The sequence below is a fragment of the Podarcis raffonei genome, chromosome 6 (genome assembly GCF_027172205.1).
Source record: "Podarcis raffonei isolate rPodRaf1 chromosome 6, rPodRaf1.pri, whole genome shotgun sequence".
Taxonomy (NCBI): Eukaryota; Metazoa; Chordata; class Lepidosauria; order Squamata; family Lacertidae; genus Podarcis; species Podarcis raffonei.
In genome coordinates, this window is record NC_070607.1 from 24,764,463 (window position 1) to 24,835,912 (window position 71,450).

Here is a 71,450-nt window from a genome sequence, read left to right on the forward strand (position 1 = left end):
AGTGTGGCACTCATCTTGCTTCCAGGCCGAGGGAGCCGGTGTTTGTCCACAGACAGCTTTCTGGGACATGTGGTTGGCATGACTAAACTGCTTCTGTTACAACAGGACACCGTGACGAGTGCCAGAGTGCACAGAAATGCCATTTAGCTTCCCGGGTCCTAGCCCCCAAAACAGGAGAAAACAAGCTTGATCCATCTTGCATGTGGCGGCCCTTTGAAGATGGCTGTCATAAAGAACAAAGAAATGGAGGAACAATTACTACAAAACTCCAACATGGGGGGGGGGAGGAAAACGTGTCAATTGCCAATCTAATCTGTATGTTTACGCCAACATTTTTTTTTAAAAACCCAACTTTTCATAACATACTTGTGAAAACAAAGTTAATGAATGAATCAATTTATTTCGGTCATTGACGAGAATGGAAAACAGTTAAAGAACTCACTCACCTGTTCCTAAACCAAAAAAGAAATTGCCCTCCGATATCAGGTCAATGCATGTCGTGGGTGGACCAAGCCTTATATCCAACTCCTGGTTCCAAAATCGGATTCACACTGTGTCCTTACAAAGAGAACATACTGTATTACATATTCAACTGATAAGAACAGATACTTTGATATTAGCCAGAAGGCTGAGAAGCAATTATAAATTGCTATTTGATGTGGCATTTTAATGTCTGTTTGTTTGCGGAGTTTTAAAAGTGGTATGGATTTCTTGCACCATGTCTGGGACGGTGAGAGTAAAGCACAGGATGTTATGATAGCCTGAAAGCAGGTTGGGTGTGGCAGTTGAACAAAATACAAACAAAACATGTAAGGGTTTGTTAAATCCTCAGATTATGGCTATGTGATTACATATTAGAGTGTGATGTAATTGCTAGGTTTCTGGGCCTGGCATGTTCTCTCTTGAGTAAAGCAACCTGACCTTATTTTTATTAGGAAGCAAGCAGAAGTGGCAGTGTTGCATTCTGAGAAGTACAGAATAACCACATTTTCACAGCAAGGCTTCTGGGAGATTTTGGATACTCTTCAGACTGGAAAATCAGCCCATTATTGAGGTGAGTAGTCAAAACTTGGGCTCTTGATGTTCAATTACATGGTTTTAAGCTGAAGTCTGCAAAAACCTGTGTATTTGGGGAGCACAATGTAAAGCTAGACCATAAAATGCTTGGGCAGAGATCGCTTTTGGTATCTACCATATCTGCAGGATTTTCTGACTTCTCTGAGCCTTTATGGAGAAACGTAATGCAAAAGAAAAGACAACGCAAATGTGTCATCAGTTACCTATCCCTGTTATTTGCAGACTGAAAACAACACAGTGAATACCAGTTGAATTCACTGGATTGATTTCCTTTCCAGACATGAGATGAGTATGTGGGCACTGGCAATTTCCACTGCCGTTTCTGCTGGAATTCTTTGACATCTCTTTATATCATTGGCTGCCTTGATATTTATCCACTTCACTATCTGCTGGGGTGTGTGTCTGAGCAACCGCCCATTATTGCATGCTCTTGTACAAAGCTGTTTATAAATGTATCGGTTGTGGAATTACCCAGGAGGGTGGGAATGAGGAAAAGGTTGAGATTTCTTTTCAGTTTAGTGCCTTATTGTGTCTCTTCCCTGCTTTTTTTGTTTGTTTGTTTTAAACCATTGCAAATATATCTCGATTTCCCTTTTAATCTAACCTATTTGTATGTGATGCCACTTGAATATGCATAGGGTGCTGAGGCTTATAAAAAATGCACAAAGGCTTCACTCATCAATCCCCTTCCTGACCATAGCCTTCAAGAATAATTTATTTATCTAGGCTAGTCTATACCAAAAATGGTCACAGCATGCTTTACAAAAGAGGAAGCAGCAAACTAGCCACCCTGCTTCCAGTAAAAATGCAAACAATTCTAGCATATTATCAGCATTAATATACATATAATACTATATGTGTATGATACACCCCGGGTTCCCCAAAGTAACCAGCAAACATAAAGATACAACAGTGCTTACAAATATACAAAAATACTTATTTATACTTTTGTATGTTTTAAGTTTTTAATTTTTCTTGACTTTATTGCTCCAACTTTTTGTAAACCGTGATGTACATCATGGTGTATAAATTTTATTTTATACACACACACACACAGTGGAATCTCGGTTTTCGAGCATCTCAGAAACTGAACAATTCGGAAGCCAAATGCTGAAAACCTGGAATTGCTTCTGTTTTCAAATGCGCCTCGGAAGTTGAGCGGCTTCCGAGGTGTGTTTCTCAATTTTCCCCATAGAACTTGCTGACAGCCCATTGCGCCTCGGTTGTCGGAAGTTAAACAGTCTTTCAGAATGGATTGCATTCGACAACCGAGGTTCCACTAAATATAATATATATGGGACGCGGGTGGCGCTGTGGGTAAAACCTCAGCTCCTAGGACTTGCCGATCGCATGGTCGGCGGTTCGAATCCCCGCGGCGGGGTGCGCTCCCGTTGCTCGGTCCCAGCGCCTGCCAACCTAGCAGTTCGAAAGCACCCCCGGGTGCAAGTAGATAAATAGGGACCGCTTACTAGTGGGAAGGTAAATGGCGTTCCGTGTGCGGCTCTGCCTCGCCAGGGTAGCTTCGTCACGCTGGCCACGTGACCCAGAAGTGTCTGCGGACAGCGCTGGCTCCCGGCCTATAGAGTGAGATGAGCGCACAACCCTAGAGTCTGTCAAGACTGGCCCGTACGGGCAGGGGTACCTTAACCTTTACCTTTACAGACCATGAGCTGTGTTATTGATAAGAATTATATGATGATGTAAGCAGGTTAATTTGATAAAATGTTTTCTTTATTGGTATGTTTGGTGTTTTCTGTGTTTACCAACACAAGTATTTTCTAATTGATGTAATTCCAAACTTCATGAATCTGTAGAGTGCCAGAATACAAATGGTTGGTATATTGAGTCCAGATCAATAAAACTTTGGTTTGCATTGTTTTCCTTCTACCATTTATTTATTTATTTATTTATTTATTCAGACAAACTCTTCAAGGTAGATGATAAGATATATTAAATATAAAATCATATAAAAGTTACATTAAAAAAAACCCAAAATACCTCTGAAGAACTAATCAGTAGAAACATTGCTACATTAATCAGAAACATAAAAATTAGATATTAAGGGCAACTCAAAAGCTCTCCAGAAGATGGCCATCTTAGCATGGTGTCCAGAAACCTGGGAGGGAGTTGAACTCTCCTTAAGGCTACGGGATGTAGGCTTGAATAAACATAGTTTCAGTGAAGTTTCGCCAAAGTTTCTTGTGCAAGGTTACCCTTTCCATTTAATAATTTTATACAGTTTTCATTACCGAGAAAGTAATGCTGTCAGTATAGGTTATCTGTTTTTTTAAAAAATTATTTGCTTTGTGATGTGTGTCTCTGTGTGTGCATGTACCTAGAAATAAATTAAAATTCATTCACTATAGTGACACATTTCGAGTCTGAGAATATTCAAGGCAGGCAGGTGCCCCTGTCTGAATCAAAAGGCTGCATTATTTCTAAAAGAGGATGGGGAGACAGCAGTTCTGCATGGAGCGAAAAGTCACTCCAGTTCAGCAAAGGTAACTCATAGTTAACAGTACAGTATTCAGCTATGATTGTGCAAAGTAGTGTATCTGCCGGGGGCAGGGCAGGGCTGGAAGCAGCAAATCTAGATCAGGCCATGTTTTCATTTGGAATTAAGTTATTTGAGTGTATAAACATTTAAAACTTGCCCTGCTAATTCCAACACAGTTCATTTTCCATATGTTACAGGAATGGACATACACCTATATATGTAGATAGATAGATAGGAATGGACATACACCTATATATGTAGACAGACAGACAGACAGACAGACATAGATGTATAAACAGGTATTATGCTCCATTTATTTTCATGCAGACATGTTGCATTTATTTTGAATTAAAATTACTTTTAAAAACCAAAAAAAGACCTAAACTGCAAGATCTCAGATCTTCGTTACTATTGTTTGTATTTGGGCAATAATATAGACAAATAAAAGGTAAAGGGATCCCTGACTGTTAGGTCCAGTCGCAGACGACTCTGGGGTTGCGGCGCTCATCTCGCTTTACTGGCCGAGGGAGCCAGCATACAGTTTCTGGGTCGTGGGTGGCCAGCATGAGTAAGCCGCTTCTGGCGAACCAGAGCAGCGCACGGAAATGCCGTTTACCTTCCCACCAGAGCGGTACCACCTATTTATCTACTTGCACTTTGACGTTGTCATAAGAGAATCAGGGTCAGAGAGGGGAATAAAGGAAAAATGATCCTAATGATATAATCCTACCCCAAAGTCCCACAACAATAATAAACTGTGCCTTAAAGAATGCATTGTTGGGAATATGCCACCTTACTGTGTCTTTTCACGTATCATTGAATGTAATATAATGTGTGCCTTTTAATTCATCATCTTAACGTAACGTGCCTGTTGCCATTCCTGTGTACCTCTTTCTCCATGAAGCTATCCTTTTAAAATGTATTCGTGGATGTATCTTTAATGAAATGCCGTACTATGCTGTACTTTTCTGAATGTATCCAAAATGTAGTTTTTAAAGAATGTAACAATCTAAATATTTCAAAATGTATATACTTGACTCAATATTGTATCCAAAAGGCTGCCAAAAATCTCTTTCTCTGAGCATCATCACTTTTCCTTTTGTTTTGTTGTCTTTTGCGTAGCAAATATGTGGCTTGGGATTGGGATTCAATTCATAATTTTGTCTTGCACGTAGTTTCTTGGGAAGTTATTTGTGACAAGGCAGGTCTCCTTGGCAGCCATTTTGTGACTAGGCAACCCCCCCCCCAACAGTCATTTATTGGTGGTGCCTATGACAGTTTCTCAGATTTCTAAATGTGCCCCTGATTCCGGAGCCAATTAATTTTGACCATATATTTGTATGAGATGTACTGCAGGTAAGACTTCCAACCTACCAGTTGGCAACCAGTTCTTTTGGCCAAATCCACACCATATATTAAAACCACTCTTATTCATGGCTCCCCTCCTCACTAAAGCATCCTGGGAAATGTAGCTTCAGGGTCTCCGAACAACTTAGTTCCCTTAACAATCTATAATTCCCAGGATTCTTGGTGATGGTAGGGAAGCCATGACTCTTAAAAATGGAATAAGTGTGCTTTAAATGTGTGGTGTGGAAGTGACTTTAGTTTAGGTATGGGAACTTGTGGCCTTCCAGATGTTGTTTGACTACAACTATCACCATCCCCATCCATTTTACCGAATGTATTGTTTCAGCAGCGATATCATAAAAGCCAATTTTTGTAAAGATGCGAATTTAAGCCACACTTTAACTTTTCACGGTCGGAATTTGGAAAAAAAGTGAGGCTTATATTCTGGCTAATAAGGTATATAACCTTTAGATGACATCTGAAGGCAGCTCTGTATGGGGAAGCCTTTTAATGTGTAATGTTTTATTATATGTTGGAAGCCGCCCAGAGTGGCTGAGTCAAACCAGTTAGATGGGCAGGGTACAAACATTAATTTTTAATTATTATTATTTATTATTTATTATTTATTATTTATTATTATTATTATTATTATTATTATTATTATTATTATTATTATTTCTATCAGACTAGGACTGGTGAGGCTGAGAGTTCTCAGCCTAAACTACCTCACCAGATTGTTGTGAAGATAAAATGGCAGGTGGTTGAAGGTAATACCATATACTTCAGGGGTGGGCGATGTGATGCCCTTCTGCCAGTGCTGGAATACAACTCCCATCAGCTCCAGATGGTCAGGATGATGGGAGTTGTAGTCCAGCAAAATCTGAAGGGTACCACATTAGCCACCCCTGATGCACACAGCCTTGTGGAGGAAATATGGGAATCTAAAATGTGGTGACAAATTGGCTTTGCCAAATGGGCATAAAACCCCGCCTATGAATCCCAGCTGAATCTCAAACAACAGGGGCGATAAGGTTTTTTGTAAGGGTGGGAAACAAGCAGTGAAATTTGGGGTTGGGGCACACGCATCCTCGACAGTATGGGGAGAGGGAAGCAAGTTTGTCACCTTCCTCATAATACCTGTGAGAAATCTCCAGGCCCTCCGGGTCAATCCATAAAATGAAATATTTGGGCGGCGGCGGGGTGTGTGTGTGGGTTTTTCTGAGTCCGTCTCCAGCTCCCGCCTCCTGCCCCGTCTCCAAAGGAGGGGCGCTTCCCGCATCAACAACCCTCAAGCAAGTGCCCTTCGGTGAAAGGCAGGTGGCCGCCTCTGCCGCCTGCGTGCTTGCCTTTTGGAGCCGGCCGGCCGGCGAGGCGGACTTGCTTCTTGCTTCTCGCCGCGGGCGCTCGGCGGGCGGCCAGGAGGCGGCGGTGAGAGCGGCTGGCTGGCTGGCTGGCCGGCTTCCCCCTTCCCGCCCTGCGGCAACTGGGAACGTCGAGGCGGCGGTTCGGCGGCCCCTTTAAGGCTGAGGCCGGCGTAACGCGATCCCGCAGTGGGCGCCTGTCGCGGCTGCCGCAGTAGCAGCAGCAGCAGCAGCGGAGGAGGAGGCCGTTTCCTCCGGAGAAGCCGCGCCGCGTGGGCGTGTGAGGGGCTTTTCCCCCGCCGCAGGGACCCGCCAGGAGGGATGGCAGGGCCGCCCGGCCGGCCGCGGTGAGACTTCAGGTGAGCAGCGGGGGAGGGGGAATGCTTCTCCCATCTACAAACGGGAGAAGACGTGTCTGGGCACCGGGTCGTGTGTCGGGCGCGTAGGCCCCTCGCGCGGCGTGTCCGGGGATGCCGCCTTTCTCTCGGCGCGGCTGCAGACACTGGTGCGCGGCGCGCGCTTCTGGGCGAGTGCTGTAGGGCTTGTTAAAGGCAGAGGGGAGCTTTCGGGGCGCAGGTGAGGATGCGCGCCAGTCGCGCAGCGCCGCCGGAGAGGGAGGTGAAATGCCGTAGCAACCTTTCCTTTCCGCGCACGACACACATACACACCGCCCCGCTCCCCAATGCGTTGCGTGGCTAAGGGAAGGAGGAGAACCTGCAATTGCTGGATCGGGGGCGCGCGGGTGAAAAGGTGAGGGAGTCTTGGGGTGGGTGGGGGAGCGGGGAGTCTGCAAGGAGATCCTCCTTCTTCAGGCCCCCCTTTTCCTATTCCCAGCACCATGCCTGACTTTGCCCCCCCCCTCTTCTGGGAACTGAAAATGGGGCGCTGCTGGAGAAGAAATGAGAAAAGGGCAGGACCAGGAATCTGGCTGAATTAATAAGCACAAAGATAACTGACGCATAGGAGCCAGCGCTTAGGGGACAAGGTCCCTTCTGCAGCCCCAATAAAATATTTGAGGGGGCTGCCCCCCTCAAAAAAGGTGATGGGCATTGCCATTCAAATGGTGTGTACGTGTGCCGTGTCATGCCATCAGTTGTGTGTGGTGGGGCCTACTTGCCACTCCCCCATATTTTATTAAAGTTGGCACCCCTGTAAACAAGGAGGGCCCAGGTACCAGCCACAAATTGAGTGTTAACTGTAGCTTAGGCTGTGCTGCTGTTTCCCTGCTGTGAAAGTAGCCTGTCCACTTTCAAACAATGCACCAAAGATTCGGCCCAGACTTCTTATACTTTTGGACTTCAATGCTTTTAAGTACCGCACAGATTTATTTACATCAGGGGGACACCGCTTCCTGGGCACTCCAAGTAGTAGCGGATAATGTTGATTACTTGGATCCATTCCAGACACATTTCTGACCTGATACGGGGACAGAAACAGCCTCGTCACACTGGTGGATGATGCTAGGAACGGACCAGGTTTTCGCGCAATGCTGTTAGTTCTCCTGGATCGCTCAATAGCCTTGGATTCCATTGACTATGGTTTCCTTCTGGAATTGGGAGCCATTTCTAGAAGGGGAAGCCCAGAAAGTAGGGCTGAGAGACACCTGCTCCACCCTGTGGCCTTTTGGCTGCTTCAGGATTCCATCTTATTTCCTGTGCTTTTCAGCGTCCAATAAAGCCATTGACAGAACTGATCCAGAGATTTGAACTTGTTTATATCATGCCTTTTCTCTGAAGAGCTCCTGGTTCTCATCACTCACATTTTGTACTTGCAGTGTAAAGTAGCTTAGGGTTGAGAGTTGATGGGTGGCCTGAGGTCATTCAGCCTGCTCCTCACTTAATGGGGATTTGAACCTCAGCCCTCACTACTCTTCATCCAGCACTAAGACTACTACACTACACGCTAAAAATGAGAGAAGGCACATTCTCCCACTTCCTGCTGGTGTTGCTCAAACTACTGTTTACTGCTTCCCAAGTTTGTGCCAAAGGCTGCTGTGTCATCACCTGCTTGTCCCAGAGAAGCTGCGGAAGTCTTGAACAGTGTCTGGAGGTAGCATGAGATGGCTGAGGGCAAACAAGCTGGCATTTAGATCAGATAAGACAGGTGTAATGTGGGTGGAGAAATGTGATCTGGGTGAAGGTGTGTGTCACTGGTGTTGTATTGGGTTGCACTTCTTTTGAAGGGCCAGGTGCATACCTTGAGAGTGTGACAAGAGGTGTGAAGGCCATGTGATAAGAGCCTGCAACACCAATCCTGCACCAGCTGCACTGGCTCCTAATGCACTTCCAAGCTCAATTTCAAATGCTAGATGTTACCTTTTTAAAAGCCTAAACAGCTTGGGGTCAGGTTATTTAAGGGACTATCTGCAGCAGCCTTTAAGATTGGCTGTGGAGGCCCTGCTCTTGGATTTACCCGTAAGATTTGTCAGGTTGTCAAGCCTTGTGGCTCCACAGGAACTGTTTCTGTTTCCCTCATTACCTGCTTTTAAGTACAGTGGTACCTCGGGTTACTGACGCTTCAGGTTACAGACTCAGCTAACCCAGAAATATTACCCCGGGTTAAGAACTTTCCTTCAGGATGAGAACAGAAATCACAAGGCAGCGGCAGCGGGAGGCCCCATTAGCTAAAGTGGTACCTCAGGTTAAGAACAGTTTCAGGTTAAGAACAGACCTCCAGAACGAATTAAGTTCTTAACCCGAGGTACCACTATACCCTTTAATAATATGGTTGTTTACACCAATTTTTTACTGATTCATAATGCCCTTGTAATTTTAATCTTTGCTGTCATTTTATTTCTGGTGTTTATGTGGTTATTACTATGCATTTTATTTTTGAATCTGTTTTAAGAGTGTTATTTCGAACTGCCTCGAGAGAATGCCATAGTTCTCAAAGGTAGTATTTAAATCCTTATCTATTATGTGGTATAATTTAGTGGAGCTGTAGAATACTTAGTGTCTGGTCAGTCAAGCCACACTAGTACCATTGTAGCCTATTTACTTTTCTGTGTCAAGCCTGTTACTGAAGTGCTGCCTTCAAGTTTCAGTTTTCCAAGTGAGAAAATTCTTTCTATCACTGCTGCCATAACTGAGTATTGCCTTGCTGCTTTCTATATACTAATTCCACATGGGTCTTTTGATGCTAATCTCTTACTAGTTTTGTATTTGTTTGAATCAATGCGCGTGGGGGGGGGGAAACCCTTCTATTTCTGTTTCTTTGTTAATATCGTTCTCCTTTGCTCTTCATATGTAAAAGTCCAGTACAGCTATCTATGTCTATATATGGTTACTTAGGAATAATTCCTACTGGGGCTTACTCTCAAGTAAGTGTGCGCATAGGCTGCTTTAAGGTTTAAAATATATGTGAATTTCTTCAGGAATTACCGTATATTACTTCTAATTCACAGTGTATATGGAGTTCCCCATAATTAAGGCATCTTTGGGAACTTGACATGCTGGCAATAAGCAGGTGCTAGGCAATAATGTAAACAAAATGAATGCAGTGATTATAAGGCAAAATGTCTTTTGAATATGGACAGTTTTGGATTGGAGCTGTTGGGATGAATGCCTTTATTTAATTCCTTTGCATGAGGCATAATTATGTTTGGAGAGGAGATGATGGTGCAAAGAAATGATATTTGGGTAGTTTCCTATTTTCTTTGAAACCTGTTTGGTAGGGTACTTCCATTTGACTGGGCAGCGTGTCATGTAATTTTTTCTTGTCCTTTGAACTTTTCGCTCTTGTAATTTTATCCACAGGATATTGCTTCTCTTGGTGCCATTATCAGTCTGTATTGATGTCTTTGGTTTGGTCATGGCTTATTTGATTGCCTTTTTCTTAAAAGCTGTGGTATCTTGGAGGGCCTTAGCAGTTTTGGACCAGCCAGTTGTGTTCTAAGGGAGATTTGGAATTCAAGTTCTAAGGTCCATGAGTAAGACTTGTTAATTTTGTTTTATTTCAACAAATTTCTATATTGCAGTAGCTAGGCAGTATTTCAGGGCGATTTACACAAAAAATAGTAGAAAGCAGCCCCCCCCTTATTAAAGGGCAACACTGATTGACTGCACCAGAAATTGAAGCTGTATCTCTTCTTGGTGAAGAGATACAGCTTCAATTGCCATTAAAAAGTGTATAGTAGCATTTTGAATGGGAGGGGAGTTCCATCACTGGGGTGCCACCACAGGGAAGGAGTCATGATATATCAACTATGATGGGCCCCCGGAAGTATCGTTCCTATAGATCTCTGGGCCCAGGCTGGTTGATGCTTGGAGAGGTGTTCCTTCAAGTATTTTGTTCAGGGTTTTGATATGTCAACAGCAACACCTTGAGTTGGGCATAGCAGCAGTAGCAACCAGTACTACTCTCATAAAACTACTGTTGTATGGTTACAATAAGCCACCCCACTTGGCTCTTGGGCTGCCACATTCTGTACTAGTTGTAGCTTCTGAACAGTCTTCAAGAGTAGCCCCATGTAGATCACAGGATAATAAACGAAACTGGAGATGATCAGAGAGTAGGTTACTTTGGTGAAGTTGTGTCAGTTGAGAAATGGCCACAGCTGGTGAACCAGGAGTAGCTGGGCAGGAAATAACTTAATGCCACTCATGCTTTCTCTGCATCAAGTGGCAATCCTGTTTCTAGGAGTATCCCCAGACTATGAACCTGCTCTTTCACAGGTAGTGCAGTCCTGTCTAAAACAGGTTGTTTACCACCTACTCATAGCATAGTTCTGCCTTACCAGGATTCATTCTCAGTTTATGTATACACTTAACAGTTTATGTATATATAATCTATGCAAGGACCTTGGGATGGAAACACCTGATTATTGATTATCATTGAATTAGGGTCGGTATAGAAGATGTGTGTATGAGAGATGTTGTATCTATTACTACGAAAAGCAGTGGCAAAACTTGAAACGGTATTTTGAAATGGCTGAGTTTGACAATTTCCTATTATCTTTGTGTTTTGTTGCCCCAGAGGAAGTGCATGTTGAGAGGTCCAGAAGTCATTTATAGGAGAATGGCCATGGACTATTTCAGTACATAAGTCAGGAGTGACAACCTTTACCCACCTAATACTGAATGACAATTATGACGCCTTGCCAGTTGGTGAAAATGTACTGTCCAGAATCAGATTTATATCTCTGTATTGAGCTGTTTCAGTCTTAGAAGATACGTGTTGTGGTTCCTTGTTGCCAAGACCCGTTTCTTGAGTTACATTATGGTGTTGAAATGCATGCGCACATGTTCAGCTAGATGGCTGTTTTGTAAAAACTTATTAGCAAGGCTTGGCCAATTGTTAGCTGTTCGGGTTGCATGAAAGTAGCTCAAAATAATTGTACGATGATATGGAGTTGGAATATTAGGTATAGGTTTAACATTGCCTTTGATTTTTGTGTAACTTTTACAGCCTAATCCTACTCATATTTATTTGGAAGTAAATTTGTCCACCGCTACTAGACTCTTTTTGAAACTTAAGTGCAATCCTATACATATCTACTCAGAAGTAAGCCTCAGTAAATTCAATAGGACATGCACTCAGGTAAGTATATATAGGACTGCATCCTAATTATGCATAGGGTTACAGTGTAACAGTTCATTCATAAGCACTCTGGAACAAAAATATGGCTGCTTTTGGTAGATACCGTATTTTTCGCCTCATAGGACGCACCACCCCATAGGACGCACCTAGTTTTTTGGGGGGAAATAAAGAAAAAAATTTTTATTTCCCCCCCCCAGGCATGGGGCTGGCGCGGGGGAAACCTGAGCTTCCCCTGACCCCAGCCCCCAGAACAGCCTGCTATCCGCAAGCCTAGGGAGCCACGCCGGTCTCCCCAGGCTTGCGGAGAGCTGCGCGAAGCCCAGGCGCGCTCTTCAGCGCGTCCCAGGCTTCGGAATGCAGGCAGCTCTGCGCAACCTTCGGGAGCCCAGCGAGGCTTCGCACCGGGCTCCGGAGGGTTGCGCGGAGCTGCGCCAAGCCCGGGAGTGCAGGCAGCCCTGCGCAACTTTTGGGAACCTGGCGCGGCTTTGTGCCGGGCTCCCTAGGGTTGCGCAGGCTTCAGTGAAAGCCTGTATTCGCCCCATAGGACACACACACATTTCCCCTTCATTTTTGGAGGGGAAAAAGTGCGTCCTATAGGGCGAAAAATACGGTACTTAAAAATCTGTGCTTACTAGAGGTTCTAAGTGTTAATAATATTTAAAGGTATTACTGTAGTCTATAGTTTAAAAATGGTACATGTCTAATATTATTGGTGTAGTGTTGCTCAATAGGATTGGAAATAAGCATTTGTTCAAAGAAACAGAACTGGTTCACAGTAAAGGTGCACAGGGCACTAACAAAATAAACTGCCTGTATAACATCATTTTGCATTTGGGAGAAACAATTCAGAAGTGAAAAAATGTACAGAAGGCTGCTTCTGTACATATATTTCAGCTTCTGGTTTTATGGATCAACAGGAAGCCATTAGCTTAGGGAGAATATTGGTGACATTAAGAATTTTGCTACTGATTATAGTTGGATAGACCATGACTTTATAATTACTAAATCAGCCCTTAGTTTAAAAAGCAGTCTGGATCCACTCAGTGACAATTCATGCTAGATCTATTAATTATTTTCAGTTCAGTCTTGTCATCAGGTTAGCATGGGGAATTGGCAAAATGGTAAAAACAGAGATAGCTAAAAAGTGGTGCTCTTAGCACAGAATTGATAAGCATACGTCCCATATAAGGATATGTGCTCCAAACTTTGTTTTATGGTTTTGAATCATATACTTTGAACACAAGCTAAACACAATCATGTGTGTTCCAGATTTTGTTTGCTTTGCCTAGCAGATTAAATCAGTGCACCTTGAAAAAACATTATCTCATTTGTCAACACTCTTTGGAAATTGTTTCTTAATAAGGTCTGTAAATTGCCTCCCAAAGAACCTCATTTGATTTCCTGCTGAAATTAGAAATTGTCTACAGGGTTGTGATCTAGTCTCTTGGGGTTATGGCTAATTAATACAACACTGTTTTGCTAGGCTGCACAAACCATGTCTGTTAAACATATTTAATGTAAAGCATAGATACTCTTCCAAGTTATAGACTCTGTTTTTTATAGGTCTAAGGCTGGTTCTTATGAAGTGCTTTTAATCTGCACCAGGGATTTTCAAAGTGTTATAGGGAACCTTGGGCTTTTCTGGAGGTTTATTAAGCTTCACCAATAAGATCAGTACTGGAGGTTTCTTCACATCACTATTGATCTTACCCTGTAATTTACAACCACTTGAGAGTTTTGGGTGTATCCTAGGATGCACTTTCGGTTCATGCAGGACAACATGTAGCTTTATGAAATGTAGTTAACACTCTGTACCTGTAGAACAAATAGGCTTAGAAACTCGGATACAGTATACAAGTTAGACACCAAATGGCACCTTAAACCTAGGTTACGGTCGCCACAACGGAATGTCTACTCACCAGGGAGTTGGACTCGCTGACCCTTGGGGTCCCTTCCAACACTACAGTTCTATGATCTCAACAACATCGCTTGCTCTTACAGCAGTTCACTTGTCCTAGCATGCAAGGAGGAGGAAAAACACACAGTGGAAATTGAAAATGGTATTAACAATGGACTAAGGCAGAGGTTTTTTAAACCATGGTCGCCAACCTGGTGTCCAGTAATCGCCACGTGGTCACAATTGGACCTGCGCCAGTAGTAAAACGTGCCTGGCACTTGGGGAATTTCGAACACTGAGTTGAACAATGTGTCTCACTTCTCTTTGTTTTACTCAGTGTGCCTTGTTTCATATTCTGCAAGGAAAAATGAGTTACTAGTGTGAGGCGGTCACCAACGGCATTTGGGGAACTCCAATTGTATTTTCCTTGTCAAAACTACATGGGGACAGAGTGATGTGGCTGTAGGCTGTAGGTCTTGGTTTGTGAGCTCTGCTTCTCTCCTAGTTTATGTTCCTGGGAAAGTCTTGTGATTGGCTACTTAGCTAGTATTTTGTCTTCTGTGGCTTTGGGGTTTGTTGGCTTGAATCATTGATGGCCAAACTTGGCCCTCCAGCTGTTTTGGGACTACAGTTCCCATCATCCCTAACCATTGGTCCTGTTAGCTAGGAATGATGGAAGTTGTAGTCCCCAAACAGCAAGTTTGGCCATCACTACCTTGAATTCTTCTTTTTGTGTGTGTATTTTGCTGCCGTTAATTCACATCAGTATTGTGGGGAGGCTGGACCTAGCCCTGGAGAAGGATAAGTTTCCAACTAGGGTTGCCATATTTTGAAAAGCAAAATGCAATTTGTCTCAAATTTTACCCCCGGAAAAGAAGGCGTGTTCTGGGAAAAAGAGGACACATGGCAACCCTAGTTCTTACTTACCTGGGCACTCCTCTTCAACTCCCTTCCTTTCCCTCCCTTATGCTGTCACAGTTACAACCGTGTAGCTGGCTGACTTGAAGTTATGATGGCACAATGATGACACTGCACTGTCATAACTATTACTTTTGAGTTATCCTGGTGTAGAGGATGTAGTGAAAATCATATCCCTTGCTCAGCTGGCATAACTTGAGAGGTCAGGGCCAATCTATTTAGTGTGTGTGTTGGTATTAGAAAGGTTTTAAAACTATAGTTGCAATTCAAGAAAGCTGGACTGTGAGCAGGGGACAAAGGTGTATGCAGCAAAAGGTGTTTTTCTTTAGGTAGAGCCCAATCACCCTGCTGGACACCTCCAGGTTTATGTATGCTTGCTTCTCTTCTACCCATGGCTGTTGAGAGTTGTAGCTTCTGTGTTTCATGTTGTTATTTAAATTGACATGATTGTTGCTTTGCTTATACTCCATTGACAATCCATGCCTGAATTAAGGAACTCTCCCCCCCCCCTTTCTTCTCCCTTAACAGGCTGAAGAATGATGTCTGCCTTCAGTAAACTCAATTTGGGTGTTGCTGTTAGCAGTTTTGCTATATCTCAACTTCTCTTCCATGTGCTAAGTTCTTGGATTTCTGCACGTGTAACTTCTGGTTTTAGCAGTCTTGACCAAAAGAAGAAGATCGAATGGAATTCAAGGTAAAGTTTATAAACAATGGGATACAACTATTAATAGATTTTCGAAAACTTGTAATAATTCAGTTGTGCTTCCTAGCACACTTGCCAAAAGAACATATCTCCAAAATTCGATTGATCTTAGTTCCATTTTTTGGTACCATAAAAAGACTTATTTTCTTTACACAAAAGCTGCTTTAGATGTTATATGTTGAAAAGTGAGATATAAATGAAAATAATAAATAAGTACCAATAAATAAATGTGAAATTAAAGTGACTTGAGTTAGAATTTAAAAATATTAATGAACCTTGGTTGCCATTTTGATGGTGTCTTTAACTTTGTTTACATAGTGTGCATATTACTGAGTTGTAGAAAAATATATGTGGTTACTTAGGGGTGCCATCTTATTTACTGGACCTGCTTCTGTGCTTTTAAGAGCAGTCAGGTTGCATATAAACTAATGTAAGCTTTCTCTGTTACTTCAGCTCTGTACTAGAAAACATAATCTGCTGAGTTTTTACTGTTAAATGCACAAAAATGGGCAAACCGGAAGCAGTGTTGTCTTGTCCTAAATAAACTGATAAGAGCACAAGAAGTACTTTTTATGGAATTTAGTAGGAGACTTATAAGAAAATATTGGATGGCATCCTGTTTGCTGATTGCTTGCCTTCCATGAATTGACCACTGAGATGCAGTATACTTTTGTTCTTAATTATGAAAATATACACACCAACTGATTTGTGATAGGCACATCTTGTCTGTGATCCTCCTGCCCCCCTGCAGATATCCTTTGCATTTTGTTGCCTAAGTGATATTTTGCAGTACTCTTGTGGGAGAGACCATTAATCTCATACAAAAATATAACTTTATCAGTTCGCACGGCATTTTACAGAGTTCAAGAGGACAGGTCCCTGCTCCGAGGAATTTCCGTTTCAAAATTTGGCACGTGGAAAACGAACTACTTTGGAATTTATAAAATAGTTAGTGCTCTAAATGCATCTTTCACATTGAAAGTATTGCAGTTGAATGTGAGATCTACTTGTGGTGTAAGGAAAAATACTACTCCGTATTTCTAAGAGAATATACTTAGTGGTGCGCATCTTTCTCTGTTGGAGTGGTGCCAAATGAATGGATATTGGAAGACTGTTTACCAAGGAGTGGCATTATGACAGGCAAAGTTTCTGTTAGACTTTTCTTAACTGAAGCCCTAAAGTGAGTGGAAGATAATGTTTGTTCAGTGTTTTATCTCTGAAAACACTAGCAAACAGATGTGTGGTGAACCAACAAAAGTTTCATTTTCTTTCTGTAAATTTCTCTCTCTGAGCAGGGTTCTTATAGATGACGGTTGAATGCACTGAAATCTATAGCTCCATTCCAAAGATTTGCTGGACCTCTGTATTTTCAAGGCTTCTCCTTTGCTTTAATTTTGGGGATGTGGTCACAGAGCTGCTGTTGGTGCCACCAATGGCCTGAATGAAAAAGCACACATAGTTTATGTATTAGTGTTAGAGTTATGCGTCATGGTGTTGGAGTTCCTGTATGTGCTGTCATTCTTAAGTGAAGCTTAAACAACGTTAGTTCAAGTTTCATATACCTGATGTGTTAAGCTGGCACAGTTATCTGCAGAGTGTATGAAGCACTTTGAACCTTGGGACACAAATGACAATGGCCAGAGATGGACTTCAGTCTTTCAAATTTCAGCAGCACCCTGTGAGGCCAAAATTTTGTGCCTCCCTCCTCTGGTCTTCCGTTCTGCTCAATTCTCTACGGTCATAGTTGTGGCGCCCTGTGGTACTCCCTAGATTTGGTGCCCAGTATGGTAGAACTATAGCTCTGCCCTAAATCTGCTTCTGCAATGGCCTTTTGAAAATGAATAGTACAGTGGCACCTCGGGTTACAGGGGCTTCAGGTTACAGACGCTTCAGGTTACAGACTCCGCTAACCCAGAAATATTACCTCGGGTTAAGAACTTTGCTTCAGGACGAGAACAGAAATCGTGCAGCGGCGGCACAGCAGCAGCGGGAGGCCCCATTAGCTAAAGTGGTGCTGCAGGTTAAGAAGAGTTTCAGATTAAGAACAGATCTCCAGAACGAATTCTTAACCCGAGGTACCACTGTATATAGTAACAGGGAACCCTCTTTTTTGGTGTTATCCTACTCTTTGTTTGTAGGGAGCCTGGTAGCTAAGGTCTCCCTCTCTCACTATGAAGTAAACTAGATAATGGCCTGCAATGGGTGAGTTCTTTGAAACTCATATCTGCCCAGCTTTTGGATGGCATTGCCGTATAATAATAATAATAATACAGTTTCCTACATGCAGAACAAGCACTTTGAAACATTCTAATGTAGGTGACTCTCAACTCAAAACTATTTTCCTTGGATACTATTTTGCAATCTGTATTAATGGCAGGCTTTTCTGACTGAGGTTTAAATATTTTGAGAATTTCTAGAAGCATATAATTGTTGCACCCAGCTCCCCCAATTTTAAATCCAGTTCATTCCTAATTGGGTTGTGTTTTTTCTTTTCTTTTCAGGACGGTATCATCATTCCATGCCTTGTTGGTTGGAGTATTTTGTTTGTATATTTTACTGTACGATGAAGCTGTAAATGCTGACCATGTCTGGTAAGGCACATTCTTGCTTGTAAATCTCCTCTCCCCTTTTCCTTGCCCCACTCGACTGTTCCATTGCTCTTCACTCTGCTAGTCAAATTATTTCCAAGCTTAATTTAAAGCATAAGATATTTACCTCTACCAATTGTACAGAAGTTCTAAAGTGTTGTTTCTTATTTGTGTTGGCTATAATGTGGAGAAGAATTCTGAGGCTCTGGATTATCAGAGTTGCTTATTGAAGTTGCCTTTACAGTGATAAAATTCCTGTAAGCTTCCTCACTGATACCATCATCACCACCTTCTGTCTAAATAAATACTGTTTACCGCTATGACCATTGTTTACCCAGGTATTTGATGGCTGAAGGATGCTGCTTCTGGCAACCATGAAACCACTGGATAAGAGAATGTTACAATGCCTTTTTGTATGTGTTTTGCTTGTGGATGTGTTTGCTGCCCTGGGCTCCTTCGAGAGGAAGAACGGGATATAAATTTAATAAGTAAATAATAATAACATGAGATACCACAAATAAAACGTGTGGATGAGAACTCTGTGGCAGCATTAAGAATTAGACAGCCACTACTGTGCATACTTTTTCTTAATAAGGTGCTGATGCAGGTAGCTGAGGTTCGGCATGGTTTGCTGGTATAAACTCCGCATGAAATTATAGATCCCTTTTTCAGAATCTCTGTTTGAGGCCACTTTGCTTCCTAAAACGTTTTGTAAAGATGACACAAAGCATTGCAAAACAAGGGTAGTCTTTTGTCAGAGCTGCCCGAGGTCCCAGCTCACAAAGGACCAACGCCGTTTCGTTGTTAAGTACGAAAGTCTTTATTGAAGTTCAGTTTCACTTTCACAGCCACAGCGTGCAGCTCTACGTCTCAAACTCTAGACCGCTGAAGCTCCGTCTGAATCTCCTCCCCCTAGACACCAGTTTAAGACTCTAGCCTTGCTCCACCTCTTCCTTTGCTCTTTCCTCCTTTGGTTCCGTCTGTCCGTCGGGGTGTCGCCCTTCCTAGACTCTTCTGACGCTGAGTCCCCTGACTCTTCCCCCTCCCTCCGGCGGGCTTTAGGACCTGGTTCCCAATCCGGGTCTCCTGCTGTCCCGCGCGCCTGTACATTTGAACTTGGCGCGCGCGCCCAGCCGGCAACCTTCCTCCTGACCGTTTCACTGCTGCTGTCACTGCTTTCCCCTTCGGGGGGGCTAGCTGTAACTGACCTCCCCTTCGTTCCCCCACTCTCCGATGGAGGCGTGGTCAGCCCTGACTCATCTTCTCTCCCCGCTGGAGGAGACGCTGGTCCTGACACATGTGACTCTTCCCCCCCACTACGCTCTGGTGGGGAAGCTGGTCCTGATCCCCCGCTGCTGCTTTGGGAGTCCCCGCTGGCCCCTTGTTTCTGGTGCGTCCCCCCTGGGACCCCCCTTACCCTGACCATCGGCACCCCCTTCTGGGAATCTTCTGATTCGCTGGAGAAGCTCATGGAATCTCTCGGGTCACTGTCATACTCCCCTACGCTGCCCTCGGATTCTTCCCCTTCGCTCTCCATTTCCTCTCTCCCCTGTGCTTCTGCTCCTGAGTCCCTGACATCTTTCTAGAAAATGAATGTTGGTATTGATCTTGCATTTTTACTGAAAAGCAGCACAAGAGAAATGTGGCTAGTTGCTATTGGAAGCAACTCATTGGATTGTGTGCTTTTTATTCCCTTTACCTGCTCTTAATTCCACCTGGGGAGCATTACAATAATAACGGGTTAGATTTCTGTACAGGGGATGGGGGGAGGACTTACCAGATTTTAAATATATTAAGAAACTGACATAAATCTACTGACATAAACTTTCTTAAATGCCTGATTATTCAGAGAGAGAACTAGTTTCCTTTGTTAGACTAGGAGTTCTTTGGATCAGCTTTGAAATAGTTTCAATCTTCAGTTAGCTGTGATTTAGCTAGCACGTTGGGGAATAAGAAGAAGGTTTAAAGGCTATATTAAGTTCTTCTTTCAGCAGCATCTACTTGTCTAATGCAGTAAAAAGTGCCTGATTCTTTCTCTACCACCGCTACTAAGTTTTTAATAGCAAATAAAATGTAGGATTCCACTTCCTTTGAAGATAAAATTGGAGCTTCTCATTAATTTTGAAGCTTCAAGTTTTTGTTGCTGGTTTTGAAGCGTACAGTGGTGTGTACAGAAATAATTCCCTTCTGAATTCATATTTTCAGCTAATTTGTGGAGTGGGACAGTAGTTCTTGGCACTGCAGTTTGTATGCCTTATCTGCATATGTCTGCTGAGTTTCAGTTTGTTCTCATACTTTCCTTTTTTAAAAAATAATCAAGCAACAATTGCCAGAAATCTGTGCAAACATCTTCACAAGAAAATTCAGCTACAACTTGCTGTTGGCTCGCTATCATGAGAATCAAGGTGAAATGTAATTCATGATGGGCAGAGCAATCTAAGCCCTCCCTCCTTATGCTGGGCTTGGGGGAGAGAGTTGAAATGAATGGACGTATCCCTCTGTCCAGCTTTCCCAGGTAAGCTGGTTACTGCTGGAGTAACACTAGTGTCACTTTGTGCTCACTTCCCCCTTCTCCACAATGTGTGTGTGTGTTGGGGGAAGACTGCCTGTAAGATCCATGCTGGCAGCAGCCTGTAGAAAATGAGGTGTTGTGAAAGTGATGAGGGAATGAACCACCCTGTATATTTTGGTTCCCAATCCAGGCCTATTTGTTGCTCTTGGTTGTGCACAGCAGTCTGCTTGCTCCCTTCCATCCTGGCTGCAGATGCTGTGATGGCCCCACAGCTCTGTACATCCCTGCTGTGGGTGTTGGATTGCAACCGAAACCTAGGATCACTTTGTGAAACCTAGGAGCACATTGTTTTAAGTGGAAACAAACTTCCTTCTACTTATTAGGCCTAAATAGTTTTATACAATTTACATTGATGCAACGTTTATACACTGTATAGAACCTGGACGCGTGTGGCCTATCTACGATTGGAATTCCCTTTGCACACTCCTTCTGATGTTTAGTACAGCAAGAGTTTGCCTTCCATTTTTTTATTAGTCCGCCATGGTTTGATTTTATTTTTTATAAAATATTTATTAAGGTTTTACAAAAAACAGAGATTTACAGAATAAAAGGAAAACAAAAAAAAGAAGAAATAAGGAAGAATACAAAAAATACAAAAGTACATAAAAAAAGAAAATACAAAATACAAAAAACAAATAGCTAGGAAAAACTTAAAAAACAGATCCATTTTTTGATATCTTAAGCTCATTTGCTTGTTTCCTTGACCTCCTCACACCTCCCTTTTATGTATTCCTGTTCACATAGTCAGTTCAGCTGAACGCCATGGTTTGATTTTAGTTGACTTTATGACTGATGATAAACACTGAAACGCTGATGAAATTGAAACGATATTATATGATCATGGTTTAAAATTTGCCTTCTCCCTAGAGAAGGCAGACTTAAGCTCCAAAGTCAGTTTATGAAAGATTTTCTTTTTTAATTAGGAACTATTTCTTGCCATTTGAGAATTGGAACAATTAGAGGCAAAGATAATTAAGTCTGGGAAATTGCAATTTAAATGTAGGTGAAAATTACAGGGGAATGACAAGCATGCCACAGCCACTTTTCTTCCTTTTATGTTGGCTACATTCTTCAGGTAAAATTTTGCAATGAAGAGTCACAAAACTTAGATTTATTTAAGGCTCAAATATAGGTCTTACATTAATTTGAAGCCTAATCCTCTGTCTTGTCTATCAGGTTCATATGTTGCATCACTGGGGATCATTGTGTACATGTGAGATATATCTGTAGTGTGTCTCTCATAAACTCCTCATCATTCTCAATTGCTTTTGCCTGGCTAGAATGTGTCCTTGAAGTGTGATAATGCCTTTTGCTTGCCAGGATGAAGGATGGAGAGATTTTGCAGGAGGGTGTATGTCCAGCCTCAGACTTTTGTGAGGCTGGAATGTGACTCTTTCTGCATCTGTTGCTCCACCCATTTTTACCTCTGGCCCCACCTATTCCTGGCATATAGCCCCTGCATTTGTTGCAGATTTGTGTTTTATTGTTTATGCAAGTAAAGATGAACTACAAAGACAGGATAAAGTAGCTTTTGACTCCTTGTGTCTCTTCAATGAGACAAGCAGGGGATTGTTTTGTACTATCAAACTGTATTAATAAAAAAGTTTTAAAATTTGAAAAAAAAAACAAAACAAAAAACCCCCAAATGTTTGCCCATGCAGATAAATGACTCTTGGGCTGAAAAAGCTTCTCCATCTCCATTTTCATCTATATATCTAGCCTAATCAGTGAAGGTTAGGAAGCAGAAGACAATCTTCTATTTCCTGTGTACAGAGTCGCAACCCATCCAACCCCCATAAAGGATGGCGGTGGCGGCAGAAAGATTGACAGACTGGTTTGGCCATCAGTCAGTAATAGATTAGCATGTTGCCTGTTGGCCCCATAAAAACTAGCAAAGCAGCAGAAAGGAAGAGAAAAAATGTCACAGAATGGCTCTGAAAACCATTGGTATAAAGAGGCCAAAATCGTGTTCTATGGGTTGTGTTCTATGGCTTGCAAATGAACAAGACTAGAGAGGCCCAAGTAGTTTTACTTTTTCAGTGAAGAGTGAAGAGTTTCTCCATCTTCCATAGTCCATACTCTTAATAAGCTATTTGTTGAAGAGCTGCTACTTTACCTTTTTGTCATCTGTCACGGTTAGTTAAATATTTCTTATTTCCTACACCATCCCAAATTGTGTGGGAGGGTAGAAAAGGGGGCATGAGGGCAGGCAGGGTGTTTTTCTGGGGCAAGGAGGCAAATATTTCCATATGTGTTAACTAATATACATATATGTAGTTGTCATGCACGTGTTATAACTTTTGCATCCTTTGTGTCATTGTTTATAGGGGTGAGCCTTCTACAGTGCAACTAAACCTTGCTATTACTTCAGGCTACCTCATTTCTGGTAAAGTATACAACATTATTTGTAAAGTTTGTTGTAACTTGCACCATGCACAACTTAACTTTTTACAATAAAAATATTTACCAAGGTATTAGCCTTTAGGAAACCCTGTTTCTTAGAAAGCAGAATTCACCTTCCTTGCCTTTTGTGTTGGCGGGGGGGGGGGGACATGCTGGTGGGAAATACGATTATATGCTTACCGACAATATTGTAATGTTGTAAGCTTATAGTTCCTCTGCCAGCTTCTAATACTCCAAGGCTGAATACAGCCAGTCATTCCTCTGAAGCAACAGGAATTACCCTCCCCTCCCCCCTGCCCCACTGCAGTAATCCTGATCTGGCACCAGTAATTTGATAACTGTAGCAATGCAACGAAGGGGAAGAGAAGCTAACTAAACCAGATGGCAAGCATCTTCTGGTCGGTTCAGTTTTGTTCCTGTGAAAGTTGAACCTCTCCCCCCCTGCCCCCTGTCCATCTTAAAGGGCTGCAAAAAATGCATACGTGAATATGCATCTTTTCGTTTGGGCCCTAAAACTTATGGCAAAACCAAAAATAATTTTCAAAAGTGCTTTTGGCATTGTGGGGTGGGATTTATTATTAACTGTGGATGCTGTGCAGGGGTAATGGATAGCAACATCTAGGCAACCATATGGAATTTGAAACAACTTTAAAATTGGCTTGATTATTTATACCTGATGTTCATATTAGTGGGAAGCAGCACTGTCATATGATTAGGTGCCACAATCTAGGCTTGGGGCTCTATTTCCTGATGATATGCTGGAAACTATAACCCTTATACCACGAAAAAGGGTTGAAATCTATTTTATAGCTGCCCTTTGCCAATCCTTCACTTTTCTGATTGACAGTAGTTTGACTGGTGTGCCCTCTCTCTGGAGGTGCCACTGCAGTGGGATGTTTGGACTTGGTTTTTTTTTAATAGATTGCATTAAATATATCCCCAATGGAACTGGCAAGTAGACTATTATTATTTTATCATTTTAATTGATTTATACCAATATCTATCTAGTGGCTCTGTTCATGGGTGCTTTCAGTTTTATTCTGTGAAAGGAGGAAAGCTCAGCATGTTCGCTAAAAATGTCAGCAGCACATGAAGCATTTCCCCCAGCATAAGATTGAAATCCCCTGTACACTTTATATTGTAAGTCCTCAGTTTCAGTGCTATGACCTCCTAAGATTTCTTAAGGGAAACTACTATTGTATTCAATTTCTGCAACAAAATTATTCAACTCTCTGGTGCAGAAGTGCTAAACTTGAACAGCCTACCCGATAATTTGCATGTGCGCGTTTTGAGACAAAATGGTGAACAACATAAATGCCTTCCAAGGCTGGTCCTATCCACACATACACAAAATCTACCTGAAACAGTGGACACCTGCTTTCAAGTCAGCACATGGCAGCAACATGGGAGTCATGGGAAAGCTTTGACAGGCTAAGTATTGTATAATGGCTACTCATGGAGAAAGGGTTTTATATAGCGTTGCTTAGGATGAGGTGCCTCATTGCTGTGTCACCATGCTATAGCCTGGCACTGGCTGGTGTGTATTGCAGACAGATACACCAAACACTGTATTTATATTTCTGCTCTCAGCTTTCACTTCAGGAATTATTACAGATTGTTTGTAGCATAGTTTAGGAGAAGCATTGTCACTTGCTGAGTATTTGCATGATTTGAAACCTATTTTAATTTTTCTTCCTTGCCCCCAAATGATTGTCTATTAAATGCTTTAAGATGAAATACAATGATTGAAGAAAATTACTGAGCCTTTCATTTTTCTCTCTTTCTTTTAGACTTGTTGCTTATTATTTTCTACTGGAATGCGATTGGGGATATATATTTTGTAATTCACCATTTAGTAGCTCTGTATGCTTACTACTTTGTACTGGTGAGTGCTGTATTGTTTTTTGTAATAGCAGAGCAAGGAGCCATGTGGGATTCATAATTTGAACGTTATTAGTCATTTATAGAGTGCCATCCATGTGCATAGTGCTTTCTAAAGAATGAAAGGAGAGGTCCCTGCCCTAATGACAGAAGAAAGGGGTGGCAATGGGGATGGAGTAAAAAGGTGAGGGATATTAAGATATTTGGGCTACACATACTTAGTTATAGGAAAATTTGGGGTCTAGGGGATCATAGCAATGTCTTCACAGAAACATAATTTAAAACAAATTTAAAACTTGCACATTACATAGCGTCTGACTGTTCCAGCAGCCGGTGCAAATATTTGAGCAGAGTTGTAATATGCTGATGGAACCTCACTCCTGTCAGCAGTTGTGTTGCAGCTTCCTATTTTTCAGGTGGCACCAGGGACCAAGTTACTTGGATTGGCTCCTCTTTGGTTCAAATGCCAGTCCAGAGAGCCTTTAGAAGAGGCATTGATGAGGTTCAGACTTGGAAGTTCTACTCTGTTATTTGTGTACATGGTGTTTTTGTTTTTTTTACTTGTTTGTAACTTAACTAATTTCCCTCATGATTCAAAACTTCTCGTCTACAGAGCACAGTCTTATTTGGGACGATGTGCTGACAGTTTAAAAAAATTATGAGGAACCGGAATGTTTGTAAGCATTACATAAGAGCTTAGCAGCAGAGCCAATGACAAAGGAAGGCTCATCTCCATTAGTTGAAGCCAGAGCTCTTGCAAACAAGGCTACAGAGGTCTCTGATAATGCAACTTGTTTCTGTTGAGTATGTGGTTTTGTGGGTTAATGGGTAAAACTACAATTTTGTCAGCAGATCTTAATTTCATATCTCATCTGATCCTTCTTGAACCATTTCAAGTACCCTAAAAGGTCACCAACCTGGGTTTGACCTTGCTAGAAGATATAATTCAATTTTGAACATTATACAATTTTAACAACAGAATGCAAGGTGCATTAAGTACTCGATGTACATAGGTGGTGTAGGGAAACAAACTGAGGGACTTTAAGCACTTTTCTAAAGTGTATTCTGTTTCATTATGTACATTTAATTTGGCATTTTGTACAAATATATACAGTATATTTCAATTTAGTTTATTTCATCTCATATGATAATTTTTTTTACTTCTTTTCTGGGACTGACTCTCTTTCTCTCTCTATGTATATATATATATATCTGATTGTGATAATGCTTATTTTATCTAGGAAAGAGGACTGTTGGCATACTTTGCTAATTTTCGTCTGCTTGCAGAAATATCTACCCCTTTTGTGAATCAGCGGTAGGTGACATTTTCTTACATTAATAAACTGTTCTTAACTTGCCTGTTGCCAAGAGTATGTATTTCAGGGACTACACAGCAAGACCTGTGTTCAGGTCTTTGCTCCGATGCGGTTCATTCAGTAGGTAGTATTCCAATCCATATCAAAGTATATTAGAAATGGCAGTAGTCCACTTCAAAGGGTTGTTGTGAAGGCAAGTATGTTAAATACTGTAAAAGAAAGCAAACTTTTGGGAGGCATCCAAGTAAGTTAGAGTATCCATTGAAATTAATATAATTATTTAGGCTATTGGTTTTATTCAATCTTGTCTTACTAGTTTCCAAACACAAATGTTAATGGTAGTAGCCATTTTATATAATTCTAGCATTCCTAAGTTTATTTTATATTTATTCCACCTTTCCTCCCAAAGTTGCACAGGGAGGAAAACAACAAAACAGCAAAACTACATCCACAATGTTTCAAAAACATGTGATTTTTTTAAAAAAACAGTCCCATATCCTCAGTTAATAATTTCAAGGTACAGTATATTTCAGCCATCAAATGCTGGGGTGAACAGGTGTGTTTCTAAATTCTTCCTGAATGTTGATAATAAAGAGAGCCAGCCACAAGGACGAGCATTTCATAAATGGGAACTACTTCCAGTAAAGCCCTGTCATGGCACCACCAACAGGGCCTCTGCAGCTGTTAGTAGGGCTGAAGATGGTTGATCGTGGGAGAGACACTCTTTTCCATACAGATAAATTATTTTTGTTATCCTATCAGAGCAATAAGGAACATTTTTAAATACTGGAGTATTAACTTTCTTAATAAAATTTTGCTTTGTATCATTAATTTTCCCCTTTTTGTAACTGGCACAAATCCTCTCAAAGCTGCTATGCAAAATAATGTTAGCAATTACCAATTTTCAGCCAGTCTTCATTTCTAAGCAAGACTACTTTTAGTCACATAAACTGAGGAATCTTTACATACAAGACTGGAATTCCCTTATACAAGGATACTTGAAATCTACTTAGTAAACGGATGCAATTTTGGCACTTGTATTCATTGTCAGGTATTGTGTATGTGCATCCTAATCTTTTGCAAGGCACAGCCTAATTTTTTCTCTCCTGGTGGTGCTTTTTGTTAAACCGTCACTTTAATAAATTTTGGAATACATCAAAAGTTTCAGTCAAAATCTATCACAAAACATGAGCAGCCTGAGCATTAATGTGGCTGCATTTACACATTCCTGGTCAGCCATAGTTTGGCTTACTGTGTCGATGTAGAGAGTGTATTCCACACTACCATACTTTGCTGTCACAGCATTAATCAACTAACTAGTGTTCTATTTAATACTATTCCTGTACTTAAACAGGCAGCTTTATACATTAAAAAAAAAAATCAAGGTTCAACCTTACTGCTTAGAATTTGCGAGTGCCAATTCATTATATTGTATTAGTCATACCGTCACCCTCATTTGCTTCTCTGGGTATTTTTAGGTACAGTACAGCAGCCCTTGTGTTTCTTTCTAAGTCTTTTAAAATCTGGTTCTTGTAGTATTCCCTGATGCTATTGTCTTCCCACAGTCTGTGGCTTAGACAGCAAACTGTGCAGTGTCTTTGCATCCTCTGGAATGAAGGGCAAATAGGCTTCCCCTTTCTGCTATGTTAGAACTGTGCCAACACATTTTTTCTGGCTTTCTCTGCCATGTCCTTAAGAGATAATGGGCTCAAATAATTTAATTGTTTCTATTAGAAGGCTGCTGAGGCTCTCTGCAGACAATTGTGGGCCCCTTCTGTCATTACCATTGCACTGTAAGGAGGAATCATGTGACAGTTACTCCCATGCCACAATGTAATGTCTGAATCCTCAAACTGTACTTGATGAACTATCACCATGGCTACTCCCCATGCTGCTCCCAGATGTGGGGCAAAACTGGTGTGGGAAGAAGCTGTGGAGCTGACATTTCTCATGTGGTGCTGATGGTGGCGTTTTGTAACTAATACAGTGCTTGAAGAAGCGAAAGCTCCCATGCAGAGAACTTAATGTCAGAAGGGGGCCTTATTATAGGCTAAACTTAAAATTTAATGCAACAGCTAACCGGATAAATACTGCACCCTGTTGGCAGTTGCTTCTTTGAAATGAGGAATTGCTATATTTATCAATATAAAAGAACCTCCAGGACTTCCACTTAAGTACAAGAACAGTCAACGAAGGCACAGCCTTTTGTACGAAAAGATTTTGAAAGGAAAGTTCAGCTGTGATCTTGCTAATGTACTGAATACAAAATGCCTATCTGCCTGAGAGATTCATACTGAGACTTTGGAGATTGTGAAGCCTTATCAGTGAAAAAGGACATATTCCTCTTTTGAAGCAGTGTTCTAAAAATAAAACTAACTTGCTACTTTATTTGATAAATGTTTGCAGAAGGTGGCGAGAGAGAGTGAAGCATTTGCTATCCCATTGGCATTCATATATAGATTTATTAAATTTGAGAAGAACCAGATGGTAAATAATGTAAATTGTTGACACTAGCTCAGATATACATGTTTGTATCATTAACAAAAATGAAGTAGTCAAGTAATGCTACTCTGTCATATTTTTAACTTTTGAACTCAGTGACCTTTGCAAACAACCCAAGTATCCTTCTAAAATTGTCAACAAAAAGTTTTAAAAGCCTGATATGTCAAGCTAGTGTGTACAGTATTAACCAGATACTGTTCTGAAATTGGAAGCAACATATTTGATTAATGTGTTGGAGAATATTTCTCAGCCAAACCAAATCCAAGCTTCCTTCCTTCCTTCCTTCCTATTTGGTAGTTCTAGCTTGTGGATCATTTTGCAGGAGCCTTTGTGGTTTGAACAAATGACATGCTTATGTGCATAAAAAATAGAATCATAGGTCTTTTCCACTTGCACTTTGCGAACCCTGACCATCTGTAAGTCAGGCTTTGTTTAAATAAACTTGTGGCAAAGATCAAGAGCCTGCTAGAAACCCTGGTACCATCCTGCTTATGTTTGGGCCAATATGTAACCCTGTGGGATAGCTCAGTCAATAGAGCATGAGACTCTTAATTTCAGGGTTGCGGGTTCAAGCCCCATGTTGAGCCAAAGATTCCTGCATTGCAGGGGGTTGGAGTTGATGACCCTCGTGGTCCCTTCCAACTCTACAATTCTATGATTCTGTGTACACTGTGGAGTAGCATCTCTTGTACTCCCATGTCATGTAGCTCTCTTTAAGGAAAAATGCAAAAACTATTTGGGAGCATGGGATAGTGTAGGGAAAAATATGCCATTGTAAGAAAACTAGATTGGGGAGAGGTATTGGCAGAGAAATATAATCCTACTTTAACAGAGTGATGTGGAAATCAGCCAGTGGAGTATAGTAACAATGCTAACTGCTGTAACATAAGCATCTGCCCTAAATATGTTTTGTCTGCTCACATGTGGAGAGGGAGAGACAAAGCTTTGATATTGTCTAGGATTTGGCAAGATGTGACTTTCACTTTTCCAGCACATGCCCTTTCTTGCAGGCCAAAATGGAGTAGTGCTGAACTCTTTGTACTCTGCTTCTAGAGCTTTCATGGATTTCATTTCAGTACCAAGGTTCCATTCGTTTGGATCTGCCAGGAAGATAAAGGACATTGTGTTACAATAATGAAGGAACCACTTAGATCTGGAACAGAGTATTTCACAAAATGCAGCACTGTGGGGAAAAATATCAAAGTACACTAACATTGTATCTGGTTACAATTTGGTATATATATATAAAGATTCATAACATTAGCAATTCTGAATATCTTTACAGATATCGTTGCAGCTTTCTAGCTGCATGAAAGTGATGAGAAATGAAACTATGATAAAAGTCAGAAATTCAGAATGCTTGTAGAGCTGATGGAATCTTTATATCCAAATCTGAGTCTGTATTCAGAGGTTGAACTCACAAAATTTTATTTAATTTGTTAATATTTTTTCTCTTGCAGATGGTTCTATGAAGTACTGGGGTATTCCAAGGCATCAAAATCTAACATCATCAATGGACTACTAATGACAATCACATTTTTCCTGGGGAGGATCATAGTCATCCCAATTTATTATGCCAAGGTTGCTGCTGAGGTAGGAACAGAAGCTTTCGACAGATTAGGACTTGCAGCTCAAAGCGCCTGGTTTATCTCCAGCATTATCTTGGACATCATGAACTTAAAGTGGATGGTCAAAATCACAAAGGGATGTTACAAAGTTATTTGTCTTATTGGACATGGAGAAGCCAAAGCTAATAAGAATGGCAAACATAACTAGAAGATTTTTAATGCAACAACCATCTATAATGGGAACTTTGGTTTCTTCGAAAGAACAATGCACACTTTTGCCATAAAAAACTCCTGTTAAGGGCAAAAAGGTATTACCTCTGTTCAATGTAGCCTTCCTCTTGGCGCACTGCCTGGGCACCCAGGGCCACTTCATTTGAAGACTTGTAGTACATGAAATGGGAAACAGTAACATGCTGCATATACAACCTTGGTAGTATGTTCTAAGCACTTAATAGACAAACGAACCTGTAAAGGAACAAACTTTTCTAGCAGTACGTTCCTATGAATTCTCACTCAGGTTACTTAGACTAATGTGTTTTTAATGCCTGTGAATGTCAGGATCTTTGGTTTACATTCTGCTAATATGGCAACTTTCCTGGCATGTTTCTCTGCTTTCTTAATGTATGGTGTTCATAACTGAGGTTTCATCTTTTGACAACTTTTTTACATTTTTGCGAGAATTTTGCTTTGAATCTATAATCTTTTACTACGTTTTCTGCTGCCTTGTATGCATGCACATGATCTTTTCTAATTTATAGAACAGTTTTACATAAACACATACCATAGAGTTTAGGGGTTCTTTTTCTTTTAAATCAATTACTTGTATTGATTCTTTCTGTACATAAAGGAAAACTGCAGGTCCCCCCCCCAAGGTTTTTGTTTTTTTAAAATATATGTGAATTCTGGCACATGCTTGCATGGTAAACAGTATGGACATAAGCAAATTCTTGCACCAGTGTTCCTTATCTATCATGGCTATTGGAACCTATCTATGTTTTTAGTGTAGTGTCATATAACAAAAGGATTTTTGTGGGGTGTGAACTACAGCACTGAAGCAGGAAAAAACTAATGAGTCTAGAACATGTGAATCTGTCACAAGAACTACTGTGCTTGTTAAGAAAAGTTTAAATTGTAGCTAATGCATTCATTTTCACTGACATTCTTATCGCTCTCTTTTTTCTTTAAAGCAAGTTAAAAAACATTGCTTTACTAAGTTGGAAAACCCTATTTAAAAATATATATACAGTAAATGCATTTTATTATTTTCAACTTCGGAGCAGCTCTACAAAACAGAGGTTGATAGTTTCTCTCTAATGATAGAAACTTCTTTCTTCAAGTGGCTTAGCTCTCAACATATTTGCAAGAGCATGTTGCTGATGAATACTATGTAAAAAGGAAACACAAGAACAGATAATGGTAATCTACAAATGTTCTCTGCTATAGTGGCCTCCACTTTTATGGTGTATTATATTCTTGTGTTGATCAACTATTCAGTTGACAGGTCTTTGTCTGATTGTTATGAATACTATGTGTCATAATTTGCTAATAAGGTTGTGTTCATTTTCATGTTTGTGATGCAAATATGCAGGAGTATTGTAGAGAACAAGCTGTTTTCCTGTCCCTTTGTTTGTCACTTTCATGGTCCCTAAAGTGTTAGTTCTTCCAGTATTTATTTGTGAACAAAGCCTGGTGCAAAAGGTTATTTGTCTTACATAACAAATAATAGCCTGTGGTTACTAGTTAGTATAGGTTTTTAAAAGTGAGTTATTACAACATGCAAATCCCCCTTTTCTTAGAGTGCTTCTAACTCCTTATAGATTGCTAAATGTTGTTGGATTCATAAGATTATAATGACTGCTCTCAAAGGTCTTTTAAATTGCATTTTAAGTGTCATGACAATCAAGACAGTTTGGATCTGTTCTTCATATTAGTGTTATAATATTTTGTATATTTAATATAAACACAGAGGCCCTGTTCAGATACTCATGTTCATCCCTTGATAACTGTAACTTAAGTGTTGACTTGCATTTGTGACTTGCATTGTAGACACCGTGAATAAGAGGGATAGAAATTTCCTGTCACCTCAAATGTAATGTTTGTCCATGGTGGCACTTTACATATTCAGCCTAGGCTCCAAATTATGAGAGATCAAGTGATATTCATGCATGTGTCATTCTCTTTCCTGGAGGCTTTTTTGAGTGTCTGGATAAGAAGCCTAGAAATTCAAATCATAAATATATTCAATTTTTCCTGGTAGAAACAGAAAGTTGCTAACGAACATATTTTTATAGTTTAGACTCATATTTTATGAAAAGACAGCTGTTAGGTGCAAGCAGTAACAATATTGGGTGCTGTTTAATCCTTCTAATTTGATTTGCCTCTTTTGATTGTAAACTGCCTTCTTTTAACACATTTGTTAACCATTACTTAGCTACTTTGGGTTATCCCTGAAACAAAATTGAACACATTTTAACTTTCTAAATTAAAAACTTTTGAAATAGCAATCCAATATTATGTGTTAGAAGAAATCATCCACTTATGCAGAACAATGGAAGTAGCTTTGAAAGCTCTTCTTGCTTGTAGACAAACTTATCCTCAGATTGCTGGTTCAATGAAGTGTTACCCACTAAGCTTTTCAAGGAACTACACATACTCTTCTTACTCATTTCAAATGTAGCTATTAAGCAGGACCCAGCAACTTCTTAAGCCAGTTTGGTATGCTTTCCATCCCCCACCCAGCAGCCATAGCAGAGTGGTATCTCCACAGTGCTACAATCACCTGGAAATAGTGAAGGTGCTCATCTTCATGTCCTTATCCCACATTTCTCTGGGATTGCGAAAATAACCCAGTTACAAATTGAAGCACAGTTGCTTATAGGGAAGTAGCAGGATCCTACTGAACTGCAAAGATCCATGTCCGTGAACTTGGCAGCTGGCTGACCACTGTCCCTTAACCAGACTCAGGATTTTTAAATATATCTATTCTTGCCCAATGAGTAGGCCAGCCCTAATTTGCTGTTGATTTTTCTGGGTTATAGATACAGGTAGGTAGCCATGTTGGTCTGCCGTAGTCGAAACAAAATTAAAAAAAACCCTTCAAGTAGCACCTTAGAGACCAACTAAGTTTCTTATTGGTATGAGCTTTCGTGTGCATGCACACTTCTTCAGATTTTTCTGGGGGTAGGGGAAGGAACTTCAGTAGTTGCCCAAACAGTGTCATGTAGCAGATTGTGCATGCAGAAGACCACTATTTATATATGTTGCAAATCACTTCAAAGAACACTTGGTTTGGGCTGGAAAAGTACCCTTCAAAATATTTTATCAATATTGTTTGCAATTACTCTGTAATAGTGAATCACAATTGTGCTTATGCATAGTTTCTTTTCCATTAAAGTTGCAATCCTGTATTTACATATACAGTAGGTTCCACTGAACTAAGTGGCCCTTGCTTCTAAGTAGACATACATAGAATTGCACTTTAATATATTTTGGCTGTGTTGTGCTTTACATATTTTGGAATTTAAAATAACTTAATTTTTCTGGGCAGATGTGGTATTGTGGTATCTTATCAGAAAGTACAAGATGCATAATTGGAGAGTCCTCTGAATTTCACTACTTATTTATTACAGTTATACATAAATCTTTTAAGCTGCTTTTTGATCCAGATATGCAATCATTGTGTAGTCTTATTTCTTTGTTTGGATTTAAGTTTCCTTATACAGTATATGCTATAGCATGAAGGAGTTGGAAAACTGAGGCATTGAGCAGCTTCTGTCATTATCCATTATTGTATATAGATCACTCTATAATGCCATCTTCCTTTCCTAATGCTAAAATATGTATCTTGGATCAAATGTGTTGGATCCAGAATAAATCAGTTGCGACTGATTTAATTGAGACTGACGTTTAACTCACTTAACCTGGATTCAACTCGATTGTGTTTTACAACACTGTCATGTACAGCTGGGAAACTTTTACACTCTCAGAAAAGGAGTGGGGAGGAGTGGGGGAGTAATACCGTAGATCAGGGCCAAATAATGATTATTGAGTTGTATTTGTCCTTCAACATTATTTATTTTTCTCCAACATTATGATAATTCTTATGGAGAAAGTTGGTTTTCCTAACTGCACATATATTTGATGTCTGCAAAAGAGAAAGATGGCATGAGGACAAAAGAGGATGGTGAAGCCAGGTTCAGTGGAAGCAAGTGCCTCCTTTATTACTTTTCCATTTACTCTAAGCCTGGTGGCTTGCATCTGTGTATTTAGGACATTCCTTTATCCTCTGAGATAACAGCCAGGAATATTCCAGCAACTCCGTATGTGTTGCTTGATGGATGGTGAGAGTGGGGGTACAGCTTTCCAAACTTAGAAAGCTGACTTTCCCTGCTGTGGGTAAAGGTAAAAAAATACCCTATTGCCTCTTTTAAAATATGCTAGCATTTATAAATCACATTTTAAAGTCTAGCAAGTAACTTACTCAAACATTGATGTGGCCTAATGTGTTGTAACTTAAAGGTTGTTGGTTTTTTAAGTCATTATTTCCTTGTTTAAAATATGGGTTAGTAGAAAAGGGCATTTATACACCCTATAGCTGCTCTGAGAGAAGAATTACTAGCAGGAAGCCAAGATCACAGCACCCTCTTATGTGAGGGTCCTCCTATTAAATAAGCTTTGGATTCAAGCCCTTTTTATCTACTACAGATTCCTTTGAGCTTTACTATTAATGCGTTCTGATACTGTCCCCCAAAATATTTGGAGAAATAATACTGTGAGAGTTAATGCACCGTGTAATGAAAATAGTAGTTCAGTATGCAGAAATAATGAAAGGTAATGTTCTAGAAGCAGGGGAAGATTTTTTTGCTACACAGCAGAAACTGTTAATCAAGGCCAGTTGATTAAACATCCGAAGAACATGTGTGGGGTAGGGGCTTTGCATTTGTTTCTGGGACTGGGGACCCCATGCCACATTGCTGCTTTTAAAACTCAGATGAGTTTTTAAAAAGTTATTTGTGAACATTTTGCTTGCCATTTTGAAAAAAGAAAAATGAAACTTCATACATGTGTGCAAATCCTAAAGTAAATTGTTTGGATCTTGGTGAATTAGGCTCCAATCCTATACTCACTTACTTTGGCATAAGTTCCATTGAAATCAATGGGACTTGCCTTTGAGCAGGCATGTATAGGGTTGTGCTGCTAACTGCTTTGAAAATCCTTTGAAATACTTACTTAAAATATGCCCTTTTGATGTCCTGCTTGAACAATTTTAAACCCCAAGATGGAATAATAAATATATTCTCTCATACCTGGTTGAAGGTGAGTTTTGTTATTTTATACTATAATTAAAATCATGTATGCTAGCAGCACCATCTTCTTTAACCCTGCAAGGCAAATGAGCCTGATGGGAAAACAGAGATCATTTTATATTCATACTACTAATCCAGTAATAGCCTACAAATCATGCCTGGCGTAACACTGGCATTATGAAGTAGACCCTTACGCTAGTGAATTCCAAAATACAGAAACTGAGAATATATGTAATGTATACCTATACTTTTGACTGCCTAATATTGTGGTCCCCCCTTTTATTAGACATATCTCTGAGTAATCAAACTGTGGGTCAAATTAAGCATAATATGAAAGCTCCATGACTTTAATTCCTGACATTTTCTTTTTTAAAAAAAGGCAGAAGCAGAAACACTGATCTGGATTGAGCAAGGCAGGGGAGTTAACCTGCTTTGCCTGTCCAAATTTCTGCTGAATATGATCTCACACACGCCCCACAACTGTTTGCCCCAGCATATGGGAAAAAAACATATGGGTTGATGTTTCTGAAAGTTCTTTATTTTTAAGTTGCAGCAAATATGTTCAGAGCCAGTGATTTCCAGCAGGGAAATACCATGAGGGCAGGTTATAACACCACCACCACCACCACTGTCTATTTTGGATCAGCCCCCCCCCCCCGGCCACAGCTGATTTTTTTAGAAACAAATTTTTGAAGTTCTAGCCATAGAACTCCAGCATCTCACCTAGTTTGACCCTCTTCCTGACAAGAACATGTTTGTGGGATTGTGTCTGTCAGTTATGAAATCATAAGAGTTGTATCAAATTGTGTCTTAGAACAGTCTTTGATCCAGCAAAGTTTCTTTGAGAACAAAAGTGGTGGAGGAGAGGTGATTTTTGCAAATTACAACATTCTCCTGCAGCTCAGCTTTAGGGACTGCAGCAGGGAACTCCAAGAGGAAATGGGAAAAATGCCCCACCCCTTTTCTGATCCTGGAAGCATCCTCTGGATCAAAGAGCCTTCTTGCAGCAGAGGGACACAATCTGATACAATCTGTAAATACTACAAACTGAAGCAGATGTATAGTTAATGTAGTGTGTACTGCAGAATATATTTTTTAAAAAGCAGTTGCTACTGGTGCCCAAGTTCCTACGGAAAGTGTTCAGAAATCTCGTTCAAATAAATAGGTCACATTATTTTAAAGTTCATTTAAATGCTTTTTAAAAATATAAGAACCAAATTTCTGTATTAGTTTTCACAGATGTTTTTTTTTCCAATCACACTACTGAAGTAAGTATAATGAGATGCATTGCTGAGTTGTAAATCAATGCTGGAAAAGGGGTGCAATAGAATCTATGATATGGGGCCTTATTAAATCATAGCACAATGTTTGATAAAGGCAGCACTGAAAAGTCCCTTACAGGGGTGGAATAAAGATGATGGGCTATGAATCCTATTGCACTACATTGAAAGCCTGCAATATTCTTGATTTGATAGCCCCATAATGATAATGGCACAAAAGAGTGAGATAGCACTATTGACTTTATAGGGTGGTCAAACAATTTGTGAACTTTAACATTTGCTTGAATATTTTTAAATGTTTCTTGTGATAGGCGTATAAATGAGTTTGCTCTTCAGTGGTATTTGAAAGCCTTGCTGTTTGTGTAAATTTGTGTAGGCTGCTCATGTTTGAGGTATATGCAATAATGTCTAAGCAATAAGTTGCATGTGTATTCAAGGCACTGGTAAATAAGAATAAAGGAAGAGAATGCAGTATTTCTTGGAATTTCTTCATTCAGATTGTGTGTACTATGTTAAGTAAAACAGCCTACTCCTGTTATGACAAACAGGAATGACTTGGCACTCATTGCCAGCTTCTGAATATGGCTACTTTATAAAAAGGCTTATTTCCTGTGGGAAAGGAGTAGCCAGAATTTTCTTCTGCGAACAGTTTTTAAAATTATTGTACCGTATTTTTCGCTCTATAACACGCACCTGACCATAACACGCACATCGTTTTTAGAGGAGGAAAACAAGGGAAAAAACATTCTGAAAGAAACAGTGGATGTATCATTTTTGTGCTTCATGCTGTGGCCACAGACATGTGCTCTGATGGTGAATTTGGGGTGACCCAATGCAAAGATCCTGAGAATCCCTGTGGATCCATGCTTTGTAACCACATTTTTGAACCATTGCAGCCCAAGGCAACAGTGGGTGCGTGATTTTTTTGGTGCAGGCTGTAGCCATGGACATGCTATGTGATCTGATGGTGAATTTGGGGTGACCCAATGCAAAGATCCTGAGGATCCATGTGGATCTATGCTTTGTAACCACATTTTCAGTGGGGAGCGAAGGAAAAACAAAGAAGGGACATGAGAGGGGTGTGCAGAGAAGCAGCTGGCTAAGAATGCAGGAGAGGGATTTAACATGAGGGAGGAAAGAAAGAAAGAAAGGCAAAAGTTCCCCCCCCCCAAGCCAGCCATCTCTCTCTCTCTCTCTCCCTCCCCCCCTCTCCCTCCTCCCCTCTCTCCCTCCCCCCTCTCTCTCCCTCTCCCCCAGCAGCACCGGAGCACAGAGAGGAATTAGAAGGAACGACACTCTGCTTTCCCTTCTGCTTGCCTGGAGAGGAGGGGCTTTCCCTGCTCTTTGTTCCGTTTCAGCAAACACAGCAATGAAACAGAGGAGGGTGGGCAGTAAGACCCTGAGGCAGAATGCAGGAAAGCAGCCGCTTCCTCTTTTCAGGTTTCCCTTCTCCGTGAAGCACGATTTGATTTTTGCCTGATTTTTCGGCTCCAGGGACCACACATTCGCTCAATAACATGCACAGACATTTCCCCTTCCTTTTTAGGAGAAAAAATCTGCGTGTTATAGAGGGAAAAATATGGTATATACAAGCCTAACACACTGTGAGGTAGAATGAGATGGCTGCCTCGTGTGGCAGAATTAAGACACTATAAAAAAGTAATAGCGATCAGCTAAGTAGATTTTTTATAGTGAAGTGTGAAAAGTTATCTCCTATATTGTGATATGCTCTTACAACCAAATATAATACTTTTGGTTACATAAACATGATCATTGTGGACCCACAACAAGAGTTGCTGTGTATCAATGCCCCTCCAACAAATCTGGAACAGGAATCTTGTAGTGCTGCTTGGAACATGGGGGTGGGGGTGAGGAGTGAGGAAAGGGTGAAATGGGTCATTTTCTGTATATTTCTCCTGAAATGTTTTTCTGCTGTACTATAGCACTAAAGTGGTCGGGTTTGCTGTATAGTGGTAATGAGAAGATTTCTGAAAAGTGAAAATGATTTCCATTCCCATTCCTCTCCTGTGAAACCTCACTATACCGTGTGAGACCTTTTTCCTTATAGCAGTGATTAAGTGTGTCATCAGATATCCTTTCTTCCTGCTGATTTTGTGAAAAATGAGAGGTCTGGGATGTGTGTCCAAAGGCTCTGGAAAGAAGATCTTTAATATCAAACAAGTTGTTTTGGGGTTTGTTTGTTTTTTAATGTGATGTTATGCCCATAGTGTGCACAACCTCAGAATTGCACATGTATGGTACTTTTTTGTCTTAATAAGTCGCCAATTTGATTTTGTGTGTGTGCCATTTTGAGTTCAAAGTCAGAATACATTGAATACTCAACAGTTGTTTCCTCCCATCTATTAAGAAGGGCTTATATATATATATATTATTGTATGTGAAGCATTTTTATCCTGCTTTTCAGGATGGTTTCCATTGCATCTAACAATAAAGAATATAACAGCAACAACAAATTAAAATCCATTCATGGAACTAAAATAATTACAACAAAACAGCAACACTGAAAGCAGAGAACTTCAGTAAGGGCATTGAAGTTATAAGCAGAAATCCAGGTTAAAACGTCATTCATTAAAAGTGCTTGCAAAAAATAAAGCAGAGTCATCCAAGTGTCCTTTAGGAACTAATTTCACAACTAAGAAAGTTGTATCTGCTGACTTCAGAAGGCAGGACACCTTGTGCAGGCCTGACCTAAGTGGTTGTTCCCTCAGTGTGCAGTGTTCATAATTTTTATATCATTTCTGGTTGTTGAGCCACTCCATTATTCTACATCTGTGGATTTCAAATGTTTGCAGAACCTTCTTCCACATTTACTTGTTTGGTGATGAATTGTTGTGTGACTTCCACACAACCCCTGTGCCTCTTGTAATCAGTTCCTGGGAATGTTTGAGCCACATACATTGTTCATATGGGATGCTAGTCAAGCTTGTTGAGTATCATTAACATACCTTGCATGAACTGAGGATGTATGTAATTCAGTAGGCAGAGCCATTATTCCCTCTGCAGCTGCTTCTACTTGCAAAGTTAGTAGCAGTAGGCAATCTTGTCATTTTGTCTACTCATTTGAACATTCTTAATAGCAGCACTATAGTTCCATGTGGACATAATAAAGCAATACAATAATATGACTGTGTAACTACTGGCGTTTGTTTTTCTATGAGCCACTTAGTTCATTCTTTTTCTGTTCTCACTTGCTATTCTACAATTTAGATCTGTATAGCAGCATTGAATAAACTGACAATTCTTTTTCATAGTCTCCAATTGTAGAAACATTAGGAGAAATGGATAAACGATTTCTACAGATGTTTAAAGCTACTGGACTATAAAGCTTAATTGTTTTGTGAATCCGAGAACTTAACGTGCCAAAGCAATAAGAGATGTGATACAATTAAATATTGCTTTACTGTAGAAAGCAACATTGTAAGTGCTTTTGTAAACAATATTATTGATTATACATATACAGACTAATTTCTGTGCACTTAATGAAATTCACTGCAGTCTACACAAGCTAATGGCAGTTTTATTACCTGCCATAGTATTAAACTTGTTGCTGCTGCAAACTAACAGAGCACTATTTTACAATGAATAAAGGGCACACACACAATAATAAATAAAATGCTAGTAATACTCTGAATTAAGTAGCTGAATTTTTCAGGGTTGTCAGATAGTTTCATTTTTTAACAGTTGGAAAAATAATGTGTTGGGTACCCTATCTGTTCCCCAATTCATTCAGTGCCACTTGTAAAGCTAAGTTCTGATTAAAGACCTGAGGTGGTGTTTTTTTCTTTACCTGCCAGAATGGTGGTTCTTCCAGAATGGATCATAGTTTTAATTGATATGTCCACAGCACCGGTGTTGAGCTGCTAGTGGAATATTTGACATCAATATGTATTTTTGTCTGTTCAGTTTTGCTTTCCTTTTTTTTAAAAAAAAAAGTTAATTACTTTGGTGCAAGGTTTTGCATACTTTAGGAAAGGCTTCCTCAACCTCCTCTCTCCAGATGTTTTTGGCCTACAACTCCCATGATCCCTAGCTAGCAGGACCAGTGGTCAGGGATGATGGGAATTGTAGTCTCAAAAAACATCTAGAGGGCCGAGGTTGAAGAAGCCTGCTTTAGAATTTCACAGCCTTTCCATTACTGGTGGAAAAACTTCACAGGTGGGCAACCTGCGGGCACCTGCAAACGACCTGTTGTTGCCAGGAGGATCTGTTCTTCCTGCCTTCCGCTGGGCAGGGAGGGAGAAAGAAAGGGGGTGGCAACAGAAAGAGAGCAAAAGGAAGAAAGGAGGTTTTAGAGGGAGAAGGGTGACCTCACCTACTCTCTGTTCTGTCCTTAGCCATCACGGGGAACGCTGTGGTCGAAAGTTTTCAAATCCTGGCCGCTTCAGCACCAACAGGTGTCACACTGGAACAAATAAAATAACCACTCTTTTCGGTTTTGCATTTCTTAGGATTCAGCAGAGCTAAGGCGCAATTTGTCGCACCAGGGACGAGCTGCTGTTTGGGGGCGGTGTTTAGATTTCAGCCAGGTCTGGGGAAATCTGAAAAAAGAAGGGGGGGGTCGTGTGTGGGGATCCAATAAATCCAAGATGTGTGATCTTTAAAGGTAAAGGGACCCCTGACCATTAGGTCCAGTCGTGGCCGACTCTGGTCTTTACACACACGCAAATAGGGGACGGCGTGGTTATCTATCCACAGTCAGCATCGACTAGTAAATGAAGAGGACCCTATGGATTAAATGACTGACACGATAAAGCACCTTTTGCTCCATTGGTCACCACCAAGGCTTAATTTCCTCACGTGAAAAGGGACAATGATCGAGCTTACTCGCCTTGAAACCTCTGACATGGGAAGCTAAGCGCCATTGGCTAAGCTGTGAGGCTTATAGTCACTCCATGGAGAAGGAAAGGCACTCGTAGCATGCTCAGTGCTATTATTTACACTCCCCCCCCTTTCAAAACGAAGCCTGAAGGTTCGGGGGGAGGAAAGGCGGGAAGAGAAAAACTGTTCTCCTCACGCCCGGAGCTCGCGACGGGAGAGAAGCGGCCTCTGCGGTTACCGTGGAAACGAGGAACCTAACGTCTCTCGCTTTTTTTTTTTTACCTCGCGCCCTCGCCTTTTTGAATTCGCGGAGCGCTGGGTTCCAGGCCCCGCCCCCCACCTCCCGCACGCGCGCACAAACCATTCTCCCCACCCGGTTCAGTCCCGTTGGCCCTTTGAGCTCCGCCCTGATCTCGCAGCGTCGGCTCTCGCGAGAAGTGGGTCGCATCTCGTGACTGGGCCCCCCGAAGAGGTCGAGGAAACAGGTAAGCGGCAGTTGTCCTCCCCCCGCCACCGGTGAAATTCGGGTGGGTGTGTAGTGGCGTGTCACGCGCATTGCGTGACAGGCATCCGGGCTCCGCTGCGCGTTGTGGGAGGCGAGGCCTTCCCTCTGAGGGAGAAGCGCCCTTCAGGCTTTCCCCACTGAACGCATGAGCTGGTTTTGGTGACCAAGGAGACACCCCCCCCCACCTTACACAAGTCCAGCTCCCCATCTCATGGCCTCGGCCTGCTCAGGTCGCCCTGATCTGCCTGTGTTGTTGTGTGAAGGCTGGGATGTGGCTGGTGATGTGTGTGCTGCCCCACGTCCCTGCGCATACAGCTCCCCCTAATGCATTGCATTGGTCTTATAACCGTCAAGGACCCCTGCAAGGTGACCCTGGGCAGATCCTCCTAAAAGCCGGAAATCCAGGTTCTCATTCTGCGCTCCCCACCCCCATCTCCTTTCCTACTAAAAGACAGTGGTACCTCGGGTTACGTATGCTTCAGGTTACAGACTCCGCTGACCCAGAAATATTACCTCGGGTTAAGAACTTTGCTTCAGGATGAGAACAGAAATCGTGCAGTGGCAGGGCAGCGGCAGCAGGAGGCCCCATTAGCTAAAGTGGCGCTTCAGGTTGAGAACAGTTTCAGGTCTAGAACAGACCTCCAGAACGAATTAAGTAGTTAACTTGAGGTACCACTGTACTAAAATTAGCTAAATCATTGATCCTTTGCCTGCCTTCACATGGCATCTCCAAATGCTGTCGGGCTGCCTCATCTTGGAAGCAGCAGGATAGAAAAAAAGTCAAAGAATCCCACAATTGTAGAGTCGGAAGGGACCACGAGGATTATCTAGTCCAACCCCCTGCAGTGCAGGGATCTTTTGGCCAACGTGGGGCTCGAACCCATGGCCCTGAGATTCAGAGTCTCATGCTCCACTGACTCAGGTATCCCAGGTATGCAGTAGTTGTATCCTGGTTTTGACCTTTTAAACTGCAAGGTGCTGGACTGGATAAGAAGAAGAAGAGGAGTTTGGATTTGATATCCCGCTTTATCACTACCCGAAGGAGTCTCAAAGCGGCTAACATTCTCCTTTCCCTTCCTCCCCCACAACAAACACTCTGTGAGGTGAGTGGGGCTGAGAGACTTCAGAGAAGTGTGACTAGCCCAAGGTCACCCAGCAGCTGCATGTGGAGGAGCGGAGACGCGAACCCAGTTCACCAGTTTACGAGTCCACCGCTCTTAACCGCTACACCACACTGGCTCTAAAGAACCTTGTTACTTTTTTTCAGCTCCCGTTCTCTATTTAGAGTGAGAAAAAGAAATCCCCTAAGAGTTATCCTGTTTCTCCCCTCCTTTTTGAGGCCTTCAGGTCTGTGTGGTGGCTAGCGCCCACAGGAGATGGAAGCTTGAAAGGCAGGGAGAACAATGGTAAGTGGAGCTAGAGCCAATGACAAGCGGAACCAACCAGTTCTAGTTTTGTTCCCATCCTCCTTGATAAGTTCAGGGGCAACACAGACTAAGGCGGAGGAAGCTGACAGCCACTGTCACCCATAAGACTGGTTGTAGGAAGACAGGCAGGTGGGGGCTGGCTGAAGCTGGTGGAACAGTGTCCCTTTTGCCCTAATCGACCAGTCTCCACTGCTTCAAGAACTATAGTTGTTCATGTATTTCAGGTAGCTTCCTCTGTTTCTGTACGTTTGACGCACAGAAAATTCTCACCATCCAGGTGAATGGTGGCTGTGACTACCTGAAAGCGCTTGGACATGGACAGGTGTGCATGTTACCAAATTCCTTTTTGATGTGGAAAATCAAGTCTGTGTAGTCACTGCATGAAATGCTCTGAGAGTGTCTTGCCATTGAATCCTTTGGCGAAGCCCCCCTCCGAGTAGGAATATTAGTAAGATTTGAAGTACCCCAGACATTTCCCCCCCCCTGTAAATTTCAAAGATGGGTGTGGAAAGTAGGTGGAAGTGCAGTTGATAGTTCCTGGTTTATATTTACAAGCATCCCCCACTTACACAGGGGTTATGTTCCAGCCCCCCATGTGCATAACTGAAATCACGTAAAATGGGGAGCACCCCACTTTAATAGGGGGGCATGTGGTGAGGAGGAGAGAGAGAGAGACGTGTGCTGCCAAGGCTGCTGCCCAATGCACCTTCCCTTGTTCGAAGCTGCTGCCTGGAAGTCACTCAGGGTCTCTGTCTGTCCTATTCCGAGCCTTCTATCACTTGGGGCCATTGTCCCGAGCCTTCCCTCCAGTATTTAATAACGGTCACGGCCATGCTTCATACCTGACCATAACTACTCACTTTCAGTCTCTGAAATTATTATTCTTAGCAAGTCACCTTTCTGGTTTTATTTCTCCATTTTTCTAGTAAATAATACACTGTATTAATATGCTTGACTTTGCATTTCAGATGCCCTGTCAAATCTGGTTTTAAGGACGAGGTTCTCATGGGTTCATCTGCATCTTCTCCATCAATTGCACTCCAAGCAAATGTATCAGAACAGCCTCAGGCTGTGCCTTCACAATGTCCAATGCACCAGAAGAACATGGAAGGTAATTGCTCACTCAACTAAACAAGCTAAGCATGTGAAAAATTATTCTAAAATCGCTTCAAAGAGGCTTATTTAACAATAAGAATAGGTTTCCACATTTTTGTTGGCCTGGTAAATATGAGAACTCCCAGCAGCCTTGCTGCTACAGAGGTGGGTGAAGTTTGCAAAGTTTCTATGTAGTTCTTCCCTTCTACACAAAGGTTAGTAGAGTGAAGGGTGGTGATTGTTTAGCCTCTGAGGTGGCTGAAATGCCTCAGCTATACCAGGCCAAATCAGCAAGGCTCTGCCAGTCTTTTCAGCTTAAGTAAGAAAAGGTGGGGTGGACAAGGGTAGTGTCTTTGGAGTCAAGGTGTCTGGACCATGCTAGAAGTGTAGGACCAAACCAACAAGCTTGGAGCTGGAAAGGGAAGCAGTGGGGTATCTCTTACCTTGTATGCAATCACAACCGTTTGGCTTGGCTTCCAAGGCCAGCCAGTATTTGTGGACCCAGAGCTAATATGGCTGGTTCTTTAAGCCCTAAATGTGTGGATGTTAAAGCAAGAGAGTTTTTTTCTGTTGGGATTTTTGTTTTCTCATTAAGAAGCTTCTGAATTCAGGCTAGGCACTCTTATTAGCCAACATTAGAATTCTTATTTGATCTTCTCATGATGATAACTCATTTATTTATAAGGTTGCCTACCCACCTCTTCATCTTAAGTTTACAGCATTACAATATGCAATTATAAAACATGTAATACCGTTTCAGATGAAGAGAATGATATAAATTCAACAAAAGAGGCAGGTCCCATAAAACAAAGGTCCTAATATCCAAAGTAAAGAGACGCCTCTTCAGCATGCCTTGAAAGCTGCATAATGAAGATGCTAGACACACTTTGTGGAGAGGGAGTTCCACAATTTAGGGGAGAAAGCTCTCTCTTGGACTGCCATTCCTCACAATTCTGAGGGTGAGGCAATTACCAAGAGAGCCCACTCCTAACACCCATCCATCCATCACATCCATCACAATAGTGATGGAGATGATCCTTCAGATATTTTGGGCCCAATCATTAGGACATTAAACGTGTTGCCTGGCAGCTATTGCAGCTGTTGTAAAACAGAAGTTATATGAATTCTAAATGGAACCCTAGCTAGTAATCTAATGAGAAAAAACAATCTTCATGAATGACTTTTCCATTGCAGCTACAGAAGAGAAATACAGGACATTTATTTTCATAAATCAAAATGTGAACCAAGGTCCCAATCCTAACTCTGGCTGGGCTTCAGCAGGACTTAACAGAATAGTGAAACAACCAACACAATCCTACCACTTGTGCTTGATAGGAAAAGGAGGTTGTTTTGGTATATCAGTGGCAGGGGATGTGCAGAAACAAGGGCTGGATCTTACGGCTTGTTGAACTGGCTTAGGATCTATTTTGATCCTCCTCCTTCTTTGGCGATCACTCGTAGCCGAGTAAGATTGTCTTCCATGGGTTCCCTAGCTCTGGAACACCCTGTTACAGGACTTTACATTGGCTGCTGCCAGTGGCAACTTCCACCTATTCATGCTTTCAGTAGGTCGGGACCTCTAGCAGAACAGCCTTCCTGCCAGTGAAGCCTGGCATAGCCAGGCAAAGCTGTGCAGAGAGACATGCTTGTTTCATTCACCTGTCCCTGTGCCTCAGGGTATATTGTGCTGCAGTATAAATATTGACTTACAAAATACATTTCCAGTCACACTACATCAAACTGTATAAATAGAAGCATGAATAAAGTTCAAATTAAGGGCACAGTGAACTAGATCATTTGCCATTAAATTCATATTCTGCTGCACAAAATTATGGTTTGTTTTGTTTCAGGTTGTCCAATGAATATGCAGTCAGCTGGCAGTCTTAGTGAGAACCAGAGCTATCCTGTTCCTGCGCATCAAGAAAGAGCATACGAATATGTGGAGTGCCCTGTGAAATCTCAAATGCATGAGAAGATTGATCCTAGCAATATGGTAGCCTCAAAAGTTTTTTCCCTACTGTGCTGCTATCAAATATAAAAGTGATATTTTAACATTATTACGAGGCCAACAAGAATTCTAATATGTTTCTGCTGCAACTTTTAAGAGTGGTGCCTAAAAACTTGGTATTTCATGTTGCAGACATCTGTTAACGTAACTGAACTGAGATTACTTTGAGCTGTTTATCCTGTAATGCAGAGTATCACCCTGTCTTCAGATTGAAAAGGCAGTCACCCTGAATATTGCTTTTTAATATTGTAGCATTGCATTTGGCTGCTCTCAACAATAGACAGTAGCTATCAAAATATATTTTTCTCTGTATCTGCTGTTTATGAAATTGTCAGGCTGATATCGTTATTTCTGTTCAGTTTATCATTTTTGCAAGCAAGTTAGAACATTTGTGACAGGCACAGTATTGTCTCTGTATTAATTTAAGGCCATTCTGGCTGCAAATATAGTAATCTTGACTAACACCTGTAGAAAGTGAAAGCTTCAGCCTTTCAGATCCTGCCTTCCTTTGTTCTTCTTCCAGTAATACTTATTAAAACTAATACCATCTCTTCTGTTATCATTCCCCTTTGGACACCCTTTCCTTTCCTACCAGGGACATGTCTGTCAATATCCTTAGAGATTTGATGAGTTGTTTTTAAAATGCTAATCATCTGCTCAGTTTACTTACGTGCATTAACTTAGTTCCTTTTTAGCTTGAAACATCATACGAATTGAATGCAGGGTGGTATAGAAATGTTTAAAAGAATTTGTTAAAATTAGTAAAGGGCATCCACCCTCCTGCTTTCAGAGCCTTTGATTCTCTGCATCCTAAGGCTCAAAAAAGAAGGTAGTGTGAAAAGCCAACCTCAGACGTATAAAGCATGAATAAAATAATTTATTTATAAATAAATGTATAGGGTGGAATTCAGCAATCCTCTCTTCCAATTGCTCTGTCTGTGCAACTGTTCCAGACAGAACAACCTGCCCCTTCCCCTTCTCTCCTTTTTGGATAGCAGGTTGGGAAGAGGAAGGAAGCCTGCTGTGCAATGGAAGTCCTTGCACAGGGCTTCTGCTGCCAGGGCTGGTTTACTGAATCTTTCCCATAAAGTCTATTTTTTAACAGTGCAGAATTCTTGCTTCCAAATGTTAAGTAACTCCTGAGTTGAACAGCAAGTAACCAATGTGTTGGGTCATTCAGAGTACTCTGGACAAAACACTCTTCTTTGAAATGTTTGACTACATGAAACTTGCTCTTGTTAAAGGATGTCTTAAGTAGAGTAGGTGAGAAGCATACCTGGAGTGAGGGAAGTTATCACTGAAGATAGGGTTCTTTACCGCAGAATACCCACTGTTCTTATTTCCTGCTCCTCCTTATTTAGATGCCAGCACCTAATCAGCTACCAGCCCCCGACCAACCATTTCCATTGTCTACAGTGAGAGAAGAGTCTACTATTCCTAGAGCGGCTTCTGAACAAAAATGGGTTTATCCCTCAGAGCAGATGTTTTGGAATGCAATGCTTAGGAAAGGGTAAGTGAATTATAAATTAAGTACAGCATCAGTTTGCTGACTAGCCTGCTGATGCAGGTACAACAAAAAGTGCGTTGAAATCACCCTGCTCGTGCTTCTCATCCTCTCAGATTAACTGTAACCTGTCTCAGCACACCTGGGATTTAAGGTGGATTTATAAACATCCAGATGTTCATCCATTGCCTCTCCCATTGCTCTCTTCATTTTATTCACCACCCCTGAAATATATTTGAGGCTGTGCTTGTGCCGGCTCATTTATTTATTTGAGTAACCACTTGATGTTGCTTTCATTAAATATTAACATACAGGTGTGAACGGGGCCTAGTTAAGTTTACAAAGTCCTGTGTACATTTATCTGTGAGTAACCCTGCTGAACACAGGGACATAAGTCTGAGTAAATATACATAGGATTATGCTGTCAATCAGTCTGCCTGGAAGCTATGCTTAAGCTCTCAACTTGCCTTTTTTTAACCATGGTGTATGAGCATTTGATTCTAGACATGACTATAATGCAGACTTTCTAAACTACTGGCAGCTGTGTGATTGAGCAAAAATGTCTTCAAGCTTTTTAGAAGTTAGGCAACTATGGTAAAAGACTAAAATGTGCAGGTGGTATAGCATGCATCTTTCAGCCCCCTGAAAATCTGCTCTGGAGGGTTTTGGGTACCCTTGGGAGCAGTGTGAGTTGGGGCTGTAGGGGAAATCACACCTTCTGCCTGTGGGGATGATGTCCATTTAGCAGAGCAGGAGGTTCCTCTGGATTAGAGTCTGCAAACAGAAGGAGTTGATGGAATCAACCCATTAAACTTACGCTTTTTGACTGTGCTTTGAAGAAAAGGCCCACAGTCTGTTATACAAACACCGAGTTTAGCTGAAAAATGAAGAAGCCTACAAAGATTTACCATCACAGCAAAAAACAGGCAAGTAGTATATTACTGAAACTTAGTGCTGTTGGCATATTTGAGTTTTGTGCCAGCTTGGTAAATAACACCTCTACTTAGTTATTTCTTTGTTCAGTGGAGGAAGGGCAGAGAGATGGGGAACTTGATTTCAGTCAAGTAGTTCCCCCTCGCACAATAAAATAATGACTTGGAACTCCACAGTTCCCCTCTGATACCTCATTTTTCAATATTGCTTTCTGTAGATGGAGATGGAAAGATGATGACATAAAACCTGAAGATATGAATAATATAATCAAGATTCATAATCAGAATAATGAACAGGCGTGGAAGGAAATTTTAAAATGGGAAGCACTTCATGCAAGGCAAGTACAGCTACAATTTATATTCACAGTTTGATACAGTGTCTTGTAATAAAAGATATACAGGTGAGTTTTTGTTTTCTCATAGTAATTTTCATGTTGAAAGGAAATACATATGGAAATGAGAAGTTGGTGCAGGTCTTTCATTAACATGATTAGGCTTTTTTTACTTTCAGAACTAATTTTATCCTTTTTAACTTTCTGAACCATAGAGGTCAAATAACTCACAGAGACTGTTGAAAGATGCTTTGGGGTTCTGCAGTTAGCATCTAAAGGTTACACTAGATGAGGTAGTTTTGTGAGTTCAATTAACGTGACAATTTTTTTGTTACATAAATAGTAGCCATGCAAAGCCTGCCACAGCCCTGACAAAAATTGCTTCTCTGAAGCTGTTTACAATTAAAGGGAGGTGTGTGTGTGTGTGTGTGTGTGTGTGTGTGTGTGTATATATATATATATATATATATATATATATATATGTATGTATGAAGTAAAAAAGGGGGGGGGGAATTTGCTGCCTTTGACACAGGAAGGTGTGATCTCCACAGAATAAATGTCATTTTATAATTTCATTTTGCTGTTGTGCAATTGAAGTTAAGAAATGTATCTATAGTTGTATGGTGGACAAATTTAAGTCACAAACAAATACTTCTTAGTCCTTTTGACTGCAATTGTTTAGCCTTGATTGCTGATTATGTGTTTCTAAAATTGTCTTTAGGGAATGTCCATGTGGTCCAGCACTTATTCGGTTTGGTGGTAAAGCGAAGGAGTACTCGCCAAGAGCCAGAATAAGGTCTTGGATGGGGTAAGCTGTATAGAGCAGATTGCTTTCTATTTTAAAAACAAAAAGTCTTAAAATTTGGAATCTTTGTGTTCAACAGAATGGGACTTGAACGAGGCAGGGCTTTGTTAGGTACCTTAACTTTAATGTTTGCTACATGTGACACATCTAATGATTGATATACAGTTGGACTACTTTTTAAAATTCAACAACATTAAGACTTTTATTTCTTTCTAGCTATGAACTACCTTTTGATAGACACGATTGGATTGTTGATCGCTGTGGAAAGGAAGTTCGATATGTAATTGACTATTATGATGGAGGAGAAGTAGATAAGAACTATCAGTTCACCATTTTGGATGTCCGTCCGGCTTTTGATTCCCTAACTGCAGTATGGGACAGGATGAAAGTGGCTTGGTGGCGCTGGACTTCATAACTAAATTTGCACGGTATGAACAGTTACACTATTTGGGCAAAGTGGTGCTGCTCTAACTTTGGACTTTAATAAAAGTTTATGGTGACTTAAGTCAACAGCATTCTACTTTCCATTGGAGGAGAAATTACATTTATTTAAACAAGCCTCTCATTAAATAATACAGTGTGTGTGTTGTCCAACGGTGTTGACCTTTCAGAAAAACTATGGAAACATGCTCAATAAGGAATACGGAAGGCACTCAACTAGTGAATGTAGTATATCAGTGCTATGAAATGGGAGTAGCTGTAATCTTAGTGGACGAGCAATTACAACCTTTTAACAGCGATAACATAAAACCTGAAAGATGAGTGCATAAACTGTTTTCAAATTATACCTTCTGCTGTAAAAAATAAAATGACATTTAGTCTTTTAAAATCCACAAAATCCTTTTTGAGTGACTTACATACTAAAATGTCCATAGATTTTATATTATACTGAGTGTATATGCTCTCAAGGTAACCATGATTCGTGCACAACCATATGTGTAACTGACTCAGTTTAAAAGCAATCAGAAGTCATCTGAATCAACAGCATTCATATCCTGCCTTTTATATTAAGCTGAAATTAAGGTGGCGCTTGGCTAATTAAGTTGCTCTTCTGAAAAAAAAAATGCACTTACGTCGGAGTGTGGTTCTGTATTTACCCTTTTAAGAAGAAAGGTGTCTTAAAACATATCAATGCCAAAGTTAGTTATGCAGTGCAAAAATGTATTGTTAATGGAACCGCCTTTAAAACATTTCATTTAGTTTGATGAATGTAGGCAAAAATATTGCTTTCCAGAGATGACAGCATTTGCCACTAAATCCAAACTTACACATAAATAAGTCTTTTAGCTTGTGTTGGAAATGTAACAACTGCTCTCAGGTTAAAACCTGAGTGTACCATTTCCCTGTTCAGATGGCTGCAGACAAGTCACTTGGCCAATCGTAGGTGCAGTTGAGTTGATAACCATTCTATACCAGTGCTGCTGGTTGTATCTAGGAAAACACAATAAATTTATGAGGATTGCACACTCAGTTTGTCCTTCTCACCTCCACTCCTTTTGGCTTTAAAAGGACAGAGCACAAGGACAAGCAAGGTGAGTGAAGACAGAGTTGGGTGATTCACTCTTGTATAATTGTTTGCAAGGCTGTTGTACACATCCCTTGCAAGAATATTCTTCAAGAGCCTTTGAATAAAGAAGGAATTATTCGCACAAAAAATAAAGATATAATAATAAGAACATTTGCAAAGAGGAATTGGGGGAGGATGCTGCTAGGGAGAAAACCGTTGATAGAATATTATTATTATTGTTATTAATTGAATTTATATACCGCCCTATACATGGGGGGTCTCAGGGTGGTTCACAGAATAAAATCAATATATAAAACCACAACACACACACACACACACACACATTGATTATTAGGATATCAAATAATGTTTTTGTTGAAGGATCTATATACTCAACATTATTCAGAATTGATTTGCTAAATTAAATCATCTTGGAATTGTGTTTGAAAAAGCATACAGGGTAGGTATAAAACAGCAAGGAGTATCTATATAGATATGTAGATGCAATAATTTTACCTCTTGACATGGTATTCGCATGTCTACAAGATGCACTTGCTGTCCAATCATCCATAGTTCTGGTGTGTGTACATTTATCTTCATTGTATATAGATGAATTCAGTTACATGTCAACTACTTCATAGGTGTGTCTTTGGTTTTAATAAACTATTTTTTACTTTATTGCTTGTCTGATTTTATTTTCTTGGGGTAAACACTTCAGTGATTTGGTGATACCTTAGCAATGCACAAAGCATTCAAAGCCTTGGAGTTCCTTAAATGTTTCCATGCCTGTGGGCTTTTTGACTAAGTCAGTAAGGCTGGAACAAAGCATGATACATCTGTGCAGAAGCCTGCTTTAATTGCACATTGCTCTTGCTGGGTTGGGGAGATTTTGTGCAGCCTGAAAAGTCCCCTCCAGGATTGCCAGGATACAAAACCAAACTGCCCTCAAGGTTATGTGGCTTCCCCCATCATCTGTATGGTAGGCGTGGATGTCTTCGAGGACAAAAACCTATATATGGGTCCCAGTATTAAATATATTGGGCCAAATGCACAGACACTTTGAAACTGAAAATACATGCATCTGAATTCATCAGTATGGGCCATTTATGCACAGAAATGTAACATCAAAATTTCCAGGAATGCTTGCTCTATACAGAATATGTATTTACTGAGTACCCATTTGGCAGAGTTCATAAAAAATGCATTAAGCCAAACTTTCAGATTTGCCTCCTTTGCATTTTGTGAGGAGAAGCTGTTTCATGGCATGAATATTACCAGGAAAGACATTTTTTCAAATGAAAATAAGTTTCTTAAATTGCATTTTGTTTTGTTTTTAATTCATCATTTTACTCAGAATTTTCTGTGCCTTTTCTGTTCCTTTAAAAGGAGACACATGGATCATACTTTACTTGCTTGTATTGGAACAAAAAAATGCAGTGTTCTTGTTTCGGGCCTCTAGTCAGGTTTTTTTTTAACACTTTTAAGTTCATTCAGGAATATGTTAGCACCTGTGAGCCATTTGCTCAGATCTAAATGATTAACTCTACCTTGCAAAAATAAGGGACTTGATTTCCCCCCTCTGGAAATGACAGCTATGTTTCCTTTTGTGATGAAATAAAACCTGTAGTTAAGAATTTATGAAGATGCAGATGGTCTCCACTTAATCTGACCTTTCTCAAATTGTAGGTATGAATTAATTGCACAGGATGATGCTATTGTGACTGCATTAACACCACAAATGTCATGGTAGGCCATCAGATACTTGCAAAGTTGAGGAGTCATAAGAAAAAGATTAAAACTCTGTTTACAACATTTAAATCTGCTCTGACCTTTATAAAGTACAGTTTACTTTCCAAAGAAATATGCTGCCTGACTGTATAATAGCAATTAAGCATTCAAATAAAACTTTTTCTTTAACGGTTTATCTAACATACTTTTGCATAGTTTTTAAATTCCTCAGACAAAACCCTCACAGTTTCAAGTTTCTATGAAATGCAGAATTTTGTGGTTTTAAAAATGCCTGTCTCATTTATTGTACAGCATGCAGGTTAGGGTATACATATTTCAAAAACACCATGTAGGTCGTGACTTCTGGGCATACAATATTGAGCTCTTATTACTATCATCTCAGCACTACTGCTCATCTGTTCTTGTTGCAAATAAACCTACCCCTCTGATCCTTTTGATTTCACAAGCAGTTTGGATTGTTTGAGCAGTTAGATAAAGGTCATTTAAAAAGAAAAAGTCACTCAAAATGTTTGAAAGGAACTGAAATTCTGGAGGTGTGAAAGTTTCTGCGTGTGGAAAGTCTGAGTGATACATTCCCCAGGTGGGAAGGATTAAGTAACAAGTGTGTTATCCTTGCAGCTAAAGTTACGAACACATTATATCTTTACCATATGGTCCCTGACATTGCCCCTGCAGACCCACATTAACATTTTACATTACATGGTGGTAAAAAGTGAATGTATTAAGTACCCTTCTGCTAAAATTGCTGCCTATGACACAACTATAAACAGTATTATAAAACAGTGGTTCCCCAATTCCACCCAAATACCAGACTACTTAATTTTTTCCCCTGCCTGCTGTAGCAAATGTGATGCACTGGTGCTAGATGTACTCTCTGCTTTTCAATTGTGCTGTTATTGCTTCTTTTACTTCTTACTGAATTTATTGTATAGAACTCAAATTATATTGTATTTTATGGTAAGAATTCAAAGAATCCATAGAATTCAAATTGCAAGACAACAAAATACAATATAAGCAATAAAAGAAGCAATTCAAATGCAATTAAAAATTAAGAACATTTAATGTGATGGATGGGCCATTGCCCGTCTTCAACCATAAATCCATACACACACCACAGACCACCTGAATGAAGCTTGGTTCGCAGACCAGTTTAGGAAGCCCTGTTCTAAAACACAGCCATGTTTGGCAGAAAGTGTTATTCTCTCAGTCTGCCGATGAACTTAATGGCTGCATTTTTATATGCAATGAGTGCAGTGTATTAAATGACTTTGTTCAATCCTCTCAGAAGTATGGCATCTACAGATGAGTTGGATACCAGTTAAATACTTTGAAAAGGATGGATTTTTCTCCACGTATATATATAATGTTTGAACAACCAAAGCAGACAATATACACAAAGAGAACAATTACCGTACAACATAATAATATAGGTTCAACACAATGAGCTTTGTAATAAAGTATTCAGGAGTGAATGAAATGGTTACAATTATTATAAATGAGTTGTAAAAACACAAGATGCATACTTCAATAGGGAAGACCTCCCCCCCCATCACTGTAAGATTAATTTCTGAACCTTGTGTTATTCACTAATACATCTTTAATCAGTCATTCTGACTACTGGGGATCAATATCGTTTATGTTTGGGTCCTGAGACCTTGACAACCTTGGTTGGTGAGTTTTAAAGTGATAAAATTTGTGTAGAAGAAAGCAGAAAAGAATATTTGCCCAATAATAGAAACCTGTGCTTGCATAGTGAACTGTGGATGTGCAAATATACTCTCCTCCCTAGCTGTGGGACATGCGTGTTTACTGCACCCTTTCAATTAAGCATCAGTACATCCCTGGTAAAGGTAAAGGTACCTCTGACCATTAGGTTCAGTCGTGTCCAACTCTGGGGTTGCGGCACTCATCTCGCTTTATTGGCCAGGGGAACCGGCGTACAGCTTCCAGGTCATGTGGCCAGCATGACAAAGCCGCTTCTGGCGAACCAGAGCAGTGCACGTAAACGCCGTTTACCTTCCCGCCAGAGCGGTACCTATTTATCTACTTGCACTTTGACATGCTTTTGAACTGCTAGGTCGGCAGGAGCTGGGATCGAGCAACGGGAGCTCACCCCGTTGTGGGGATTTGAACCGCCAACCTTCTGATCGGCAAGTCCTAGGCTCTGTGGTTTAACCCACAGCGCCACCCGCGTCCCACATCCCTGGTACCTCACGCCAATTAAATTGTCAAAGATGTATAAAACAGGAAATAAGAACTGTTGAAAGTGTGGGGTGAAAGAAGTCAGTTTCTTCCACATGTGGTGGATATGTGACATAGTGAAAACGTATTGGGAAAATATATATAACGAATTAAATAAGATTTTTAGGTATACGTTTTTGAAAAAACCAGAGTCATTCCTGTTGGGAATGATGGGAGAGGATATTGACAAGAATGACCAGAAACTGTTCTTATATACAACAACAGTGGCGAGGTTATTGCTGGCTCAGGTGTGGAAACAGCAAAAATTGCCTACAATAGAAGAATGGCAGTACAAGGTTATGGAGTATGCAGAAATAGCTGTCAGGGAACTGCCATCAGGGCCGGAGGGAGAGAGCGGGCTCCAGAGGGACTCCAGAGAGCGCCCCGGGATGGGGAGAGGCAGCCCATCTTCTGGGGAAGGGAATCAGCATAGCACCAGTGGAGAAGGGGGGCAGATGGGGGAATCGGCGAGGCGGTCCCATGACTCCTTGCCGGGGACCAGCGGGGAGAATAAGGGTCCTCCGCTGCCCACACCCTCCTTGCGCAGAAGGCTTCCGCGCAGGGAGAGTAGGCGGAGACTAGGCGTCAAAGAGCTGCATTGCTGGAAGAAGTTTAAGAAACGCCCACTGACGGACTCTGCCAGCGATTGAGACAGCCACGGGTGAGTGGCTGTCCGGATAGAAAAGGTTCACTCAGGCAACCCAGCCAGGTGTGGCGCTGGTTTACGCACAAGCAACCCCTAGAACCATTACAATAGCCAAACTAACAGCAAAAATTTGACATCAGGGTGACGAAACATATCAAAAAGAATGGGGAAGATTTATGTTATATATAGAGAAGATTATGTGAAATAGGGAAACCAGTAGAACTAAAATAAACCTCATAATGGGAAAACACAAGAAATTTATTGGATAATAATATCAAATTGAATTAAAAATGTATATTACGAGTATTGTTGAACAACATTTGTAAATGAATATAGACAGACAACAATAATTATATAGAAAGATTTATTTGTTTACAGACATTTTATGGAAATTTTTTTGAAGAAGAACAATTATATATAAAATGGACAAAGAAAATGCGAAAAGTTAAAGATGACATTAAAAAGCCGGAAGAAGGAAGGAGGGAAGTCAGCTTGGGAGAGCAAGAACAAATGTGAAACATTATGTATGTGTATGTATAGTATGTAACTAAAAATTCAATAAAGATCATCTGAAAAAAAATAAAAATAAGCATCAGTACATCCCAACAGTATGGCAATAAGAAGCCATATTCTCATGGCAGTGCCATTTATCCACACATATATTTTATATGTGAGTTAAGTCTGCAAAGGGCTAAGTTATAAGTGTTCGCATACCAGGAATTGGTAGGCCACACTAATTAGCTGGTGTGCTAATAATAAGAACAGCTAATAATATTAGTTTTTTGTGAGCCACACAACTGGATTTTTTTAAAAATAGAAAACAGTTCCTACACAGTAATAATGCAACAGAAGGCCAAGAATAGACATTCATCTTGAATTTAAATATTTAGCATTTTCACAAGCCTGTGACTACAAGAGAATGTATTACGTTTAGATGGGATTTAGATCTTTGACATGAAGCGGATATTTGCATAGTGTGACAAATATCAAACTGACATTATGCTGTCTCATTTGATGACTTCCAAATGTCAGAGTGCAAGAACTTGTGTGTGGGGACCTCAGTGACTTTAGATAGTGTCAGTTTAAAAGACACTTACATTGACTTATTTTTTTTAAAAAATTATTTAAATGTATAAAATGTATTAAACAAAGCATTGTTAAGAAAGGAAGATGGTTGCTGGGGGAGTGCGAAGGGAGGAAAAGATTGTCATAAAAGAAGAAGGTGGTAAGTTTCAGCTAATTTTCATAGACGCCTTCCTGACAGGAGCAAGCAATACTTTGCTGCACTTTTGACAGCCTCTCTTCAACTGTTTCTGTCACCTGCCGCTCATTCTCCTATTAGTTTGTAAATATTTCATACTTACAGGTATGAAATATGTAGACTGCTGAAACATGGCCACATTGCTGTTTTTAATTGTATTGTTTTGTTGCCTTAGTATTTGTAAGTGAATTTTTTGTGGACCTGCTGCTTTACGTGCAATTATCTCCGCACAGCTGCAGCAGCAAGGAAACTGTGGTTTTGTTAAGCACCCTTTCACTTGGGCAGCTGCGGCCATGGTACCTTGGAAAATGCTTGTTTGGATATATTTCCCACCTGACCCTAAGAGCTCATGGCCCGCCACAGCAACTATGAAGGCGACGTGGGCCTGTGTATTTTTAAGCACCCACAATAAAATACAAATATGTTTTGAGGGAGCCTTGGGAGAAGGTCCCGCTGATGGTTCCCTCCTTTGCTGGCGGACCCTGGCTGTGAGCTTATCCTGGCAGGTGGCTGTGTATAACCACCCATTTATTTTCCCACAATGCTCCAGGATGACACTAGCTGAAAGCAGCGGTGGTTGTGAGGGTTTTGCGCTGCCTTCAACCTGACTGCCGTACAAACAGAAAGTGTGTCCTTGATTTCCCTCTGCCCACACTCTTGCCAATAAGGCACAATCCTGGGCCCTGCCCACATATAAATCACGGGCACAGCATATCTTGGAGCACCTAATTCCCCATGAACTCTCCTAGCTATGAATATCTTCACAGGAAGCCTTGTCTCTATTTAGCTGACAGAGGCTTTTGGTGGAGACTTTCGAGATACGTTCCATATAAGGCCTTTTCTTTTGTAGGTAATTGTTTCAAGGCACCTCACATGATGTTACTACTTGGGTTGGGTTGCCCTGTCTATTTTTGCCATGGATTGCTTTTTTTTTATAGTTGCCACCTTTTATCCAGCCTTTTGTCAAAGGAGCTCAAACAGCTCTTTTCACAACAACCTTGTGAGGTAGCTTAGGCTGATACAAGATGACCGGGCCCAAACACCACACCATTTGAACTCTGTGATGGAGGTGGGGGCAGGATTCGGACTCGGGTCTCACCCTGTTTTATGTGCAGTGCTCTAACCACTATGCCATGTTTAGGACTGATCTACTTTTAGCATTTCTTGGAATTGTTCAAGATTACTTATCTGTGAATTAAAGATTGCCTATTCAACAGAATTCAGTGCCGACAGCAGGCCAGGAAGGTTTCAGATACCTGAGAAGAATGACAAAGTACCATATAACCATAATTTTCCAATCTGCGCACTTTCAGTTTATGTTGTTTCCCATGCACAAGTTTTGTTTAAAAGTCCTTTGTTAAAAATAATAATTCTGAAAGCAATCAAACTTCACACTTTAGGAATGCGGAGCCTCTGGCTGTTCTTATTGTTAAATTTACAGTGCTTTGTCCCGAAGGAACGGGCTTCTTTTCATCACAAAGTACACAACCTTAGTTATTGAGACAATCAGAGGTAACCAGGAATCAGCTGTCAGCGGCAGAAACCGCATCCTTTGCCTTTGCCTTAATGAGCGAAGGAGGCGGAGCGCCCCCTTGTGGACACGGGACTCCTTTTCAAGTCCGTCCCCGTTTTCAATCCGGGCGGAAGGGGCGGTGCGTCTCTCTGCCATGTCGGACTTGGCTTTAGAGGAGCTCTCTGCGATTGCCGCGATTTACTGCGGGGAAAATGAATGCGAAGTGCTGGAGGTGTCAGGTGACTGTTTCTCAATCCTAGCACCGCTGGCTTAGTGACCCATAACCGGGAGTTTTTGCTGAGAACCTCCTAATCACGACAGATGGGAGCAGCTTTTAGCACACCTGCTTTCAACAACAACAACACGGGGAGGGAAAAAGACCCGTTTGAAAAGCAGGGGTTCCCATAAAAATGAGGAGGGGGGAATTCTGTGCGGCTCCTGGAGGGCAGAGAAGAAGCTATGAAGGCCACAAAAGCAGCAAGCGGTAGATGAATTTCAGCTTTATCAGCCCATCAAAATCAGAATTACTTTTGATTCTCATTAGCGAAGATGAACTTCCCCCTTTCAGCAACCCCCTACTTTCCCCTCCCCTTTGAAATTGTTGCGCAGTTTTAATAATAATAATAATAATAATAATAATAATAATAATAGGAATGCTTAATCTGTTGTCCAGGTGCCTGCTTCATCAGTTTTTATCCCTACTCTTTCCCTTAAAGAATATCCTTAAGCAAATGCAAAGCGCCATTGTCTGGTTGCTGATTTTTCCTGCTGTTTTGTACGCAGCCATGGATAAAGGGGGAACGGGTTGCATTTGAGAAGGGTGTGAGCATAATTCAGAGAAAACCCAGTCGGAAGCCCTGGAGAGCAGCTGCCTGACAGTGTAGACAGTACCAAGCTTAATGGATCCATTGGTGGTACTTAGTATATTGTAGCTTCCTATGTTCCAACAAGCGGGAGACGCAGGCTAGCTTGAGACTTTCTGGCCCATGGTCATCCTGTGAGTTTCATGGCTGAGTTGGGGTTTGAGCCCTAATCTCCCAGGTCCAAATTCGATAAGTCAAGCTACTGCATTACGGGGCCTAAGTTCTTGAGTGCATGGTGGTTTTTAATGGCATAAATAAGCACCAATGCAAAAAATAAATAAATCCAGGAGTAGATACACTAGGTAACTCTTGTTCCTGCTTGCTTACGGTTCTTTTTTTAAAGAAAGAATAAAACCAGTGGTTTGATTTCAGCTAGGGCACCTGAGACATTCACGGCCTAGGACCCTCGTACCTACGGGACCGCCTGTCCCGGTATGCCCCACGGAGGACCTTAAGGTCCATAAATAACAACACCCTAGTGGTCCCGGGCCCTAAGGAAGTTAGATTGGCTTCAACCAGAGCCAGGGCCTTTTCAACACTGGCTCCGGCCTGGTGGAACGCTCTGCCTCATGAGACCAGGGCCCTGCAGGATACGATTTCTTTCTGCAGGGCCTGTAAGACAGAGTTCCTTCTGGCCTTTGGCTTGGAGCCAATTTGATTCCCCCCCCCTTCTTTTTCCTTTCTCCTCTTGTGATGAGGCTGCATTTTAATGTTTCAACATTATAATGTTGTATTTTAATCTTGTTTTTAAGTTGTATTCATTCAACTTGTTTTTATTATTGCTTGTTAGCTGCCCTGAGCCCGGCCTTGGCTGGGAAGGGTGGGGTATAAATAAAAATGATTTTTATTACAAGAACTTTTTTTCCCTGATTCACTGCCACTTTCCTGAATAGGCCCACAAACAAGATGTAGTGCGAAACAGAGGTTCAAAAACTTGTTGTTTGTTGTGTGTGTTATGTGTGTGCAGGCGCTGCCCTTTTTCTTCAAGTTATGCAGTGTTTCTAAAAACATTTTAAGCAACGTGCTGAGACATTCCCTTGCCTTTCTCTCCCTCCATATAAGTTCCTATTTCTTCCCAGAGATACCCCTTTAAATAACAGACAGCAGCTGCAGAGGAGCAGCAAGTGGTCTGACTGCTCACGTAGGCAACATTCATGGTCCCAGAACTCCAGTTTTCAGAGCCAAGCGGATGTTGCCTTCCTGTGTGTTTTATTGACAGAGAGTGGCTTGATGGCGATATATTTTGGCTTAGATGTGTGCAGTGAGATGTAAGCTGATGCCCACATCCAAAATAAAATACCCGTGAGACTTCTCTTGCATTCCTTTATCTGTACTTTCTTGTACAAAAGGGCGATTGTCCGGGATCAGTCAGGTGTTCAGGAAAGATCAAGCGCTTTCTGAGTGAGCCCATTAAAAAATGGCCCTGAGCAGCTAACTAACTTGAGCTGTGTACACACCATACATTTAAAACACCTCCCCCCAAAATCCTGAGAGCTGTAGTTCCCAGCACCTTTAAACTACAACTCCCAGGATTGTTGTTGTTGTTTTTGCCAGGAGGCGGGGAATGTGCTTTATATGTATGGTGGATACACAGCTCTATTGATGATATTTGAGAGTCTCTTCCCTCTCTGTCATCTTTTCCCTGCTCTCCATCAACTGATACCTTCTTCCTTTTATGTCAAGCGGGAGAAGGAAATCCCAATTTCCTACTGGATATGTTTTCTCTCAGGCGTTTTTTGAATCTTAGCATGGGGGGGGGGAAATAAAATGATGTAAGTTTTATTTATTTTATTTTTCTCCTCCCAGCTCAAATGTCTGTAAACATGCAAAGTGTTCCCATTCTGTTCCCATCTCTCTTGTAAGCATTGCCCTTGTACCCTGCTTTTCTGTCAACACCTGCTGGCAAGCTGAACCAAACGTTCTCCGCTGCTGCCAGTCGCCTCCGAAGACCCCAAGGCTGCTTTGCACGAGTTTACTGTCGGACTGCTAAACATCACCAATGCACATTAAATATGCATCTGAGTATGTTCCAAAAACAGTTCAGCTGTTTCCCCCACTGCGGTGTGCTACAAATGTGTGGCAATTTCTCTGTTAAAACTCAGCGTCCCCTGCCCGCCCCCCGCAGCACTGTAGCTTTTCAAACAGCGTTCCAGGGGACGTTGAGTTCTTCTGAAACCGAAGAGGCATTTTTGAATGAGATCAGTAATGGTAGGCAGACTTTTCCTTTAAAAAAGAGCTGGCCCATCTTTGCCACCTCTGTCTCCAGTGTGCAGCCATAGTGTGGTGGGTGCATTCTTTCCTGGTCTGTGCTTTGCATGAACTGACCTTAGAAACCTCTGCAACAGACAGAGTGTTCCTTGGGAGAAAAGCGCATGTGAAGGAAGGGATCCCCGGAGATCGAAAATTTGAAAACCATTGCTCTCAGATACTTAGCCAGATTGGATGATCATGCCTCAAACGGCCATTGGATCAATCCATACAGAACACTTTCACCCCTCCCTTCACTCAAACTGTGGTTAAGCCAGGAATCTCCTGATTAACCATAGTTTCCCATTACATCCAGTTTGAGAAACTATGGTTAACTAGAGACTTCCTGGTTTGTTTACTTACACCAAGAAGTGGCTGCACATACCCTCTAAAGAACTTGTTCATATTTTGACTTAATAAGCCACTGTATCACCGTCTGAATTTGGCCCATTGTGACAGTTTATTTTTCCTTGCTTCTGCATTACATGCATACCTAAAAGTTACCCTAAATAATTAATCCCAGACTCTCTTATAATTAATGGTAGCAAATCCAGCTTGGCTTCTTTCCCCCCCCTTGTCAGATTTTTGATATAAAAAAGTTACACATCTTTACTGTTTCTAACTTTTGACATAGCAGAGAGTCTAATGGGTGTCAATTTTCTGTCACAATTTTTTATATATATCATATATATATATATATATATATATATATATATATATATATATAACAAATTGTGATGAGTAAATGAATGACACTAGCCAGAATTTGCTTGACTTGCTAAAGGGAATAGAAGAAACTGGAGATTTGTGTTCTGTTTTCCAAGAGTAAGTTCTCCAGGTTTAAAGAGAGGATGGGGAGCTGCCTTTGTCTGGTGGGCTAGATTCTTATCTCTCCTTATCTCCTTCTCTCTCCTTGTCAGCCATTTTGACAGGTGATCTGGGCCACAGTGTAGCCATCTCTGCTCAAAGAACAGGAGAAGCTTGCTGTCTTTCTCAAAACGATTGTCATAGGCTGCAAACAAATGCACATTTGATTTATTAACACATTAATCAGCGAAGGTTTTGTTAATCAGGTGTCAAACCCTACCTTTGGTCTGGTTAGAATATATATTTTAAAAACTCTATAAATAACTGTCAAAAGAGGATTCTAAAAATTAGATGATGCTTTGGGAATGCAGGCAAGACATTTTATTTCCAGCACCAAGCTGGAGATCTTATGTGCCTCCCAGTCCTGCAAAATGTTCCAGTATGAGATATGTATCAGTTTTGCAAAACATAACTAGTTTTGCTGCTGTGGATCCCAGGAGTGTCTTTGTAGCATCCAAATTAGATTGAATAATTTATGAAAATGCTTGCTGTTAAAATACAAATCGGCTGTAATGTTGCTTACCCATGTTTAGGGTTGGAAAAAATCCCATACGCCTGATCACCAAGGCACTAGGCCTGGGCGATATATCAATATATCTCCCACCGGTATGAGGAGCGGACTGCGATGTCGGCTTCACTCAGCAGTATATCACTGGTGAAACCACCATCGCTCCTGAGTCCCTCTGCTAGTGACTTTCTATAGTGAGTGCTGCATGAGCATCTAATAATTGTTTGCTAACAGGCATATCTTTCTATCTAGGTTTTCTCTGACGCTTAAGATTGGACCCTGCTATTGCTCGATTGTTGCTTTTATCTCCATTTTGTATTTTGCACGCTGCCTAGATGTTTCAAATATATTCAGCAGTTTGGAAATGCTAATCAACTGATAACAAATTATGCCCGTTATTAGAGATGTGGTTGCGTTAAAATCAAGGGGCGTGAATGGGTCAGAGTAGAGATTTCTTGAGGTTTGGTGGGTATGGGGTGTTCTCCCTCCACTCGGTCTGAGTTTTCTGAAGCTTAGGAGTGACCCGCTCAACATGCACCAGGCGTTTTATTGAAAATGATGTGTGAATGAATTTAAATCAGCTAATTAACAAAGGTCTGCTTTACTTTTTCTTGTCTGGCCTCAAAGATTAGTGTTGCCGATAGACCGACATAATTTACTTGTTAATCCACTCTCTCGTCCTCCTGTACAGTTTGCTCAGCTATCTTGCCATAAAACATATATTTGTTCATCAAAATTTGGATTTCTGCAGGTAACGCTCAGAAATGCACAATGAGTGGGTGACACAGAAAGCCAGCAAAAAGAAAAAAAAGGAGGGGTAGAGAGGGAGCCCTTTCTAGCTGACACCAAACACAGAAAACAATTTGAAGTATGCCAGCACTAAATTTACTGATGATAAGCATGCAGCTGGGGGAAATGAGTGAGAATGTGCTGGGTTTCCAACTTATTAGCACAATAAATGTCAACAGAATGGTAATTTACTGCTCTCTATTTCAGATAGCACCTCTTGTGAAAGAGTCAGGCAAATAGAAGGTGCTATTACGGGAAGGTAGGGAGACTTCTTGTAATCCGCCAACTTCAGCTGCCAGCGGCCCTTCTGAGTCAGGGCTGTTATCATGTTCAGCCTGATATGTCAGTATTATTTTGAAATGTGCAAGAAAAATAACCCCAAAGCAAACTCGAGGCACAAAGGTGGCCGGCTGGTTTTGCATTGCAGGCCGGGGTACACGAGGCAGGACAAGGAAGACAATAAGATAAAGGACATTGGTTTTGGGTTAAAATAGGCCTCCACTTTATTGATTGCAGGTGTAAGTAGGCTTTGGCGAAGGCATTGGGTATGTATCTCCTTCCTTTTTTTTAATTTGCATTTTATTTATTTGTTAACATTCTTATATTACATCAGTAAATGTTGTCATATTACATTACAGGACTTACTATAATTTCTAACATGTGTACGAAAATTATATACAAATTTTATATACCTAGAAAGAAAATGAAACAAAAAAAGAAGAAGAAAGAACAAAGAGAAAAAACAAAAACAAAGTCATCTCCACCTAATGGATTAATTGGCCGGGTCGACCCTGGATTTTGGCGTACATTGAATCAGTCCTACCATGAGTGTCATATTGGAAGGGTGCTGTAGTCTATCAGCCCCTGTGTGGGCTCACGGACAGAGACACCCCCTCGCGGACCCCTTTAGCGGGGTACCCAAAAGGCTAAGAATCCAGCCCAACGCCTTATCCGCCATCAAGTTATGATGATTGCTGGCAAAAACCTCCCAACTGGCCCAATTTGTCTGCAGGAAAAAATATCCCTCCCTGGCTTCCAATACAGCAACTCTACAATTCTGTGCTTCAGTGAGTATTCCATGTGGACTGACCTGAAATCTGGACAGGACCAAATCTGATGCTCAGGGCGAAGGATCAAGTGCCAAACCCAAATGGATGGCTCGGGCGTGGCCTCTTTATATAAGAAATAGGTGGACCTTACCTGGAACCTGGGTCAGTCAGGTCCGCCGCTGCTGCCATGCCTTCCCCCAGCCAACTTGAAAATGGTCTGTTCAAATGGGGGGTGCCCTGTCAGTTTGCATTTCTTAGTACAGAAAGTATTGATCTGATGTGTGGAGATCTTTCCTATTCTACTTAGTTCAAGAGTGTTCTGGAAGGTTTCTTCCTACGTGAAAGAAACAGGCAGAAGGTTTCGGATGTTTGGGTTATTCCTTCTGGGAAGCTGAGTACAGCTGGTTTAAACTGGTTCTGTTATCCTTTCTGTCAAGGTCATGCTGACTATAATAGTCAGGCCAGGAGGAGCCTAGGTTTCACACTTTGTCTTTCTGTCACTTTGTTCTGGTGTGGTGTTCTGTTCTGTATGCTATAGTGTTAAGGTTCAGTCTTATTATAAGTTATAAGTAAGTTTAAGTTAAGTCTGCTGCAACTAGATTGCTTATGGACTGTGCCTATCCTGAATGTATTGGATTTGTGACCATTATGCTCATTTGCCTTCAGTAGCGGTAAAGCTCTGCTGGGTGAAGTACAATTGCCTCTGGTCTATTTTTTGGGAACTCTGCAATGTGTTTAAGTTTCTTCCTCCGCACATGATGTGCCCAGCACTCTGTGCGGCCGTGGGGTGAGGCGCTGACATCTCCCAGTGGCTGCATGGGGTGGGAAAATGGCATCAGCAAGCGAAATGGGAGACTAGGGTTGCAGTTTGATATGCTGTAGGCCAGGGTTGGGAAATCTCTTGACAGCAGTCCAGATCATGAGACCTTGAGGCCTCATGATTTAGACAATGGTAGTCTCTCCAAGATCAAACCGATCCATTCTTAAGGAAATCAGCCCTGAGTGCTCACTCGAAGGGCAGATCCTGAAGCTGAGGCTCCAATACTTTGGTCACCTCATGAGAAGAGAAGACTCCCTTGAAAAGACCCTGGTGCTGGGAAAGATGGAGGGCGCAAGGAGAAAGGGACGACAGAGGACGAGATGGTTGGACAGTGTTCTCAAAGCTACCAGCATGAGTTTGACCAAACTGCGGGAGGCGGTGGAAGACAGGAGTGCCTGGCGTGCTCTGGTCCATGGGCTTACGATGAATTGGACATGACTAAACAACAACAACAAAAGTCTCTCCAAGCTGTTTCCCCTTCCTGATGCTGCTCTGTGGTTGGCTATTCTGTATTTGCCTGTCAGTCAGGGCCTCTGTGTCCCTCTTGTTTCCTTGAAAGTGCCCATGGAAGACAGGAGCAATGTCTTCCTCTTAGGGCAACGCACTCTACTGAGAAGGAGACTCCATTTCTCGGCATGCTGTTCATAGTGCTCAGGGTTGTCTGAACCATTTCAGCTCATGTCACTCACTAAACCGTCTTCGTCTGTTGTTTGGCAGAGGGCACTGAAGCTTGCGAAGCCGTGTCAGCCGTGAGGAAGGGGCGGGAGGCAGGAATCAGACATAGCTCCATTGCCCATCCCATGAAGCCGAGGTAGATCTTGGGAGGTAGGGAAGAGACAAGCCACTTCAAAAGAACTCATCTGAAACTTGGGACTGCTTCGCTGCGTCTTTCAGATCTGTTTCTCCCAACCCCTTCAGAATGAATCAAGTTGACATTTTAGCAACTTTTTGAAGGAATGGGGTGAAGTGGTTGGAACACATCAAAGAAACGATGTAGTGAAGATCTGAAAAAAGAGCACCTTTCATCTTACACCCTAACTTTTTTCTGTTTTAGTAGAAGTGGATGAGATCCTTGTCCCCTCTTAATTTAGCAAAAGTGCCGCTATTGTTTCACGCTGGCTGCATTGCTGCTGGAAAACAGCACAGTACAAAAAAACCACGTGCCGTTCTACTCCTTTTTCCCATTGCCTTTGATTCAGGCGATTAGTCTGATGACAATAATGAAACTCAGCATTTTTATAGCACGTTCCGAGTGTTCAAAGCCTTTCGTGTTGCAGTAATTCTTTCAGCAGCTCTCTAGAAAATAGGGCTGTAATGGCAGCGTTGCCAGTTTAGTGGCTATGGCTGAGGGAAGATTTCAACCGGGAGCTTCCTGGCTCACAGATTTAGTCATACAGTACCATATACACTTAAAATAGAAGAAAAAATTATGGTAGTTTGAAGAACCGCTTGCAGGTCGGTCGTTTCTGTTGGCTTGGAAGTTACGTATTTTCAAGCAAGTTTTGTGCATAACTAGGGTTTCAGTGGATAGTCTGGGATCTTGTGGTCTGGGATCTCTCTGACTTTATTCTGTACTGCCAAAATGCCTGTTATGACAAATGTGGAACGTGTAAAGCAAAGGTTCATAAATTGCAGGGGTCTCCTATAAAGGGTACTATGAACTCTAAAGACATAACTTAGCTGGGATAGCTCAGTCAGTAGAGCATGAGACTTTGAATCTCAGAGTCATGGGTTCAAGCCCCCTGTTAGGCAAAAGATTCTTGCGTTGCAGGGGGTTTGACTAGATGACCCTCGTGGTCCCTTCCAACTCTATGATTCTCTAAGAAGAACTGTGCTAGACCATATCCAGAGTCCATCTAGGCCAGTCAGATGGTTAAGAAAGGTCCACAAATAAGTCATGAAGTCAACAGTGCTTCCTTGTAGTATATTTGTACCCATAGCAACTGGTATTCAATTAGGGGTACCCTGTCTCTCAACAGTATTATTCATTTATTTTATTTTATTTTTTAAAAATATGCTGCTCTACTTCCCAGTTGGGAAACCAGAGTGATGCACAATATAATGAAAACCACCAATGCAAAATAATTTACACCATCATTATCATTATTACCATTTTTTTAACCCCTCACAATCTTCTAATAGCCATTGAAAGACAAATTCGTGGGGCTAGGCTTAAAGCCATTCACATTTGATAGTAGCCAGTTCCACAAGCTGATTATGGGTGTTTGTGAAGAAATTTGTTCTGGCTTGAACCTCTTGGCAGTTAGTCAGTTTCATTTGATGACCCCCAAGTGGTCTCTGTCTCTGTCTCTCACACACACTCTCTCTCTGGATATTAGAAACTTTATCTTTGTTTATGTTCGCCAGCATCCAGGCCGGTTGGCAGGTGTTGGCTCTGCTTTTGCAAAGGCAAAAATTCAATTCCAAACCCCCACACCAAACGACTGGCGTCTGAGGGAGAAAACTGGGGACACCCCCGAAGGGGGGGAAAAACCTCACCATCTTGAAGCAGGTGACTAGTTAGGGGATACGTTTTATTTCACTCCTGTCCCAAATCCACAGCTCATAAACAGTCAGCCAGTGTTTGCCATTTGCCTACCCTTGGTTCTGTTTCAATGGCTGGAAACTGGCTCTTACATAAATATAATATCAGATAATTCTCCATCAAACCAAACCTTACAATCTTCTAAGTGAGAGTCATCTTAATTGATTTTTCATTGTTTCCTGAAAATCTGACTTCCTGTAATGTCTGAACACTAGCTGTAAGTTTTTCTTCTTCTGTGGGACTGGGTTTTATCTTGCCAAAGACTTGTGAACTTTCCCCCTTTCTGAAGCATTAACAAGAATTGTGCAGCATTTGACAACGTTTAAAGCAAAAATTAAACGTTAAGCATGCACTTCAAATTGCCCTCTTACCATTCTTTTTTTGTTTTGTAGAAAGCAGCTTCAGGCAACTGTGATCTAGATATAGGGGGATTAATACCCCCAACATAGGAAGTTGGGGATATTAATCCTTCTTTCTTTGCACTGTTTTCTCTTGAAAAATCGTCCTGCCCTATCTGTGTCTGAGGGTCTATTTGCTGTAAATAGTTTGACACTTAAGCAACATGACTTTCCTCGCATGAGAAAAAAAAATCAAAGTCTTACTAGTTCACCCTCAAAGAGTCCTGGTTGATCTTAACTAATAGTTCTTGATTAGATGGAATCCATATTTGTATTCCCAAGACTTATATTGAATTTCACTAACACTTAAGCAGGCCCTTCCACATTGCTTTCCATTCAAGATCTATCGCTATGAATTCAGGTCCTGGATTAAATTCTTACAGGTGTGTTAAAGCATTAATCTCTTCTTTAATCCCTAAACTAAAATGCTTAGGGTAACAATTGGCTTTATGACTTCCCCGTTAGGCACAAAGGACAGAGAAGTACCAAAGGCAGAACTCAGGAACCTTAGTAAGCGTAATATCATTTAGACACTCTATTTTTCCTTTCCTTTCTTAAAGTTGTTTTGAGCACTCTCCAGTTGACTTGAAAATGATAGGCTTGGCCTGATTACTGATTTTCCTTCGCCTCTTTTGGGAAGTAGCCTATCCAGTTTATATAATTCACATAACAACATGCCACAATACTTTGCCATTTATATATTGGTTTTTGAATGTCCAAAATGCTTCACTTAATGTTTTATTTACATAACTTATAACTTGTACCTTCAGCATATTTCAGGTTGGGAAACCATGCTAAGAAATATTTGCTACATTTATATATCATCTTTTCCTGCAAGGAGCTGAAGGCGATACTCATGGTTCTCCCTTCCCCATTTTAGAGACTGTGATTGGCCCAAGGTCACTCAGTGAACTTCATAGCCAAGTGGGGGTTTGAACCCTGATCTCCCAGGTTACACCACCCAACAAATTCATGGTGGATGCAATATTTTAGTTTCTCAAAAACAGCTCAGTGTGTAATCTTATACTTGTTTTGTTGTTTTTGTTTTAACTATCTATTTGTGCCTTAACTTGTATTTTTATCCTGTGAACCCTAAGTTCTTATGATGAAGGGTGGTATTGTCAGTCTAATAAATAAAATAAGTAATGGAAACGAAGAAGTAAATCCTATTGATTTAATATGGATTACTCCCCGGTAAGTAGATACTGGATTACAATCTTAGTATTTTAGCCACTGCATCAAGGGTGGTAAACCTCAGGCCCAGGATCTAAATGTGGCCCTCCAGGCCATTTTACCTAGCCCTCAGGCTTCAACCCAAATCCTTCTCTCTCAGGCTACACCGCTAACTGGCCCTGATATTTCCCCTGGTGATATTTCCTGGTTGGACTATGTTCATGAACTGGGATTATTCGAGTGGTGTCTGACCACATCTACTTTAGCTGTACAAAGTTGCCCACAAATGAATGTGACCCTCAGGCAGAAGCAGGTTATCCACCTCTGCACTGCATGGTACACTTCACATTTGATGTGTGGATTTTGTACTTTGTGGCGCTGTGGGTTAAACCACAGAGCCTAGGACTTGCAGATCAGAAGGTCAGCGGTTTGATCCCCACAATGGGGTGAGCTCCCGTTGCTCGGTCCCTGTTCCTGCCAACCTAGCAGTTCGAAAGCACGTCAAAGTGCAAGTAGATAAATAGGTACCGCTCCGGCGGGAAGGTAAACTGCGTTTCTGTGCACTGCTCTGGTTCGCCAGAAGCAGCTTAGTCATGCTGGCCACATGACCCGGAAGCTGTACGCCAGCTCCCTTGGCCAATAAAGCGAGATGAGCGCCGCAACCCCAGAGTCGGTCACGACTGGACCTAATGGTCAGGGGTCCCTTTACCCTTATCCCTCCGCAGTGCAAAAATAATCTTACACCAGACATTTTATAGTTATATGAAATATTAATAGATCATTCAGGTTCCCCCTGCCCCCGAGAGTGAGTAAAGGTTTTTTCTGAGGGTAAAAACAAACCAACAAACAACTGTTGCAAATATGTTAATTGACTCTCAGTTGATCATTGCTTTTGGCTGCTTTTTCAGAGACGGAAGGAATCTCGTTTAGGATTCAGATCAGCGCAAAAGGACCTTTGGGCACAGATATATTGTTGAAGCTGTTGTTTCATTTGCCGATTGGTTACCCATCAAGCCTGCCGAATATCTCTGTTAGCTCTGAGCAGCTTACAAGGACGCAGTGTGCGGCCGTGA

At 41.2% G+C, this 71,450-nt stretch overlaps 3 protein-coding genes and 1 pseudogene across 10 annotated transcripts in view; 3 read left to right on the forward strand and 1 right to left on the reverse strand.

Annotated features, from left to right (window-relative positions):
- Nucleotides 1–431: 431 nt before the first annotated feature.
- LOC128416768 (uncharacterized) lies at nucleotides 432–640 on the reverse strand (annotated as a pseudogene).
- A 130-nt stretch (nucleotides 641–770) lies between these two features.
- On the forward strand, nucleotides 771–30,479 carry TLCD4 (TLC domain containing 4). 6 transcript variants are annotated; one of them, XM_053391696.1, is made up of 7 exons: nucleotides 771–1,054; nucleotides 15,164–15,329; nucleotides 17,840–17,929; nucleotides 22,826–22,884; nucleotides 24,692–24,786; nucleotides 26,024–26,097; nucleotides 30,061–30,479. In XM_053391696.1, exons 2-7 carry the CDS (start codon nucleotides 15,172–15,174, stop codon nucleotides 30,374–30,376), a joined length of 792 nt encoding a protein of 263 aa, XP_053247671.1. In that variant the 5' UTR covers nucleotides 771–1,054; nucleotides 15,164–15,171; the 3' UTR covers nucleotides 30,377–30,479. The 6 variants fall into 6 exon arrangements, with proteins under 6 accessions (XP_053247671.1, XP_053247672.1, XP_053247673.1 ...); XM_053391697.1 differs by lacking the exon at nucleotides 771–1,054 and adding an exon at nucleotides 4,910–4,930; XM_053391698.1 differs by lacking the exons at nucleotides 771–1,054; nucleotides 30,061–30,479 and adding exons at nucleotides 6,200–6,641; nucleotides 26,508–29,841.
- Nucleotides 30,480–41,972: 11,493 nt separating this feature from the next.
- On the forward strand, nucleotides 41,973–50,706 carry LOC128415469 (holocytochrome c-type synthase). Its single transcript, XM_053391702.1, has 7 exons — nucleotides 41,973–42,078; nucleotides 44,494–44,636; nucleotides 46,471–46,613; nucleotides 47,990–48,138; nucleotides 49,283–49,402; nucleotides 50,118–50,204; nucleotides 50,418–50,706. The coding sequence occupies exons 2-7, from the start codon at nucleotides 44,531–44,533 to the stop codon at nucleotides 50,614–50,616; spliced, it is 804 nt and encodes a 267-aa protein (XP_053247677.1). The 5' UTR covers nucleotides 41,973–42,078; nucleotides 44,494–44,530; the 3' UTR covers nucleotides 50,617–50,706.
- An 8,492-nt stretch (nucleotides 50,707–59,198) lies between these two features.
- Nucleotides 59,199–71,450, forward strand: part of RWDD3 (RWD domain containing 3) — a 15,283-nt gene continuing 3,031 nt past the window's right edge. Inside the window, exons 1-2 of one of the 3 annotated variants that reach the window (XM_053391704.1) lie at nucleotides 59,199–59,357; nucleotides 71,286–71,450. The exon at nucleotides 71,286–71,450 is cut by the window's right edge and continues 323 nt beyond it. In XM_053391704.1, coding sequence (XP_053247679.1) covers nucleotides 59,273–59,357; nucleotides 71,286–71,450 — 250 coding nt within the window. In that variant the 5' untranslated portion in view covers nucleotides 59,199–59,272. Of the gene's footprint in view, nucleotides 59,358–60,960; nucleotides 62,004–71,285 lie in introns of those variants that run through there. The other 2 variants (XM_053391703.1, XM_053391705.1) reach the window with 2 other exon arrangements.

Coding starts and splice junctions, on each gene's coding strand:
- LOC128415469 (XM_053391702.1), top strand. CDS start 44,531: ATGGGTTCATCTGCATCTTCTCCATCAATTGCACTCCAAGCAAATGTA. Junction 46,614..47,989: donor AGATTGATCCTAGCAATATG/GTAGCCTCAAAA, acceptor CTCCTTATTTAG/ATGCCAGCACCTAATCAGCT. Junction 48,139..49,282: donor AATGCAATGCTTAGGAAAGG/GTAAGTGAATTA, acceptor TGCTTTCTGTAG/ATGGAGATGGAAAGATGATG.
- TLCD4 (XM_053391696.1), top strand. CDS start 15,172: ATGATGTCTGCCTTCAGTAAACTCAATTTGGGTGTTGCTGTTAGCAGT. Junction 15,330..17,839: donor AAGATCGAATGGAATTCAAG/GTAAAGTTTATA, acceptor TTTTCTTTTCAG/GACGGTATCATCATTCCATG. Junction 24,787..26,023: donor ATGCTTACTACTTTGTACTG/GTGAGTGCTGTA, acceptor TATTTTATCTAG/GAAAGAGGACTGTTGGCATA.